Source organism: Salvelinus alpinus, chromosome 29 (assembly GCF_045679555.1).
Source record: "Salvelinus alpinus chromosome 29, SLU_Salpinus.1, whole genome shotgun sequence".
In the NCBI taxonomy this organism is placed as follows: Eukaryota; Metazoa; Chordata; class Actinopteri; order Salmoniformes; family Salmonidae; genus Salvelinus; species Salvelinus alpinus.
The window spans coordinates 11,397,042-11,469,130 of NC_092114.1; the positions used below are offsets into that span (position 1 = coordinate 11,397,042).

Consider the following 72,089-nt stretch of genomic DNA (forward strand, 5'->3'; position numbering starts at 1 on the left):
TTGACATAGCACTGTTCCAAGGAACCATGTTGACATAGCACTGTTCCAAGGAACCATGTTGACATAGTACTGTTCCAAGGAACCATGTTGACATAGCACTGTTCCAAGGATCCATGTTGACATAGCACTGTTCCAAGGACCCATGTTGACATAGCACTGTTCCAAAAGGAACCATGTTGACATAGCACTGTTCCAAGTAACCATGTTGACATAGCACTGTTCTAAAAGGAACCATGTTGACATAGCACTGTTCCAAGTAACCATGTTGACATAGCACTGTTCCAAAAGGAACCATGTTGACATAGCACTGTTCCAAGAAATCATGTTGACATAGCACTGTTCCAAAAGGAACCATGTTGACATAGCACTGTTCCAAAAGGAACCATGTTGACATAGTACTGTTCCAAAAGGAACCATGTTGACATAGCACTGTTCCAAGGAACCATGTTGACATAGCACTGTTCCAAGGACCCATGTTGACATAGCACTGTTCCAAAAGGAACCATGTTGACATAGCACTGTTCCAAGAAACCATGTTGACATAGCACTGTTCCAAAAGGAACCATGTTGACATAGCACTGTTCCAAGAAATCATGTTGACATAGCACCGTTCCAAAAGGAACCATGTTGACATAGCACTGTTCCAAGTAACCATGTTGACATAGCACTGTTCCAAAAGGAACCATGTTGACATAGCACTGTTCCAAGAAATCATGTTGACATAGCACTGTTCCAAAAGGAACCATGTTGACATAGCACTGTTCCAAAAGGAACCATGTTGACATAGTACTGTTCCAAAACGAACCATGTTGACATAGCACTGTTCCAAGGAACCATGTTGACATAGCACTGTTCCAAAAGGAACCATGTAGACATAGCACTGTTCCAAAATGGAACCATGTTGACATAGAACTGTTCTAAGGAACCATGTTGACATAGCACTGTTCCAAGAAACCATGTTGACATAGCACTGTTCCAAAAGGAACCATGTTGACATAGCACTGGTCCAAGGAACCATGTTGACATAGCACTGTTCCAAAAGGAGCCATGTTGACAGATAACTGTTCCAAGGAACCATGTTGACATAGCACTGTTCCAAGGCCCCAAGTTGACATAGTACTGTTCCAAGAAACCATGTTGACATAGCACTGTTCCAAGGAACCATGTTGACATAGCACTGTTCCAAGGAACCTTGTTGACATAGCACTGTTCCAAGGAACCATGTTGACATAGCACTGTTCCAAGGAACCATGTTGACATAGCACTGTTCCAAGAAACCATGTTAACATAGCACTGTTCCAAGAAACCTTGTTGACATAGCACTGTTCCAAGGAACCATGTTGACATAGCACTGTTCCAAGGAACCATGTTGATATAGCACTGTTCCAAGGAACCATGTTGACATAGCACTGTTCCAAGGAACCATGTTGACATAGTACTGTTCCAAGGAACCATGTTGACATAGCACTGTTCCAAGGAACCATGTTGACATAGCACTGTTCCAAGGACCCATGTTGACATAGCACTGTTCCAAAAGGAACCATGTTGACATAGCACTGTTCCAAGTAACCATGTTGACATAGCACTGTTCCAAAAGGAACCATGTTGACATAGCACTGTTCCAAGAAATCATGTTGACATAGCACCGTTCCAAAAGGAACCACGTTGACATAGCACTGTTCCAAGTAACCATGTTGACATAGCACTGTTCCAAAAGGAACCATGTTTACATAGCACTGTTCCAAGAAATCATGTTGACATAGCACTGTTCCAAAAGGAACCATGTTGACATAGCACTGTTCCAAAAGGAACCATGTTGACATAGTACTGTTCCAAAACGAACCATGTTGACATAGCACTGTTCCAAGGAACCATGTTGACATAGCACTGTTCCAAGGAACCATGTTGACATAGCACTGTTCCAAGGACCCATGTTGACATAGCACTGTTCCAAAAGGAACCATGTTGACATAGCACTGTTCCAAGTAACCATGTTGACATAGCACTGTTCCAAAAGGAACCATGTTGACATAGCACTGTTCCAAAAGGAACCATGTTGACATAGCACTGTTCCAAGAAATCATGTTGACATAGCACTGTTCCAAAAGGAACCATGTTGACATAGCACTGTTCCAAAAGGAACCATGTTGACATAGTACTGTTCCAAAAGGAACCATGTTGACATAGCACTGTTCCAAGGAACCATGTTGACATAGCACTGTTCCAAGGACCCATGTTGACATAGCACTGTTCCAAAAGGAACCATGTTGACATAGCACTGTTCCAAGTAACCATGTTGACATAGCACTGTTCCAAAAGGAACCATGTTGACATAGCACTGTTCCAAGAAATCATGTTGACATAGCACCGTTCCAAAAGGAACCACGTTGACATAGCACTGTTCCACGTAACCATGTTGACATAGCACTGTTCCAAAAGGAACCATGTTGACATAGCACTGTTCCAAGAAATCATGTTGACATAGCACTGTTCCAAAAGGAACCATGTTGACATAGCACTGTTCCAAAAGGAACCATGTTGACATAGTACTGTTCCAAAACGAACCATGTTGACATAGCACTGTTCCAAAGAACCATGTTGACATAGCACTGTTCCAAAAGGAACCATGTAGACATAGCACTGTTCCAAAATGGAACCATGTTGACATAGAACTGTTCTAAGGAACCATGTTGACATAGCACTGTTCCAAGAAACCATGTTGACATAGCACTGTTCCAAAAGGAACCATGTTGACATAGCACTGGTCCAAGGAACCATGTTGACATAGCACTGTTCCAAAAGGAACCATGTTGACAGAGAACTGTTCCAAGGAACCATGTTGACATAGCACTGTTCCAAGGCCCCAAGTTGACATAGTACTGTTCCAAGAAACCATGTTGACATAGCACTGTTCCAAGGAACCTTGTTGACATAGCACTGTTCCAAGGAACCATGTTGACATAGCACTGTTCCAAGGAACCATGTTGACATAGCACTGTTCCAAGAAACCATGTTAACATAACACTGTTCCAAGAAACCTTGTTGACATAGCACTGTTCCAAGGAACCATGTTGACATAGCACTGTTCCAAGGAACCATGTTGATATAGCACTGTTCCAAGGAACCATGTTGACATAGTACTGTTCCAAGGAACCATGTTGACATAGCACTGTTCCAAGGAACCATGTTGACATAGCACTGTTCCAAGGACCCATGTTGACATAGCACTGTTCCAAAAGGAACCATGTTGACATAGCACTGTTCCAAGTAACCATGTTGACATAGCACTGTTCCAAAAGGAACCATGTTGACATAGCACTGTTCCAAGTAACCATGTTGACATATAACTGTTCCAAAAGGAACCATGTTGACATAGCACTGTTCCAAGAAATCATGTTGACATAGCACTGTTCCAAAAGGAACCATGTTGACATAGCACTGTTCCAAAAGGAACCATGTTGACATAGTACTGTTCCAAAAGGAACCATGTTGACATAGCACTGTTCCAAGGAACCATGTTGACATAGCACTGTTCCAAAAGGAACCATGTTGACATAGCACTGTTCCAAAAGGAACCATGTTGACATAGAACTGTTCTAAGGAACCACGTTGACATAGCACTGTTCCAAGAAACCATGTTGACATAGCACTGTTCCAAAAGGAACCATGTTGACATAGCACTGGTCCAAGGAACCATGTTGACATAGCACTGTTCCAAAAGGAACCATGTTGACATAGTACTGTTCCAAAAGGAACCATGTTGACATAGCACTGTTCCAAAAGGAACCATGTTGACATAGAACTGTTCTAAGGAACCATGTTGACATAGCACTGTTCCAAGAAACCATGTTGACAGAGCACTGTTCCAAAAGGAACCATGTTGACATAGCACTGTTCCAAGGAACCATGTTGACATAGCACTCTTCCAAGGCCCCAAGTTGACATAGTACTGTTCCAAGAAACCATGTTGACATAGCACTGTTCCAAGGAACCATGTTGACATAGCACTGTTCCAAGGAACCTTGTTGACATAGCACTGTTCCAAGGAACCATGTTGACATAGCACTGTTCCAAGGAACCATGTTGACATAGCACTGTTCCAAGAAACCATGTTGACATAACACTGTTCCAAGAAACCTTGTTGACATAGCACTGTTCCAAGGAATCATGTTGAAATAGCACTGTTCCAAGGAACCATGTTGACATAGCACTGTTCCAAGAAACCATGTTGACATAACACTGTTCCAAGAAACCTTGTTGACATAGCACTGTTCCAAGGAACCATGTTGACATAGCACTGTTCCAAGGAACCATGTTGACATAGCACTGTTCCAAGGAACCATGTTGACATAGCACTGTTCCAAGGAACCATGTTGACATAGTACTGTTCCAAGGAACCATGTTGACATAGCACTGTTCCAAGGAACCATGTTGACATAGCACTGTTCCAAGGACCCATGTTGACATAGCACTGTTCCAAAAGGAACCATGTTGACATAGCACTGTTCCAAGTAACCATGTTGACATAGCACTGGTCCAAAAGGAACCATGTTGACATAGCACTGTTCCAAGTAACCATGTTGACATAGCACTGTTCCAAAAGGAACCATGTTGACATAGCACTGTTCCAAGAAATCATGTTGACATAGCACTGTTCCAAAAGGAACCATGTTGACATAGCACTGTTCCAAAAGGAACCATGTTGACATAGTACTGTTCCAAAAGGAACCATGTTGACATAGCACTGTTCCAAGGAACCATGTTGACATAGCACTGTTCCAAGGACCCATTTTGACATAGCACTGTTCCAAAAGGAACCATGTTGACATAGCACTGTTCCAAGTAACCATGTTGACATAGCACTGTTCCAAAAGGAACCATGTTGACATAGCACTGTTCCAAGAAATCATGTTGACATAGCACCGTTCCAAAAGGAACCACGTTGACATAGCACTGTTCCAAGTAACCATGTTGACATAGCACTGTTCCAAAAGGAACCATGTTGACATAGCACTGTTCCAAGAAATCATGTTGACATAGCACTGTTCCAAAAGGAACCATGTTGACATAGCACTGTTCCAAAAGGAACCATGTTGACATAGTACTGTTCCAAAACGAACCATGTTGACATAGCACTGTTCCAAGGAACCATGTTGACATAGCACTGTTCCAAAAGGAACCATGTAGACATAGCACTGTTCCAAAATGGAACCATGTTGACATAGAACTGTTCTAAGGAACCATGTTGACATAGCACTGTTCCAAGAAACCATGTTGACATAGCACTGTTCCAAAAGGAACCATGTTGACATAGCACTGGTCCAAGGAACCATGTTGACATAGCACTGTTCCAAAAGGAACCATGTTGACAGAGAACTGTTCCAAGGAACCATGTTGACATAGCACTGTTCCAAGGCCCCAAGTTGACATAGTACTGTTCCAAGAAACCATGTTGACATAGCACTGTTCCAAGGAACCATGTTGACATAGCACTGTTCCAAGGAACCTTGTTGACATAGCACTGTTCCAAGGAACCATGTTGACATAGCACTGTTCCAAGAAACCATGTTAACATAACACTGTTCCAAGAAACCTTGTTGACATAGCACTGTTCCAAGGAACCATGTTGACATAGCACTGTTCCAAGGAACCATGTTGACATAGCACTGTTCTAAGGAACCATGTTGACATAGCACTGGTCCAAGGAACCATGTTGACATAGCACTGTTCCAAAAGGAACCATGTTGACATAGCACTGTTCCAAGGAACCATGTTGACATAGCACTCTTCCAAGGCCCCAAGTTGACATAGTACTGTTCCAAGAAACCATGTTGACATAGCACTGTTCCAAGGAACCATGTTGACATAGCACTGTTCCAAGGAACCTTGTTGACATAGCACTGTTCCAAAAGGAACCATGTTGACATAGCACTGTTCCAAGAAATCATGTTGACATAGCACTGTTTCAAAAGGAACCATGTTGACATAGCACTGTTCCAAAAGGAACCATGTTGACATAGTACTGTTCCAAAAGGAACCATGTTGACATAGCACTATTCCAAGGAACCATGTTGACATAGCACTGTTCCAAGGACCCATTTTGACATAGCACTGTTCCAAAAGGAACCATGTTGACATAGCACTGTTCCAAGTAACCATGTTGACATAGCACTGTTCCAAAAGGAACCATGTTGACATAGCACTGTTCCAAGAAATCATGTTGACATAGCACCGTTCCAAAAGGAACCACGTTGACATAGCACTGTTCCAAGTAACCATGTTGACATAGCACTGTTCCAAAAGGAACCATGTTGACATAGCACTGTTCCAAGAAATCATGTTGACATAGCACTGTTCCAAAAGGAACCATGTTGACATAGCACTGTTCCAAAAGGAACCATGTTGACATAGTACTGTTCCAAAACGAACCATGTTGACATAGCACTGTTCCAAGGAACCATGTTGACATAGCACTGTTCCAAAAGGAACCATGTAGACATAGCACTGTTCCAAAATGGAACCATGTTGACATAGAACTGTTCTAAGGAACCATGTTGACATAGCACTGTTCCAAGAAACCGTGTTGACATAGCACTGTTCCAAAAGGAACCATGTTGACATAGCACTGGTCCAAGGAACCATGTTGACATAGCACTGTTCCAAAAGGAACCATGTTGACAGAGAACTGTTCCAAGGAACCATGTTGACATAGCACTGTTCCAAGGCCCCAAGTTGACATAGTACTGTTCCAAGAAACCATGTTGACATAGCACTGTTCCAAGGAACCATGTTGACATAGCACTGTTCCAAGGAACCTTGTTGACATAGCACTGTTCCAAGGAACCATGTTGACATAGCACTGTTCCAAGAAACCATGTTAACATAACACTGTTCCAAGAAACCTTGTTGACATAGCACTGTTCCAAGGAACCATGTTGACATAGCACTGTTCCAAGGAACCATGTTGACATAGCACTGTTCTAAGGAACCATGTTGACATAGCACTGGTCCAAGGAACCATGTTGACATAGCACTGTTCCAAAAGGAACCATGTTGACATAGCACTGTTCCAAGGAACCATGTTGACATAGCACTCTTCCAAGGCCCCAAGTTGACATAGTACTGTTCCAAGAAACCATGTTGACATAGCACTGTTCCAAGGAACCATGTTGACATAGCACTGTTCCAAGGAACCTTGTTGACATAGCACTGTTCCAAGGAACCATGTTGACATAGCACTGTTCCAAGGAACCATGTTGACATAGCACTGTTCCAAGAAACCATGTTGACATAACACTGTTCCAAGAAACCTTGTTGACATAGCACTGTTCCAAGGAACCATGTTGAAATAGCACTGTTCCAAGGAACCATGTTGACATAGCACTGTTCCAAGAAACCATGTTGACATAACACTGTTCCAAGAAACCTTGTTGACATAGCACTGTTCCAAGGAACCATGTTGACATAGCACTGTTCCAAGGAACCATGTTGACATAGCACTGTTCCAAGGAACCATGTTGACATAGTACTGTTCCAAGGAACCATGTTGACATAGCACTGTTCCAAGGAACCATGTTGACATAGCACTGTTCCAAGGAACCATGTTGACATAGCACTGTTCCAAAAGGAACCATGTTGACATAGCACTGTTCCAAGTAACCATGTTGACATAGCACTGGTCCAAAAGGAACCATGTTGACATAGCACTGTTCCAAGTAACCATGTTGACATAGCACTGTTCCAAAAGGAACCATGTTGACATAGCACTGTTCCAAGAAATCATGTTGACATAGCACTGTTCCAAAAGGAACCATGTTGACATAGCACTGTTCCAAAAGGAACCATGTTGACATAGTACTGTTCCAAAAGGAACCATGTTGACATAGCACTGTTCCAAGGAACCATGTTGCATAGCACTGTTCCAAGGACCCATTTTGACATAGCACTGTTCCAAAAGGAACCATGTTGACATAGCACTGTTCCAAGTAACCATGTTGACATAGCACTGTTCCAAAAGGAACCATGTTGACATAGCACTGTTCCAAGAAATCATGTTGACATAGCACCGTTCCAAAAGGAACCACGTTGACATAGCACTGTTCCAAGTAACCATGTTGACATAGCACTGTTCCAAAAGGAACCATGTTGACATAGCACTGTTCCAAGAAATCATGTTGACATAGCACTGTTCCAAAAGGAACCATGTTGACATAGCACTGTTCCAAAAGGAACCATGTTGACATAGTACTGTTCCAAAACGAACCATGTTGACATAGCACTGTTCCAAGGAACCATGTTGACATAGCACTGTTCCAAAAGGAACCATGTAGACATAGCACTGTTCCAAAATGGAACCATGTTGACATAGAACTGTTCTAAGGAACCATGTTGACATAGCACTGTTCCAAGAAACCATGTTGACATAGCACTGTTCCAAAAGGAACCATGTTGACATAGCACTGGTCCAAGGAACCATGTTGACATAGCACTGTTCCAAAAGGAACCATGTTGACAGAGAACTGTTCCAAGGAACCATGTTGACATAGCACTGTTCCAAGGCCCCAAGTTGACATAGTACTGTTCCAAGAAACCATGTTGACATAGCACTGTTCCAAGGAACCATGTTGACATAGCACTGTTCCAAGGAACCTTGTTGACATAGCACTGTTCCAAGGAACCATGTTGACATAGCACTGTTCCAAGAAACCATGTTAACATAACACTGTTCCAAGAAACCTTGTTGACATAGCACTGTTCCAAGGAACCATGTTGACATAGCACTGTTCCAAGGAACCATGTTGACATAGCACTGTTCTAAGGAACCATGTTGACATAGCACTGGTCCAAGGAACCATGTTGACATAGCACTGTTCCAAAAGGAACCATGTTGACATAGCACTGTTCCAAGGAACCATGTTGACATAGCACTCTTCCAAGGCCCCAAGTTGACATAGTACTGTTCCAAGAAACCATGTTGACATAGCACTGTTCCAAGGAACCATGTTGACATAGCACTGTTCCAAGGAACCTTGTTGACATAGCACTGTTCCAAGGAACCATGTTGACATAGCACTGTTCCAAGGAACCATGTTGACATAGCACTGTTCCAAGAAACCATGTTGACATAACACTGTTCCAAGAAACCTTGTTGACATAGCACTGTTCCAAGGAACCATGTTGAAATAGCACTGTTCCAAGGAACCATGTTGACATAGCACTGTTCCAAGAAACCATGTTGACATAACACTGTTCCAAGAAACCTTGTTGACATAGCACTGTTCCAAGGAACCATGTTGACATAGCACTGTTCCAAGGAACCATGTTGACATAGCACTGTTCCAAGGAACCATGTTGACATAGTACTGTTCCAAGGAACCATGTTGACATAGCACTGTTCCAAGGAACCATGTTGACATAGCACTGTTCCAAGGAACCATGTTGACATAGCACTGTTCCAAAAGGAACCATGTTGACATAGCACTGTTCCAAGTAACCATGTTGACATAGCACTGGTCCAAAAGGAACCATGTTGACATAGCACTGTTCCAAGTAACCATGTTGACATAGCACTGTTCCAAAAGGAACCATGTTGACATAGCACTGTTCCAAGAAATCATGTTGACATAGCACTGTTCCAAAAGGAACCATGTTGACATAGCACTGTTCCAAAAGGAACCATGTTGACATAGTACTGTTCCAAAAGGAACCATGTTGACATAGCACTGTTCCAAGGAACCATGTTGCATAGCACTGTTCCAAGGACCCATTTTGACATAGCACTGTTCCAAAAGGAACCATGTTGACATAGCACTGTTCCAAGTAACCATGTTGACATAGCACTGTTCCAAAAGGAACCATGTTGACATAGCACTGTTCCAAGAAATCATGTTGACATAGCACCGTTCCAAAAGGAACCACGTTGACATAGCACTGTTCCAAGTAACCATGTTGACATAGCACTGTTCCAAAAGGAACCATGTTGACATAGCACTGTTCCAAGAAATCATGTTGACATAGCACTGTTCCAAAAGGAACCATGTTGACATAGCACTGTTCCAAAAGGAACCATGTTGACATAGTACTGTTCCAAAACGAACCATGTTGACATAGCACTGTTCCAAGGAACCATGTTGACATAGCACTGTTCCAAAAGGAACCATGTAGACATAGCACTGTTCCAAAATGGAACCATGTTGACATAGAACTGTTCTAAGGAACCATGTTGACATAGCACTGTTCCAAGAAACCATGTTGACATAGCACTGTTCCAAAAGGAACCATGTTGACATAGCACTGGTCCAAGGAACCATGTTGACATAGCACTGTTCCAAAAGGAACCATGTTGACAGAGAACTGTTCCAAGGAACCATGTTGACATAGCACTGTTCCAAGGCCCCAAGTTGACATAGTACTGTTCCAAGAAACCATGTTGACATAGCACTGTTCCAAGGAACCATGTTGACATAGCACTGTTCCAAGGAACCTTGTTGACATAGCACTGTTCCAAGGAACCATGTTGACATAGCACTGTTCCAAGGAACCATGTTGACATAGCACTGTTCCAAGAAACCATGTTAACATAACACTGTTCCAAGAAACCTTGTTGACATAGCACTGTTCCAAGGAACCATGTTGACATAGCACTGTTCCAAGGAACCATGTTGACATAGCACTGTTCCAAGGAACCATGTTGACATAGTACTGTTCCAAGGAACCATGTTGACATAGCACTGTTCCAAAAGGAACCATGTTGACATAGCACTGTTCCAAGGAACCATGTTGACATAGCACTGTTCCAAAAGGAACCATGTTGACATAGCACTGTTCCAAAAGGAACCATGTTGACATAGAACTGTTCTAAGGAACCACGTTGACATAGCACTGTTCCAAGAAACCATGTTGACATAGCACTGTTCCAAAAGGAACCATGTTGACATAGCACTGGTCCAAGGAACCATGTTGACATAGCACTGTTCCAAAAGGAACCATGTTGACATAGTACTGTTCCAAAAGGAACCATGTTGACATAGCACTGTTCCAAAAGGAACCATGTTGACATAGAACTGTTCTAAGGAACCATGTTGACATAGCACTGTTCCAAGAAACCATGTTGACAGAGCACTGTTCCAAAAGGAACCATGTTGACATAGCACTGGTCCAAGGAACCATGTTGACATAGCACTGTTCCAAAAGGAACCATGTTGACATAGCACTGTTCCAAGGAACCATGTTGACATAGCACTCTTCCAAGGCCCCAAGTTGACATAGTACTGTTCCAAGAAACCATGTTGACATAGCACTGTTCCAAGGAACCATGTTGACATAGCACTGTTCCAAGGAACCTTGTTGACATAGCACTGTTCCAAGGAACCATGTTGACATAGCACTGTTCCAAGGTACCATGTTGACATAGCACTGTTCCAAGAAACCATGTTGACATAACACTGTTCCAAGAAACCTTGTTGACATAGCACTGTTCCAAGGAACCATGTTGAAATAGCACTGTTCCAAGGAACCATGTTGACATAGCACTGTTCCAAGGAACCATGTTGACATAGTACTTTTCCAAGGAACCATGTTGACATAGCACTGTTCCAAGGACCCATGTTGACATAGCACTGTTCCAACAGGAACCATGTTGACATAGCACTGTTCCAAAAGGAACCATGTTGACATAGCACTGTTCCAAAAGGAACCATGTTTACATAGCACTGTTCCAAAAGGAACCATGTTGACATAGCACTGTTCCAAGGAACCATTTTGACATAGCACTGTTCCAAAAGGAACCATGTTGACATAGCACTGTTCCAAAAGGAACCATGTTGACATAGCACTGTTCCAAGGAACCATATTGACATAGCACTGTTCCAAGGAACCATGTTGACATAGCACTGTTCCAAAAGGAACCATGTTGATATAGCATTGTTCCAAGGCCCCAAGTTGACATAGTACTGTTCCAAAAGGAACCATGTTGACATAGCACTGTTCCAAGGAACCATGTTGACATAGCACTGTTCCAAATGGAACCATATTGACATAGCACTGTTCCAAAAGGAACCATGTTGACATAGAACTGTTCTAAGGAACCATGTTGACATAGCACTGTTCCAAGAAACCATGTTGACATAGCACTGTTCCAAAAGGAACCATGTTGACATAGCACTGGTCCAAGGAACCATGTTGACATAAGACTGTTCCAAAAGGAACCATGTTGACATAGCACTGTTCCAAGGAACCATGTTGACATAGCACTGTTCCAAGGCCCCAAGTTGACATAGTACTGTTCAAAGAAACCATGTTGACATAGCACTGTTCCAAGGAACCATGTTGACATAGCACTGTTCCAAGGAACCATGTTGACATAGCACTGTTCCAAGGAACCATGTTGACAAAGCACTGTTCCAAGGCACCATGTTGACATAGCACTGTTCCAAGGAACCATGTTGACATAGCACTGTTCCAAGGAACCATGCTGACATAGCACTGTTCCAAGGAACCATGTTGACATAGCACTGTTCCAATGAACCATGTTGACATAGCACTGTTCCAAGGAACCTTGTTGACATAGCACTGTTCCAAGGAACCATGTTGACATAGCACTGTTCCAAGGAACCATGTTGACATAGCACTGTTCCAAGAAACCATGTTGACATAACACTGTTCCAAGAAACCTTGTTGACATAGCACTGTTCCAAGGAACCATGTTGACATAGCACTGTTCCAAGGAACCATGTTGACATAGCACTGTTCCAGGGAACCATGTTGACATAGTACTGTTCCAAGGAACCATGTTGACATAGCACTGTTCCAAGGACCCATGTTGACATAGCACTGTTCCAACAGGAACCATGTTGACATAGCACTGTTCCAAAAGGAACCATGTTGACATAGCACTGTTCCAAAAGGAACCATGTTGACATAGCACTGTTCCAAAAGGAACTATGTTGACATAGCACTGTTCCAAGGAACCATTTTGACATAGCACTGTTCCACAAGGAACCATGTTGACATAGCACTGTTCCAAGGAACCATGTTGACATAGCACTGTTCCAAAAGGAACCATGTTGACATAGCACTGTTCCAAAAGGAACCATGTTGACATAGCACTGTTCCAAAAGGAACTATGTTGACATAGCACTGTTCCAAGGAACCATTTTGACATAGCACTGTTCCACAAGGAACCATGTTGACATAGCACTGTTCCAAGGAACCATGTTGACATAGCACTTTTCCAAAAGTAACCATGTTGACATAGCACTGTTCCAAAAGGACGCATATAGAATAGAGAACCATTCATACAAACTCTCTGCTTCATCATCAGCCCCAAACACAACTAAAAGGTGTAATCACAATTATACATCATAAACTCTAAATCACCATTTTGAGTTAAAGGTGACGACCAAGATGGTAGAATCACTTTCCTTAAAATGTATCCATAATGGAAAGAAAATTGCCTTTCATTAATGTGTACTCTACAAATTCAAATGATCCTACATTTTCTATTTTCTGAATAACATATTGTTAGAATGAACTGAATTCCATCTGTTTATTGGGACAGACATGAATGCCATTCTGGACATGTGGGACAAATGTAATAAGACCAACTACAATGTACAGGCAACCAAGGCTCTCCAACATCTGATTACAACCTCATTGATGTCTGGCGAGCTCATAACCCTAAATCAAAAGAGTACACGTCTCTATTGAAACAGGCACAAAACATTGTCCCAAATTGATTTTGTACCATTATCTACGCCTATGTAATCATAACGGTTATTTCTGCCACATTTATGAATCTCTTAAAAGAGATTTAATGCTTTAATGTTTCCTTCCAAAAACACTAAATTTCTGTGAACAATTTGAAACTTAATTGAATGATTTCATTATGATTAACAAAACTTCAGTCGATGATCCTCAGATTTTATGGGACGCCATTAACTCTTTTATTAAAAACAATGCATCTGACCAGTTGAAATATAGCAAACCTTTTTCTGATGTTCTCAGAGGACCGTCATTAGCATGTTTTAACCACTCCTATATAAACGGTAGATAATCAGATACTCAACCAGAAGGTCTTATTTCATTACTACTGAAACAGGATCCAAAGTGGTAAATATAAAAATTCAGTCCATTGAAATAAAATTGGAGGCCCCTTACTCTTCAGTGTTGTGATTAGGGCTGTTGCCGGGGACCGTATTACTGCCACACCGGCGGTCACGAGTCACGAAGGCCTTCAAATTCCACATGACCGTTTAGTCGCAGTAATTAGGATTCTCCAAGCTCTGATGCTGCTGGTCATTAGTAGTCTACCAAACTTTCTAACTGCCTGGTACTCAGCACTCTGTTGTCCCTCTAATCACTCTGACATCAATGCAAATGTAATGGTAAATCTAATCAAACACTTCATGAGAGCCCATGAGCTCATGTTGCGCAACATTTCTATAGGCTATGCAATTGCGGGTGAAAACAGAGTGATGGCCTCTAATAAAAAGATGAGGATCCCATCAGCTTTCTATAGGCTAGACCTACTATATCTATTTCTCAATTTTCCTAGTATTAAGCACATTGCTTGTATTTACAACAGAAGTATAGCATACCTGGTTGGCATGAAAATGAATTGCAGGAATAGCATCTTCCATTCGCTATTTCAGTGCATAGATGTATTTTTTCCCGCTGCCCCTGTTTCGATACAGGTGCATGATAATGGTCCATTCTAAATCAAAACAAATTTCACACATGTATTATTTAGTATATATGTAAAGACAAGATTAAATCAAGAATAGTCTGCTGGGTGACAATATTAGCCTATCACTTGTGAATGATATATTATCACTTGTGGATGATGCCCAGCATAAGAAACAATGTCTTTTTTTAGCGGCTTTTTCGAATCATTGTCGCACACCTCATGTAGCCTAGCCCATAAGCCTTTATGTTTAAATAAGGTTTGTATCACAGCTAAATTGGCCAAATAACTTCTTAAAATGAAGCACATTATTCTGCTTTACAAGGGGTGTAGAGCCTAACTGGCATACGTAAGCAATGAGTGAATTTGAAGTTTGGGGGAAGATTATTTTCACCATAAAAATGCACCTTTTATAATAAAAGCATGACATGAATAATTGCGGTCACTTTTGATAATGGTGTTTTCCACTAATGGAACATTCTTACAGCCTACTGTGTGTGTTCATTGCTGAGCATATAATGTGAAGAAATAGCATAATCGTTTAAAAACATTTTAAGCTAAACGTTCTGATCTGAATATTTTTGACGCTAGTGGTTGTCCCCGACTATGAATGATGATATGATATAATATCGATATGATATGAATATTCATTCCTCGCACAGAATCAAATAGAATAGGTCAACTTTTGTACCATGGGGGGATAGTACAGTAGGTTGACATAGGCTAGTGCTTTTGCTGTTCGTTCGGCCTACTCATCTTATCAGCTGACGATCACAAATCACATGAGTGAGAGATGCTTCAGATTGGACCGCAGAGAGACAGCACTCCGGGCCGCAAGAGGCATAGATTATTTTTAGGATTACACTGTCGCATTACGGCCACAAAGGGGATGCCGCAGTGAAATTCGAGGCATCATCATGTGCTTGTCAAATTGTGAATGAGAGACTATTATAGTGTGAACAGCCTGCACAAAAATACAAAGCAGAGCTCATGCCTTTCAAGCTACTTTTTTCAAATCATCATTAGTCTCATCATGCAGCCTTACAATGTATTAAAAATCTAAACATATAGACCAACGTTTGTCGAACAAATAAAGTTACATGAATAACTCTAAATGAAGCATATAGGAGGACCTGTTTCTTTGTTAACCGCTCAACACAGAATGGCCGCATGTGCGCCCTCCCCCAAATCGTTTGGAGAAAATATTTATATTTTATTCAGCTTTGTTCAATTGTATTCTTCATACTATAATATAATATAAAATAATGTCATGGAATTCAGGAGACAAAGGGCTGGTTTTAATTCTAGACACAGGAAAGGTAGGAAGTATACGGAGGGTACGGGGCAAAAGAGGACGAACAGCAGAAGGGTTAATGATCTTGACCTTCTTGGATACCGGTTGGTGCTGCGGAAGCGAAGCGGCCCGGGCGTTACTGAACCCCTCGCGGAGGTACTGGTACTCCGCCGGGCTGGTGGAGAGGTCCGGGGCAATTTCCAAGCCCCCGGGAAGATGTCCTGGGGCAGGCAGAGCTGACTTCAGTCAATCAGTGTGGCAGGACGGGCTACAGCCCGCGATGGCACCAGTAGCCCAGTCAATAGAGTGATTGTGTCGCTGGAGCCAAGAGAATCCCAATACCACGGGAACCTGCGGAGACTCAACTAGCAGGAATTGGATTGTCTCGCTGTGGTTCCCTGACACTCGTAGGTTGATGGGGTTGGTATGGTGGCCTATAGAGCGCCCGTCCATGGGCCTATAGAGGAGTTGAGCGAGGATGCCCAGCTCCACCCGGCTTATAGAGCGCCCGTCTATGGGAAAAGAGAGGAGTTGAGCGAGGATGCCCAGCTCGGACGCCAGGGTAACTTCCATAAGACTCACATTGGCCCCTGAGTCGATGAGTACCTGCAGAGGCTTGGACTGGTCGCCCCACAGCAGGATGGCATGGAGACGGGGGTGAGTAAGGGGAGAAAACTGATTATCTTTAAGACTCACCAGAGTACTCACTCCGACGAATGAGCTAGGTCTCTTGATGGGACAGGTAGACACATAATGACCGGCAGTACCACAATACAGACAACTCTGGGTGTCAAGTCTGTGTACGCGTTCGGCTGGAGACAGCCTAGCCCTGCCGGGAATAGGTGAATCGGCAGTCGTTGGTGGCTCATGGAGGAACTCGGGTAAGCTCGGATCCTCTTGGGGATGTAGACGACGGGGACTTCCGGAGATCACCAGATGCAAGGTGGGATCCTTGAGTGAGTGATTGGTACCAGACCTCTTCTCCCTCCTACGTTCCCATAGCCGACCATCGATCAGGATGGTTAAAGCGATGAATGAGTCGAGATCCGTCTGTAGTTGCCGGGCTGCAAACTCATCCTTTACTTCCTCTGATAATCTGTGGAGGATCAGGCAGAGGTTGGTAATCCAGAGTAGTGTGGCAAAAGTACAGGACGGCAGGTCAGGGTCAGGGTCAGGGTCAGGGTCAGGTCAGGCAGAGGGGTCAAATCCGGGAAAAAGTAGAAAACAGGAACTAAGACAAGACAGGAGTAAGAGGGAAAAGGCTGGTAGGTTCTACGAATAAAACAAACTGGCAACAGACAAACAGAGAACACAGGTATAAATACACAGGGGATAATTGGGAAGATGGGCGACACCAGGAGGGGGGTGGAGACAAGCACAAAGACAGGTGAAACAGATCAGGGCATGACATCCTCTACACACAATACCCCATAATGACAAAGTGAAAACAGGTTTTTAGAAGAAAGGAAAAAATACTAAAAGAGAAATATCATATTTACATAAGTATTCAGACCCTTTGCTATGAGACTGCATCCTGTTTCAATTGGTCATCCTTAAGATTTTTCTGCAACTTGATTGGAGTCCACCTGTGGTAAATTAATTGATTGGACATGATTTGGAAAGGCACACACCTGTCTATATAATCGGGGATGAAAGGTCTTGGTCAGGGAGGTGACCAATAACCCGATGGTCACTCTAACAGAGCTCTAGAGTTCCTCTGTGAAGATGGGAGAACCTTCCAGAAGGACAACCATCTCTGCAGCACTCCACCAATTAGGCCACTCCTCAGTAAAAGGCACATGACAGCCCGCTTGGAGTTTGCCAAAAGGCACCTAAAGACTCTCAGACCATGAGAAATAAGATTACCTGGTCTGATGAAACCAAGATTGAACTCTTTGGCCTGAATGCCAAGCGTCACGTCTGGAGAAATCCTGGCACCATCCCTACGGTGAAGCATTGTGGCGGCCGCATCATGCTATCGGGATGTTTTTCACCGGCAGGGACTGGGAGACTAGTCAGGATCGAGGGAAAGATGAACAGAGCAAAGTACAGAGAGATCCTTGATGAAATCCTGCTCCAGAGCACTCAAGACCTCAGACTGTGGCGAAGGTTCACCTTCCAACAGGATAATGACCCTAAGCACACAGCCAAGACAACGCAAAAGTGGTTTTGGGACAAGTCTCTGAATGCCCTTGAGTGACCCAGCCAGAGCCTGGACTTGAACCCGATCGAACATCTCTGGAGAGACTTGAAAATAGCTGTGAAGCGACGCTCCCCATCCAACCTGACAGAGCTTGAGAGAATCTGCAGAGAAGAATGGGAGAATCTCCCCGGATACAGGTGTGCCAAGCTTGTAGCGTCATACCCAAGAATACTTGAGGCTGTAATTGCTGCCAAAGGTGCTTCAACAAAGTACTGAGTAAAGGGTCTTAAATGGAAGAAAGACGGGAAATTAAACACAGATTAAAAACATTTAAAAAATCACTTCCGGGTTAGATTTCCTCAGGTTTTCGCCTGCAAAATCAGTTTTGTTATACTCACAGACAATATTTTGACAGTTTTGGAAACTTTGGTTTTGGAAACTTTGGAGTGTTTTCTATCCTAATCTGTAAATTATATGCATATTCTACGATCTGGACCTGAGAAATAGTCCGTTTAACTTGGGAAAGTTATTTAAAAAAAAATAATAATAATTTGACCCCTAGCGTCAAGAAGTTAATACATATGTAAATATGAATGTGTTTTTATTTGTAGTACATTTGCACAAATTTCTAAAAACCTGTTTTTGTTTAGTCATTATATGGTATTGTAGATTGATTAGGGGAAATGTATTTAAATCCATTTTTTTATAATGCTGTAACATAACAAAATGTGGAAAAAGTCAAGGGATCTGAATATCCAAACGCACTGTATCACTGTATCTATTTATTATGGACATCGAAATGTTAACAAATAAAATCAGATCCAACAATAACATCAAGGGGTTTTAAAACCAGGGCTTTAAAAAACAAAGGTGCCATTGTACGCTGATGATTCATGTTTTCTTTTAAATCCACACTTTTTCTAACCTCTCTGGATTAAAACCGAATTATGATCAGTTACTTAACTATATTACGTATTTGGATCAGTAAAAAATACAACTTTTACTTTACCAATAAAATTATCTGACGGTGAAGTGGACATACTCAGTATTCATTTCCAGAAAGAAAGAAATCATTTCACTACAATACATTTTAGTAGACTGTTGAAGAAAATAGATAAGATCTTTCTACCATGTAAAGGACAATACCTGTCTATTTATGGAAAAAAAATCATATCCCAGTTTACCTATTTACTTCTGGCCCTGACTACACCTGACAACCTGTTTTTTAAATGATACGAGCAAAACATATTCCACTTTATTTGGAACCGCAAGCCAGACTAAATTAAACAGGCCTATTTATATAATGAATATGAAGTCGGAGGGCAGAAATTATTTAAATATTAAAGCACTAGGCCATTATGACATCACTAAAGGTTTCAGTCAAACAGAAGTTCTACTTCAATCTGAACTGGTTCTCTAGCAGATTAGTAAGAATGACTCACCCCGTGTTTCAAGAATGACCTTTTTCCCCTTTATTCAGATTACAACCTCTCGCTTTCGGTTATTTGAAAAGGAAATAATCTCCCTAAATATTGCTATTTTTAAAACAATCCATAAAAAGCTGATTGTAATTAGTGGAGTTATGTGACACATGCAGCTAATGTATTGAAATGTCTGCTCTGTACAAAATGTGTTATTTCTAGAATTCTTTTGTTGCTCTCAGATCTTAGGGGTTTGTGGGTTAAATGTGGAAGACACATTTCAGTTGAATACATTCAGTTGGACGACTGACTAGGTATCCCCCCCCCATCGTCCCTTCCCAAATTGGTACACCTGGTCCAACGTGGGTTTGTTAAATAACGATTTACCTCAGATAAACTTTGTCATCTATTCAATATCTAACATGATTAATCTCTTGATAGACTAGAACGGTCACATCTCGTGATAGACTAGAATAACATAACATCCGGCGCCGACACGAGATGGCCGCCTCGCTTCGCGTTCCTTGGAAAATATGCAGTATTTTGTTTTTTTATGTGTTATTTCTTACATCGGTACCCCAGGTAATCTTAGGTTTCATTACATACAGTCGGGAGGAACTACTGAATATACGATTAACGTCAACTCATCATCGTTCCTACCAGGAATATGACTTTCCCGAAACGGATCCAGTGTTTTGCCTTCCACCCAATACAATGGATCTGATCCCAGCCGGCGACCCTGTGCGACGCCGTAAAAGGGGCAAACGAGGCGGTCTCCTGGTCAGGCTTCGGAGACGGGCACATCGCGCTCCACTCCCTAGCATACTACTCGCCAATGTCCAGTCTCTTGACAATAAGGTTGATGAAATCCGAGCACGGGTAGCATTCCAGAGAGACATCAGGGATTGCAACGTGCTCTGCTTCACGGAAACATGGCTAACTCAAGAGACGCTAACGGAGTCGGTGCAGCCAGCTGGTTTCTTCATGCATCGCGCCGACAGAAACAAACATCTTTCTGGTAAGAAGAGGGGCGGGGGGGTATGCCTTATGATTAACGAGACGTGGTGTGATCATCATAACAACACACAGGAACTCAAGTCATTCTGTTCACCTGATCTAGAACTCCTCACAATCAAATGTCGACCGCATTATCTACCAAGGGAATTCTCTTCGATCATAATCACAGCCGTATATATTCCCCCCCAAGCAGACACATCGATGGCCCTGAACGAACTTTATCTGACTCTTTGTAAACTGGAAACCACACACCCTGAGGCTGCATTCATCGTAGCTGGGGATTTTAACAAGGCTAATCTAAAAACAAAACTCCCTAAATTCTATCAGCATATCGATTGTGCTACCAGGGCTGGAAAAACCCTAGATCATTGTTATACTAATTTCCGCGACGCATATAAGGCCCTCCCCCGCCCCCCTTTCGGAAAAGCTGACCACGACTCCATTTTGTTGATTCCAGCCTACAAACAGAAACTAAAACAACAAGCTCCCGCGCTCAGGTCTGTTCAACGCTGGTCCGACCAATCTGATTCCACGCTTCAAGACTGCTTCGATCACGCGGATTGGAATATGTTCCGCATTGCGTCCAACAACAATATTGACGAATATGCTGATTCGGTGAGCGAGTTCATTAGGAAGTGCATTGACGATGTCGTACCCACAGCAACGATTAAAACATTCCCAAACCAGAAACCGTGGATTGACGGCAGCATTCGCGTGAAACTGAAAGCGCGAACCACTGCTTTTAACCAGGGCAAGGTGACCAGAAGCATGACCGAATACAAACAGTGTAGCTATTCTCTCCGCAAGGCAATCAAACAGGCTAAGTCCCAGTACAGAGACAAAATCGAGTCGCAATTCAACAGCTCAGACACAAGAGGTATGTGGCAGGGTCTACAGTCAATCACGGATTACAAAAAGAAAACCAGCCCCGTCGCGGACCAGGATGTCTTGCTCCCAGACAGGCTAAACAACTTTTTTGCCCGCTTTGAGGACAATACAGTGCCACTGACACGGCCCCCTACCAAAACCTGCGGGCTCTCCTTCACTGCAGCCGAGGTGAGTAAAACATTTAAACGTGTTAACCCTCGCAAGGCTGCAGGCCAAGACGGCATTCCCAGCCGCGTCCTCAGAGCATGCGCAGACCAGCTGGCTGGTGTGTTTACGGACATATTCAATCAATCCTTATCCCAGTCTGCTGTTCCCACATGCTTCAAGAGGGCCACCATTGTTCCTGTTCCCAAGAAAGCTAAGGTAACTGAGCTAAACGACTACCGCCCCGTAGCACTCACTTCCGTCATCATGAAGTGCTTTGAGAGACTAGTCAAGGACCATATCACCTCCACCCTACCGGACACCCTAGACCCACTCCAATTTGCTTACCGACCCAATAGGTCCACAGACGACGCAATCGCAATCGCAACCACACTGCACACTGCCCTAACCCATCTGGACAAGAGGAATACCCATGTGAGAATGCTGTTCATCGATTACAGCTCAGCATTTAACACCATAGTACCCTCCAAACTCGTCATCAAGCTCGAGACCCTGGGTCTCGACCCCGCCCTGTGCAACTGGGTCCTGGACTTCCTGACGGGCTGCCCCCAGGTGGTGAGGGTAGGTAACAACATCTCCACCCCGCTGATCCTCAACACTGGGGCCCCACAAGGGTGCGTTCTGAGCCCTCTCCTGTACTCCCTGTTCACCCACGACTGCGTGGCCATGCACGCCTCCAACTCAATCATCAAGTTTGCGGATGACACTACAGTGGTAGGCTTGATTACCAACAACGACGAGACGGCCTACAGGGAGGAGGTGAGAGCCCTCGGAGTGTGGTGTCAGGAAAATAACCTCACACTCAACGTCAACAAAACAAAGGAGATGATTGTGGACTTCAGGAAACAGCAGAGGGAGCACCCCCCTATCCACATCGACGGGTCAGTAGTGGAGAAGGTGGAAAGTTTTAAGTTCCTCGGTGTACACATCACGGACAAACTGAATTGGTCCACCCACACAGACAGCGTCGTGAAGAAGGCGCAGCAGCGCCTCTTCAACCTCAGGAGGCTGAAGAAATTCGGCTTGTCACCAAAAGCACTCACAAACTTCTACAGATGCACAATCGAGAGCATCCTGTCGGGCTGTATCACCGCCTGGTACGGCAACTGCTCCGCCCACAACCGTAAGGCTCTCCAGAGGGTAGTGAGGTCTGCAGAACGCATCACCGGGGGCAAACTACCTGCCCTCCAGGACACCTACACCACCCGATGTCACAGGAAGGCCATAAAGATCATCAAGGACAACAACCACCCAAGCCACTGCCTGTTCACCCCGCTATCATCCAGAAGGCGAGGTCAGTACAGGTGCATCAAAGCAGGGACCGAGAGACTGAAAAACAGCTTCTATCTCAAGGCCATCAGACTGTTAAACAGCCACCACTAACATTTAGCGGCCGCTGCCAACATACTGACTCAACTCCAGCCACTTTAAAAATGGGAATTGATGGAAACTATGTAAAAATGTACCACTAGCCACTTTAAACAATGCCACTTAATATAATGTTTACATACCCTACATTACCCATCTCATATGTATATACTGTACTCTATATCATCTACTGCATCTTGCCATCTTTATGTAATACATGTACCACTAGCCACTTTAAACTATGCCACTTTATGTTTACATACCCTACAGTACTCATCTCATATGTATATACCGTACTCTATACCATCTACTGCATCTTGCCTATGCCGTTCTGTACCACCACTCATTCATATATCTTTATGTACATATTCTTTATCCCTTTACACTTGTGTGTGTATAAGGTAGTAGTTGTGGAATTGTTAGGTTAGATTACTTGTTGGTTATTACTGCATTGTCGGAACTAGAAGCACAAGCATTTCGCTACACTCGCATTAACATCTGCTAACCATGTGTATGTGACTAATAAAATTTGATTTGATTTGATTTGGATTTGGTCATATCTCTTGATAGACTAGAATGGTCACATCTCGTGATAGACTAGAATGGTCATATCTCTTGATAGACTAGAATGGTCATATCTCTTGATAGACTAGAATGGTCATATCTCTTGATAGACTAGAATGGTCATATCTCTTGATAGACCAGAATGGTCATATCTCTTTATAGACTAGAATGGTTATATCTCTTGATAGACTAGAATGGTTATATCTCTGGTTGGTACTATATGTACTATATGTACTATATTCCAATCTCTCAGCCATTAAAATAACATAACTATTAGTAGCAGGAACGGTGATCCCATCTATCCTCTGGTATTTTTATTGTCTTTGGAGCCCCTGGCCCAGGCAATTCAACAATCAAAATAAATCATATCTCTCAATTCTATGGATGACGTCGTCTTATTACACGATATTTTTCTATATCTAAACAATGTATCTCAATCCCTCCCAAAAGCTCTGCAGATCATAGACAAATTCAGCTCCATCTCAAGTTCTGAACGGAATCTAACGGAATCAGCCTTACTGTCTCTCTAGACCCCGATGGAGGACTCTGTCTCTACTTATGGAATCACAATCGTTTCCCGTTTTTAAATATTTGGGCATAGATATAGTTCCTTAGATGAAACCATTGCCAGTAGATAGAAGATGGCAATATGTCTTTCCCATCTTATTGAACTGTACAGATAATTCCTGCATGATGAAATATAATTCACTGCAACTACATCGTGATGTATCTAATGGCCCTCCTGTGTGTCTCTGTAGTTGTGGTGTCTGGTCAGACCTCCAGGGGATCCACTGCAACTACATCATGTATCTCCTGTCTGTCTATGTAGTTGTGGTGTCTGGTCAGACCTCCAGGGGATCCACTCCAACTACATCATGTATCTCCTGTCTGTCTCTGTAGTTGTGGTGTCTGGTCAGACCTCCAGGGGATCCAATCCAACTACATCATGTATCTCCTGTCTGTCTCTGTAGTTGTGGTGTCTGGTCAGACCTCCAGGGGATCCAATCCAACTACATCATGTATCTCCTGTGTGTCTCTGTAGTTGTGGTGTCTGGTCAGACCTCCAGGGGATCCACTGCAACTACATCATGTATCTCCTGTCTGTCTTTGTAGTTGTGGTGTCTGGTCAGACCTCCAGGGGATCCACTGCAACTACATCATGTATCTCCTGTCTGTCTCTGTAATTGTGGTGTCTGGTCAGACCTCCAGGGGATCCACTGCAACTACATCATGTATCTCCTGTCTGTCTTTGTAGTTGTGGTGTCTGGTCAGACCTCCAGAGGATCCAATCCAACTACATCATGTATCTCCTGTCTGTTTCTGTAGTTGCGGTGTCTGGTCAGACGTCCAGGGAAAGGAGTTACTACACAGGACCAGGACACGGCCGCTCCCGCCAGCACTCCAACTCAGCCGAGAGCCTGGATGGGGTCCCCCGATGGGGCAGGGAGCTTGTACTCTATGGAGGGGGAGGACAGGGGCCCCCCAGAGTAAAACATAGCGGCTCCGCTGATAGTCTCTTGGAGGGGCCCAGGGGAAAGGAGAGGGGGGAGAGGGATGTGGGACGGGCAGGGGGAAGTCTGGGGAAGTCTGCCTCCCTCTCACAGAACAGTATGGTGATGAGTAAGATGGGAGGAGGAGGAGGAGGAAGAGGAGGAGGAGGAGGAGGACAGGAGGAGAACCAGACGGAGAGAAGAGGAAGGAATTGGAGGCCTTCTATCGCTGTACAGGTAAGTGAGGTATTTTTTTACATGTCAATTTGTTTAAATAAATGTAATTTATTTCATATGTGTATATGTGTATTTGAGTGTTTTTTAAATTAGTCAATCTGACCTTTGACCCTGTGTGTGCGTCAGGTGGACAGCTCGGAGACCCTGTCAGACTCGGACCCGGATGGCAAGGCTCTGAGAGAGGTTCACTCTATAGGGGTGCAGGTGGAGGAGGACAAGAGGTAGTGTTATAACACCATGTATAACACTCATATGAACACTCATATGAACACTCATTATAGGTTTATAGCAGTCATTACGATGTTTCCACTATAAGAGGAAAGATGGTGGGTATTGTACGAAAAATAATAATCTCTCTCTCTCTCTCTCTCTCTCTCTCTCTCTCTCTCTCTCTCTCTCTCTCTCTCTCTCTCTCTCTCTCTCTCTCTCTCTCTCTCTCTCTCTCTCTCTCTCTCTCTCTCTCTCTCTCTCTCTCTCTCTCTCTCTCTCTCTCTCTCTCTCTCTCTCTCTCTCTCTCTCTCTCTCCCCATCTCTCTCTCTTCTCCCCTTCTCTGATGTAGTACGTGTGACTCTGTGACTCAGACTTCCTCCTCTATTTCTCTCGCTGTGTGTATGTGTGTGGGGGGGGTGCAGGGTATTAACAGGTGTACCACCCGCCTGAGCTGTGGAGTTTGTGTGTCGGTGTTAATTAGGGCCGGGGTTACGTTATGCGTGAAAGCCCAGTCCTACGTGTTATACCCAGTAGTCATGGTTACCCGCAGTTATTATCGAAGTTGAAACTGACAAAGGAAAAACTCCCTCAATCTCCCACATCTTATCTCTGTCTGTCTCTGCATGAGTAGTATTAGTCTGTGTGTATTTACATTAGATACATCCCAACCCTCCTCCCCTCCTCTCCTCCCAGACGTGCTCGATTCAAGCGATCCAACAGCGTGACGGCCAGCGTCCAGGCAGACCTGGATCCAGCGGGGGGTTTCTCAGGCCTCACCTTCGCTGTTCCTACCCAGGAGAAGAGCCTCCAGTTCCCAGGCCTCACCTTCGCTGTTCCTACCCAGGAGAAGAGCCTCCAGTTCCCAGGCCTCACCTTCGCTGTTCCTACCCAGGATAAGAGCCCCCAGTTCGGCTGCTCCTTCCAGAGACACTCCTCAGAGCCTGAGTCAGCCGACCAGTACGCAGAGTTCCACCGCACGGTCAGTAGTTGGGATGGGTAGTTAGTTGTTTAGTTAACCGTTAGTTAGGTTATTAGGTTGTTAGTTAGTTAGGTTATTAGGTTGTTAGTTAGTTATTTAGTTAGTTAGTTAGTTAGGTTGTTAGGTTGGTAGTTAGTTATTTAGTTAATTAGTTAGTTAGTTATGTTATTATATTGTTGGGTAGTTAGTTAGTTAGTTAGTTCATTAGGTTGGTAGGTAGTTATTTAGTTAATTAGTTAGTTATTTAGGTCATTTTTCCTTTGTCAGTTCCAATTTGTAAGTCGCTCTGGATAAGAGCGTCTGCTAAATGACTTAAATGTAAAATGTAAATGTCATTAGGTTGTTAGGTAGTTAGTTAGGTTATTAGGTTGTTAGGTAAGTAGTTAGTTAGTTAGTTAGTTAGTTAGTTTGTTTGTTAGGTACTTAGTTAGTTAGTTAGCTAGTTAGTTAGTTAGCTAGTTAGGTAAGTAGGTAGGTACGTACGTAGTTAGCTAGTTAGCAGTTATTTGATTATTTAGTTAGTTAGGTAGGTAGGTAGGTAGGTAGGTAGGTAGGTAGGTAGGTAGGTAGGTAGGTAGGCATGTAGGTAGGCAGGCAGGCAGGCAGGCAGGCAGGCAGGCAGGCAGGCAGGCAGGCCGGTCGGTCGGTCGGTCGGTAGGTAGGATAATATAATATGCAACACTAGTTTGGTAACTTTGTGTCTGCTTTATGCTTATTATTTATTACATAATTGACGGACTTATCTACTTCCTGTCCTCTTCATCCCCATTGGGACTTCATTACATCATTAACTTCACTGCGCTACGGATACCGAATACGGGTTCACTTTCCTAAACAACCGCTGAATTGCAGGGCGCCAAATTCAAGAATATTAAAAAATATATTTATAATCATGCAATCACAAGTGAAATATACCAAAACACAGCTTAGCTTGTTGTTAATCCACCTATCGTGTCAGATTTTGAAAATGTATTTTACAGCGAAAGAAATCCAAGCTTTTGTGAGTGTAGCTACAACAGCTTAGCCTTATATTAGCTTGGTTAGCTTGGTCACGAAAGTAAGAAAAGCAATAAAATGAATCGCTTACCTTTGATAATCTTCGGGTGTTTCCACTCACGAGACTCCCAGTTACACAACAAATCTTATTTTTGTTCGATAAATATTACTTTCATCACAAAAAAACGGCATTTGGGTTGCGCATTATTTTGAGAAAACAAAAGCCGTGTTCCGTTCGACAAATCCCAAAAAGTATCCGAAATGGTCGTAGAAACATTTCAAATGTTTTTTATAATCAAACCTCAGTTTGTCTTTAACAAACATAATCGATAATATTTCAACTGGAGCATAACCTATTCATTAAGAGAGAAAAGGAAAATGGTGAGCTCCTCCCGCGCACGCAGGTAATATTCCGAGGACACCTGACTAGTTTTGAAAAAACTTGTTCATTTTTCAAAATAAAAGCCTTAAACTATGTCTAAAGCCTGGTCACACCCTGATGAAGCCATTGGAGAAGGAATCTGGTTGATACCCCTTTAAATGGAGGTTAGACGGGCCAGGGAACACAGATTTTTTTTTTTTTATATCACTTCCGGGTTACATTTTCTCAGGTTTTCGTTTGCAGAATAAATATTCTTATTCACACAGACAATATTTTGACAGTTTTGGAAACTTTGGAGTGTTTGCTATCCTAATCTGTAAATTATATGCATATTCTACGATCTGGGCCAGAGAAAATGTCCGTTTACGTTGGGCACGTTATTAAAAAAAGAAATAATAATATGACCCCTAGCGCTAAGAAGTTAAAGGACTTATCTACTTCCTGTCCTCTTCATCCCCATTGGGACTTCATGACATCATTAAAGGGTTTATCTACTTCCTGTCCTCTTCATCCCCATAGGGACTTCATTACATAATGAACTCTCTCCACTTCTCCCTAATAAAGAACAGCAAGTTACAATCTTCACTTAAAAGTATCCACTTTTTTAGCCAAGGGACTGCCGTACATTATTTATAATGAGGGATACCTGAAGAGAATCGGATCTCTCTGAAATGAAAATGGATGTCCCTCCCTTCAATAAAATATATTTTTACACAACCCTCCCCTATACCCCAAAACAATCATTAAAACATAAAGTGGATAGCGGAGAACATGTCTACCGTTACCTACTCCTAGGACCAGAGACTTAGATACAGTATGTCTACCGTTACCTACTCCTAGGAGAGACCAGAGACTTAGATACAGTATGCAGTTTAAGAAACTGTTCTTTGTTTTTTTGTAAAGAATGACATGGCAATTATTAAAAAAGAGGATTGTTGTTTTCTTATCCTTTAATTAACTAGGCAAGTCAGTTCAGAACAAAATCTTTATTTACAATGACCGGCCTAGGAACAGTGGGTTAACTGCCTTGGTCAGGGGAAGAACGACAGATTTTTTTTGACCTTGTCAGCTCGGGGATTCAATCTAGCAACCTTTTAGTTATTGTCTCTACACTCTAACCACTAGGCTACCTGCCGCCTTTACACTCTAACCACTAGGCTACCTGCCGCCTTTACACTCTAACCACTAGGCTACCTGCCGCCTCTCCACTCTAACCACTAGGCTACCTGCCGCCTCTCCACTCTAACCACTAGGCTACCTGCCGCCTCTACACTCTAACCACTAGGCTCCCTGCCGCCTCTACACTCTAACCACTAGGCTACCTGCCGCCTCTCCACTCTAACCACTAGGCTACCTGCCGCCTTTACACTCTAACCACTAGGCTACCTGCCGCCTTTACACTCTAACCACTAGGCTACCTGCCGCCTCTCCACTCTAACCACTAGGCTACCTGCCGCCTCTCCACTCTAACCACTAGGCTACCTGCCGCCTTTACACTCTAACCACTAGGCTACCTGCCGCCTCTCCACTCTAACCACTAGGCTACCTGCCGCCCCTACACTCTAACCACTAGGCTACCTGCCGCCTCTACACTCTAACCGCTAGGCTACCTGCCGCCTCTACACTCTAACCGCTAGGCTACCTGCCGCCTCTACACTCTAACCACTAGGCTACCTGCCACCTCTACACTCTAACCACTAGGCTACCTGCCGCCTTTACACTCTAACCACTAGGCTACCTGCCGCCTCTACACTCTAACCACTAGGCTACCTGCCGCCTTTACACTCTAACCACTAGGCTACCTGCCGCCTCTACACTCTAACCACTAGGCTACCTGCCGCCTCTACACTCTAACCACTAGGCTACCTGCCGCCTCTACACTCTAACCACTAGGCTACCTGCCGCCTCTACACTCTAACCACTAGGCTACCTGCCTCCCCTACACTCTAACCACTAGGCTTCCTGCCACCTCTACACTCTAACCACTAGGCTACCTGCCGCCTCTACACTCTAACCACTAGGCTACCTGCCGCCTTTACACTCTAACCACTAGGCTACCTGCCGCCTCTACACTCTAACCACTAGGCTACCTGCCGCCTTTACACTCTAACCACTAGGCTACCTGCCGCCTCTACACTCTAACCACTAGGCTACCTGCCGCCTTTACACTCTAACCACTAGGCTACCTGCCGCCTCTACACTCTAACCACTAGGCTACCTGCCGCCTCTACACTCTAACCGCTAGGCTACCTGCCGCCTCTCCACTCTAACCGCTAGGAAACCTACCGCCTCTACACTCTAACCACTAGGCTACCTGCCGCCTCTACACTCTAACCGCTAGGCTACCTGCCGTCTCTACACTCTAACCGCTAGGATACCTGCCGCCTCTACACTCTAACCACTAGGCTACCTCCCGCCTCTACACTCTAACCGCTAGGCTACCTGCCGCCTCTACACTCTAACCACTAGGATACCTGCCGCCTCTACAATCTAACCGCTAGGCTACCTGCCGCCTCTACACTCTAACCGCTAGGATACCTGCCGCCTCTACAATCTAACCGCTAGGCTACCTCCCGCCTCTACACTCTAACCGCTAGGCTACCTGCCGCCTCTACACTCTAACCGCTAGGATACCTGCCGCCTTTACACTCTAACCACTAGGCTACCTGCCGCCTCTACACTCTAACCGCTAGGCTACCTGCCGCCTCTACACTCTAACCGCTAGGATACCTGCCGCCTTTACACTCTAACCACTAGGCTACCTCCCGCCTCTACACTCTAACCTCTAGGCTAACTGCCGCCTCTACACTCTAACCGCTAGGATACCTGCCGCCTTTACACTCTAACCTCTAGGCTAACTGCCGCCTCTACACTCTAACCGCTAGGATACCTGCCGCCTTTACACTCTAACCACTAGGCTACCTCCCGCCTCTACACTCTAACCTCTAGGCTAACTGCCGCCTCTACACTCTAACCGCTAGGATACCTGCCGCCTTTACACTCTAACCACTAGGCTACCTCCCGCCTTTACACTCTAACCTCTAGGCTAACTGCCGCCTCTACACTCTAACCACTAGGCTTCCTGCCACCTCTACACTCTAACCACTAGGCTACCTGCCGCCTCAACACTCTAACCACTAGGCTACCTGCCGCCTTTACACTCTAACCGCTAGGATACCTGCCGCCTTTACACTCTAACCACTAGGCTACCTCCCGCCTTTACACTCTAACCTCTAGGCTAACTGCCGCCTCTACACTCTAACCACTAGGCTTCCTGCCACCTCTACACTCTAACCACTAGGCTACCTGCCGCCTCTACACTCTAACCACTAGGCTACCTCCCGCCTCTACACTCTAACCTCTAGGCTAACTGCCGCCTCTACACTCTAACCGCTAGGATACCTGCCGCCTTTACACTCTAACCTCTAGGCTAACTGCCGCCTCTACACTCTAACCGCTAGGATACCTGCCGCCTTTACACTCTAACCACTAGGCTACCTCCCGCCTCTACACTCTAACCTCTAGGCTAACTGCCGCCTCTACACTCTAACCGCTAGGATACCTGCCGCCTTTACACTCTAACCACTAGGCTACCTCCCGCCTTTACACTCTAACCTCTAGGCTAACTGCCGCCTCTACACTCTAACCACTAGGCTACCTCCCGCCTTTACACTCTAACCACTAGGCTAACTGCCGCCTCTACACTCTAACCACTAGGCCGCTCCAGTTTAAGTTTGGAATAGTGCTAAAGTTGTCTATCAAATGTAAAAATGGAGTTCAACAGCTCAATCAAATTACAATTCAGCAGCCACATATCATCAGGAGGCCTATATGCACTTGTCATTTTTTGGGGGAGGGGGGGGGGAACTATCATTTTGTAATCTATTCTAATTTATTCCATGATATTGTTGTTAGAAAATAGATGTATGTTGACTGTGATTAGGACATGAGAGCATCTGCTATTCTAAATTAACAGCCTGTTTCTCCTGATTGGTTAAGAGTTAGTATGTAACAGCCTGTTTCTCCTGATTGGTTAAGAGTTAGTATGTAACAGCCTGTTTCTCCTGATTGGTTAAGAGTTAGTATGTAACAGCCTGTTGCTCCTGATTGGTTAAGAGTTAGTATGTAACAGCCTGTTTCTCCTGATTGGTTAAGAGTTAGTATGTAACAGCCTGTTTCTCCTGATTGGTTAAGAGTTAGTATGTAACAGCCTGTTGCTCCTGATTGGTTAAGAGTTAGTATGTAACAGCCTGTTGCTCCTGATTGGTTAAGAGTTAGTATGTAACAGCCTGTTGCTCCTGATTGGTTAAGAGTTAGTATGTAACAGCCTGTTGCTCCTGATTGGTTAAGAGTTAGTATGTAACAGCCTGTTGCTCCTGATTGGTTAAGAGTTAGTATGTAACAGCCTGTTGCTCCTGATTGGTTAAGAGTTAGTATGTAACAGCCTGTTGCTCCTGATTGGTTAAGAGTTAGTATGTAACAGCCTGTTGCTCCTGATTGGTTAAGAGTTAGTATGTAACAGCCTGTTGCTCCTGATTGGTTAAGAGTTAGTATGTAACAGCCTGTTGCTCCTGATTGGTTAAGAGTTAGTATGTAACAGCCTGTTGCTCCTGATTGGTTAAGAGTTAGTATGTAACAGCCTGTTTCTCCTGATTGGTTAAGAGTTAGTATGTAACAGCCTGTTGCTCCTGATTGGTTAAGAGTTAGTATGTAACAGCCTGTTGCTCCTGATTGGTTAAGAGTTAGTATGTAACAGCCTGTTGCTCCTGATTGGTTAAGAGTTAGTATGTAACAGCCTGTTGCTCCTGATTGGTTAAGAGTTAGTATGTAACAGCCTGTTGCTCCTGATTGGTTAAGAGTTAGTATGTAACAGCCTGTTGCTCCTGATTGGTTAAGAGTTAGTATGTAACAGCCTGTTGCTCCTGATTGGTTAAGAGTTAGTATGTAACAGCCTGTTGCTCCTGATTGGTTAAGAGTTAGTATGTAACAGCCTGTTGCTCCTGATTGGTTAAGAGTTAGTATGTAACAGCCTGTTGCTCCTGATTGGTTAAGAGTTAGTATGTAACAGCCTGTTGCTCCTGATTGGTTAAGAGTTAGTATGTAACAGCCTGTTGCTCCTGATTGGTTAAGAGTTAGTATGTAACAGCCTGTTGCTCCTGATTGGTTAAGAGTTAGTATGTAACAGCCTGTTGCTCCTGATTGGTTAAGAGTTAGTATGTAACAGCCTGTTGCTCCTGATTGGTTAAGAGTTAGTATGTAACAGCCTGTTGCTCCTGATTGGTTAAGAGTTAGTATGTAACAGCCTGTTGCTCCTGATTGGTTAAGAGTTAGTATGTAACAGCCTGTTGCTCCTGATTGGTTAAGAGTTAGTATGTAACAGCCTGTTGCTCCTGATTGGTTAAGAGTTAGTATGTAACAGCCTGTTGCTCCTGATTGGTTAAGAGTTAGTATGTAACAGCCTGTTGCGGAACTCCCTCACTTTTCTCATGTAGAATACACCAGGGTGCATGGTAAAATGATTTCTGGAAAAATCTATTCTGATTAATTCAAAGTATATTATATTTAGGCCTAATTACCACTAAAATGAAATTAAAAGAATGACAAATTAAATCAATATGAAGACTATAGCAGGTAAATGGTGGTTTCTTCCCTGTATTCTTTCTCTATGGCAGTGGCACGAGTGATGAACTGTAGGCGTGCGCGTAGAGAATACCCACAGACAGACAACTCTACTCAGGGTTGCTAAAACGGATGTCTTCAAAAACAATCTTGTACGATGTACTTGATCTCGCAACCCTACTGTTTCCGAGTACTTAGCTTACAGAAACGTACCACCTCTATTGCGTGTGCAGACACACAGATTCCCCCCCCCCACCACCCCGCGCGCATAAACCTTATCATCTCACCAACGAGATCTAGGATCCAAATTCACCGTGTTGTCTGCCTTGATGTTCATAAAACACCACGGATCCCATTGCTCCTGTGGAACCGCAGTAACGATATGTGACCACTGCTGTCCATTCAGCAGCACGATTCAAAGGGCACTCAAGTCACTCAAAAAAATAAACCTCATCAAGATGTTGCCGTTATATAATAGTCCTCACTTGGTATTCGTAGAAATATAAGATTATCTTTTCTCACAATGGTGCTGGTTTTAGTAAAGTTAGAGCAAAGCTGAATCGATGTCTCGGCAAAATCACACAGTGATTCATTTAGTACTTTACATAGCAGAGCCAAATATAATAGCATACTGTGCATTCAGAAAGTATTCAGACCCCTTGACTTTTTCCACATTTTGTTACGTTACAGACTTATTCGAAAATGGATTACATCCTTTTTTCCCCTGATCAATCTACACACAATACTCCATAATAACAAAGCAAAAACAGGTTTTTAGTAATGTTTGCTAATGTATTAAAAATATATAACACAAATACCTTATTTACATAAGGTACTCAGACCCTTTGCTATGAGATTATAAATGGAGCTCTGGTGCATCCTGTTTCCATTGATCATCCTTGAGATGTTTCTACAACTTGATTGGAGTCCACATGTGGTAAATTCAATTGATTGGACATGATTTGTAAAGGCACACACCTGTCTATATAAGGTCCCACAGTTGACAGTGCATGTCAGAGCAAAAACCAAGCCATGAGGTTGAAGGAATTTTCCGTAGAGCTCCAAGACAGGATTGTGTCGAGGCACAGATCTGGGGAAGGGTACCAAAAAATGTCTGCAGCATTGAAGGTCCCCAAGAACACAGTGGCCTCCATCATTCTTAAATTGAACCACTTAGACTCTTCCTAGAGCTGGCCGTCCAGCCAAACTGAGCAATCGAGGGCCTAGGTCAGGGAGGTGACCAAGAACCTGATGGTCACTCTGACAGAGCTCTAGAGTTCCTCTGTGGAGATGGGAGAACCTTCCAGAACGACAACCATCTCTGCAGCACTCCACCAATCAGGCCTTTGTGGTAGAGTGGCCAGACAGAAGCCACTCCTCAGTAAAAGGCACATGACAGCCCGCTTGGAGTTTGCCAAAAGGCACCTAAAGACTCTCGGAACATGAGAAACAAGATTCTCTGATCTGATGAAAGAAAGATTGAACTCTTTGGCCCTGAATGCCAAATGTCACGTCTGGAGGAAACCAGGCACCATCCTTATGGTGAAGCATGGTGGTGGCAGCATCATGGTGGTGGCACCATCATGCTGTGGGAATGTTTTTCAGCGGCAGGGACTGGGAGACTAGTCAGGATTGAGTGGAAGATGAACGGAGTAAAGTACAGAGAGATCCTTGATGAAAACCTGCTCCAGAGGGCTCAGGACCTCAGACTGGGGCAAAGGTTCACCTTCCAACAGGACAACAACCCTAATCACACAGCCAAGACAATGCAGGAGTGACTTCGGGACAAGTCTCTGAAGGTCCTTGAGTGGCCCAGCAAGAGCCCGGACATGAACCCGATCTAACATCTCTGGAGAGACCTGAAAATAGCTGTGCAGCGACGCTCCCCATCCAACCTGACAGAGCTTGAGAGAATCTGCAGAGAAGAATGGGAGAAACTCCCCAAATGCAGGTGTGCCAAGCTTGTAGAGTCATACCCAAGAAGACTCAAGGCTGTAATCACTGCTGAAGGTGCTTCAACAAAGTACTGAGTAAAGGGTCTGAATACTTATGTAAATGTGATATTTCGGGGGGGAGTTTATGTTCAAAAATGTCTAGAAACATGTTTTTGCCTTGTCACTCTGGGGTATTGTGTGTAGATTGATGAGGGAAACAAACAATTCAATTATTTTTAGAACAAGGCTGTAACGTAACAAAATTTGGAAAAAGTCAAGAATACTGTAGTGGTACTGTATAGACCTACTGTAGCATACTGTATAGACCTACTGTAGCATACTGTAGTGGTACTGTATAGACCTACTGTGGTGGTACTGTTTAGACCTACTGTAGTGGTACTGTATAGACCTACTGTAGTGGTACTGTATAGACCTACTGTAGCATACTGTAATGGTACTGTATAGGCCTACTGTAGCATACTGTAGTAGTACTGTATAGGCCTACTGTGGGATACTGTAGTAGTACTGTATAGACCTACTGTAGCATACTGTAGTGGTACTGTATGAGCCTACTGTAGCATACTGTAGTGGTACTGTATAAACCTACTGTAGCATACTGTAATGATACTGTATAGACCTACTGTATCATACTGTAGTGGTACTGTATAGACCTACTGTAGGATACTGTAGTGGTACTGTATAGACCTACTGTAACATACTGTAGTGGTACTGTATAAACCTACTGTATCATACTGTAGTGGTACTGTATAAACCTACTGTAGCATACTGTAGTGGTACTGTATAGACCTACTGTAGCATACTGTAGTGGTACTGTATAGAACTACTGTAGTGGTGCTGTATAGACCTACTGTAGCATACTGTAATGGTACTGTATAGACCTACTGTATAGACCTACTGTAATGGTACTGTATAGACATACTGTAGCATACTGTAATGGTACTGTATAGGCCTACTGTAGCATACTGTAGAGGCCTACTGTGGGGTACTGTATAGACATACTGTAGCATACTGTAATGGTACTGTATAGACCTACTGTAGCATACTGTATAGGTCTACTGTAGCATACTGTATAGACCTACTGTAGCATACTGTAGTGGTACTGTATAGACCTACTGTAGCAAACTGTATAGACCTACTGTAGCATACTGTATAGACCTACTGTAGCATACTGTAGTGGTACTGTATAGACCTACTGTAGTGGTGCTGTATATACCTACTGTAGCAAACTGTAGTGGTACTGTATGAGCCTACTGTAGCATACTGTAGTGGTACTGTATAAACCTACTGTAGCATACTGTAATGATACTGTATAGACCTACTGTATCATACTGTAGTGGTACTGTATAGACCTACTGTAGCATACTGTAGTGGTACTGTATAGAACTACTGTATTGGTGCTGTATAGACCTACTGTAGGATACTGTAGTGGTACTGTATAGACCTACTGTAACATACTGTAGTGGTACTGTATAGACCTACTGTAGGATACTGTAGTGGTACTGTATAGACCTACTGTAACATACTGTAGTGGTACTGTATAGAACTACTGTAGTGGTGCTGTATAGACCTACTGTAGCATACTGTAATGGTACTGTATAGACCTACTGTAGCATACTGTAATGGTACTGTATAGACATACTGTAGCATACTGTAATGGTACTGTATAGGCCTACTGTAGCATACTGTAGAGGCCTACTGTGGGGTACTGTATAGGCCTACTGTAGCATACTGTAGTGGTACTGTATATGTATACTGTAGCATACTGTAATGGTACTGTATAGACCTACTGTAGCATACTGTATAGGTCTACTGTAGCATACTGTATAGACCTACTGTAGCATACTGTAGTGGTACTGTATAGACCTACTGTAGCAAACTGTATAGACCTACTGTAGCATACTGTATAGACCTACTGTAGCATACTGTAGTGGTACTGTATAGACCTACTGTAGCATACTGTATAGACCTACTGTAGCATACTGTAGTGGTACTGTATAGACCTACTGTAGTATACTTTAGTGGTACTGTATAGACCTACTGTAGAATACTGTAGTGGTAGTGTATAGACCTACTGTAGCATACTGTAGTGGTACTGTATAGACCTACTGTAGTGATGCTGTATAGACCTACTGTAGCATACTGTAGTGGTACTGTATAGACCTACTGTAGCATACTGTAGTGGTACTGTATAGACCTACTGTAGCATACTGTAGTGGTACTGTATAGACCTACTGTAGCATACTGTAGTGGTACTGTATAGACCTTCTGTAGCATACTGTAGTGGTACTGTATAGACCTACTGTAGCATACTGTAGTGGTACTGTATAGACCTACTGTAGCATACTGTAGTGGTACTGTATAGACCTACTGTAGCATACTGTAGTGGTACTGTATAGACCTACTGTAGGATACTGTAGTGGTACTGTATAGACCTACTGTAGCATACTGTAGTGGTACTGTATAGACCTACTGTAGCATACTGTAATGATACTGTATAGACCTACTGTAGCATACTGTATAGACCTACTGTAGCATACTGTAGTGGTACTGTATAGACCTACTGTAGCAAACTGTATAGACCTACTGTAGCATACTGTATAGACCTACTGTAGCATACTGTAGTGGTACTGTATAGACCTACTGTAGCATACTGTATAGACCTACTGTAGCATACTGTAGTGGTACTGTATAGACCTACTGTAGCATACTGTAGTGGTACTGTATAGAACTACTGTAGCATACTGTAGTGGTAATGTATAGGTCTACTATAGCATACTGTAGTGGTACTGTATAGGTCTACTATAGCATACTGTATAGGTCTACTGTAGGATACTGTATAGGTCTACTGTAGCATACTGTATAGGTCTACTATAGCATACTGTATGGGTCTACTGTAGGATACTGTAGTCATTTCTTTTCTGAAGCTGAATAGTCAAATAGGCAGCACAAAATGTTTCCCTAACTTGACTTACTTTGACTTTAAACCCTTTTTTTACTCAGGTTCTGTGTTGAATAGTTTTTTGTTTTTGTTGAGCTAAGCCTTAACGTTTAGCCTATCCATTAGCATCACTGGTGTTGCTACTGTTTTCTCTAGGTGCACACCCAGGGCCAGTGGGCCTACAGAGAGGACTACATCCAGGATGGTTACGCTACAGACCACCACCCTCACCAGATCCCCCCCCTGCCCCCGCGGGCACACTCCCCCCTGCCCCTCGCAGCGGACCGAGGTGGCTGGATAGGCACACCCCAGCCCTCACTGGAGGGGGGCCTCCGTAGTCTACCTGATTCTGGTCGTGCCTCGCCCTGTCTGAGAGACGGAGAGTTCTTCTTAGGCCTCCTTCAGACGGAGGTGGAGAGGATGGAGGGATGGTGTCAGAACGTAGAGAGAGAGGCGGAGGAGAACGAGCTGCCGGAGGAGGGTGAGGAAAGGGGGAGAGAGGGTGGGAGGGAGGGAGGAAGGTGGGTGAGATGTTGGATGAGGGGTGGGGATTGTCAGAAAGAGGAGGAAGTAGGTTATAGGAAAGATGGACTGGTTTGAGCCTTAGCTCACACATTTCACACGTTTGAATTTCTACTTTCTGTGTCCTGACTCCCCGTCTTTCTGTTGCCTTACATCCTGTTTCCTGTGTGTTTCCTGTCCAGTTCTGGAGCTGATCCGTAATGCGGTGGGCAGTGCCCAGATGCTCATGTCTCAGAAGGTGCAGCAGTTCTTCCGTCTGTGCCAGCAAAGCGTGGTGAGTGTGTGTGTGTGTGTGTGTGTGTGTGTGTGTGTGTGTGTGTGTGTGTGTGTGTGTGTGTGTGTGTGTGTGTGTGTGTGTGTGTGTGTGTGTGTGTGTGTGTGTGTGTGTGTGTGTGTGTGTGTGTGTGTGTGTGTGTGTGTGTGTGGTCTCTTCTATCTTTTGTCAAACCAATATGAATGAGTCCTAGCTACAGAATGGGCATATCTACCAATATGAATGAGTCCTAGCTACAGAATGGGCATATCTACCAATATGAATGAGTCCTAGCTACAGAATGGGCATATCTACCAATATGAATGAGTCCTAGCTACAGAATGGGCATATCTACCAATATGAATGAGTCCTAGATATGGGGATAATGTATCTACCAATAGGAATGAGTCGTAGCTATGGGGATAATGTATCTACCAATAGGAATGAGTCGTAGCTATGGGGATAATGTATCTACCAATAGGAATGAGTCGTAGCTATGGGGATAATGTATCTACCAATAGGAATGAGTCGTAGCTATGGGGATATATTCTACAGTTTTCTCGTAATCGGTTCTCATGACCCCACTTATGTATTATTTGCCCCTCCCCCCTCCAGGACCCGTCCGCGTACCCCCAGCCCACCTCTCAGGACCTGTCCGGGCTCTGGGACCTGCTCCAGCTCAACGTGGAAGACGTCAAGGTCAAGTTCCAGCACCTCCAGAGGCTCAAGGACTCCGGCTGGAGGCTTCCCCCAGACAAGAAAGTGAGAGCTGGGATCCGCTTTGCCCAGTTGCCCCCTGACCCTGGGTCATTCCCCAGAGCCAAGATGGCAGTGTGTCGGAGAGTGGCACAGATGGGTCTGCTGCCCCCAAGCCAGCCCTGGCTGTGAAACTGCACAACATCAAGAGAGGAGAGGCTTTGAGACAAAATGGCTCAAAGCATTGTGCTTTAAAGTTTTGTGTTAGTTCTGAATGCAAAAAAATTAGCTGAGCCCGTCTTAACTAAAATGACTGAGTGCTGTTTCAAAGCTATACTTTTGATAAATTGTTTTGGGAAAGACAGGAAGAACAAAACTCACAGTAACAACTGGCAACTATTAACAAGTGCTAACACTTCCTTCCTCCTTTCCTTCCTCCTTCCTCCTTCCTCCTTTCCTTCCTCTCTTCTTCCTCCTTCCTCCTTTCCTTCCTCCTTTCCTTCCTCCTTTCCTTCCTCTCTTCTTCCTCCTTCCTCCTTCTTCCTTTCCTTCCTCCTTTCCTTCCTCCTTTCCTTCCTCTCTTCTTCCTCCTTCCTCCTTCTTCCTTTCCTTCCTCCTTTCCTTCCTCTCTTCTTCCACATACTGATCCATATCGGTGTCTTTATTTTGTTGGGAATATTCTGACTCCATTCTGCTATGTCTACTCTCCCTATGTATTGTTTCATGGTTGTCTTTGTTATGTTGGTTTGTATTTTACATCACGTTATACATCTGTCCACCCCTACAATCTTCCTGCTGACCCTGCTCATCCTTCCATAATGTCCACCACATCCCACTGACCCTGCTCATCCTTCCATAATGTCCACCACATCCCACTGACTCCATCATCCTTCCATAATGTCCACCACATCCCACTGACTCCATCATCCTTCCATAATGTCCACCACATCCCACTGACACTGCTCATCCTTCCATAATGTCCACCACATCCCACTGACTCCATCATCCTTCCATAATGTCCACCACATCCCACTGACTCCATCATCCTTCCATAATGTCCACCACATCCCACTGACTCCAACTTTACCAACCACACAATCCCCCCTCCCCTCATTCCCCCTCCCCTCATCCCCCCTCCCCTTATCCCCCTTCCCCACATCCCCCCTCCCCTCATTCCCCCCTTCCCCACATCCCCTCCCATCATCCCCCCTCCCCTCATCCCCTCCTCCCGTCATCTCCCCCTCCCCCCATCCCCCTCATCCCCCCCAGGATGACAAGAAGCTTCCTCCCCCACTACCAAAGAAGCCAGCAGGGGGAGTGAGCGGCAGCCTCCGTGCCGACAGCGTCAGCGACCCCTCAGTGGAACGAGGGGTAGGAGGAGGCGGCGTGGTACTGGTGATGCCCCGTAGCGGGGGTGTGGGACGGGCCGTGCCTGTCCGAGAGAAGTCCTTAGACCTGGGCGACAGACAGAGGACTGAGGCACGCAGAAGACTGCTCCAGACCAAGAGGTCCGCTTCCTTCAGACAGAACTCAGCCACGGAGAGCGCAGACAGCATCGAGATCTACATCCCAGAGGCTCAGACCCGGCTCTGAACATGGAGATACAGCCCTTGATCCCAGTGAACAGAACCGACTCAGACCCGACTCCTGGAACAGCCTAATTATAGAGATAGAGATCCTTATTTGAGAACTATGCCACCCTAGAACAACCACAATGGTGTAGATTTACATCCCGAGGCTCAGACACTGAACACGGACATATAGGGTGACCCTTATCAGACTTCTATCCGACCCTACAAGAACTTGAGATCTACAGATCTGACTCTGAACACTGGGACCGTCTAAACGTGGCCATATAACCTCCTGTCTGACCACTAGACTACCCTAGATCAACAACACGCCTCCCAAGTCCCATACACTGAACCCCCTCAGTGACGATGTTGACCAGGGGTGTGGCAACTCCAGTCCTCCAGGACATGATTAGTGTCACACTTTTTCTCCATCCCTAGAAAACACAGCTGATTCATCTAAACTGAAGATCATGATTAGGTGATTATTGGAGTCCGGTGTGTTAGCTGGGGCAAAACTGTGACATCGATCAGGCACCCGAGGATTGGAATTGCCCACCCCTGATATAGAGCCATACCAAATGTCCCTTCAGTGCTGACCAGCATCTCTCTGGGTATACTGACTCTCTCTCAAGCCTCCACTGCTGGCGATGCTGGGTCCCATCATCATGCCATTCCAGGACATGGCAAGACAGAAGGAGTGAGCAGGAGGCGACAGTGGCCATTTTGTGGAATCTGGAGCCAAAATGGAGGCCACAGGATCACAGTTGTCTCCACTCGCGTTTCTTCTCATCTTTGTTGTCAGAAATAAAATGGAGAGATGGAGGGTTTTGTTTTAATTTGGGGGAGCTATAAGAGCTATAAAGATGAAAGAAGTATCGCTCTTGCTAAGTCACTGGAATGTGTAGTCAAGCAGCAGTAGCATGTCTGTGCTTGCCTGTTCACCTAGCGTAGCCTAGCTTGGTTTAGCCTAGACTATCTTAAGCCTAGCCTCTATGCTCACAGGAAATACGGGCTTCGCCGGGACAAACCTCAACCGCTCCTGTGGGCTTAGAGCAGATGATATCTCAAAATGGCTGCTCGGCTCAACATCACACAAGGCTCTAAGGTATTCTCAATAACAACAGCATGTGGCTAGTTGGCTACATCCTCTGAAGACTCTGTAATACACAGTCACCCAACCTTCAACTACGGATGACATTCAACCTACATGCCTCCTACACAAGACCCAGGTCTACACTCATTCGTCGAAGACTATATTCTCTCTCCCAACTCTTTCCTCTTGGCCCGAGCATCCGTCCCTCTATTCCAGCTGTCTGGGTAGCAGTATACTAAACTGTTTGAAGAAGTGTGTGTGTTTTCTTTTTGTACATAGTGCGCACGATGCTGTTCGCCCAGAGGGAAGCTTTTGTAAGTGTTTCACGGCATACTTAACAGCCGGAGAACATCACAAACAAACAAAAAAACTGAAGCTGTTTGCTTTTTAGATATTCCTTCTGAAGTGTAAGGGTTTGGCGGTGATGGTGATGGTATGATTTCTTCTGTTGAGCTGAGTTGAGGTGAGTTTTGAAGCATATTGAGATCTCACAAAGGGACCCTTTTTGTCTGCGAGACATTGGCACCCCCTGGTGGCCAAATGAGGATTCACCGAATCACTTTGTCAGAAAGGGGGGGTGTAGGCCCCCCTAAAATTGGAGACTATGTAGAGAAAAGGTCAATATACTTTTAGATGTCTTCATTCACTTTCCAACATAAACTTGGACAAGTGATCAACGTTTGACTAAAATGCTTTTTCAAGATTTTAAGACCGGATCACCAAACAAAAATGGCCTGTGAATCCGAGCACTACCAAGGGCCCCAGACGATCTACCTGTCTGCCTCCTCGTCCCTCTATGTAACTCCAGCCCAAGGTTCTCTTCAGGGGGTGGCGAAGACAATCCCCCAATTTCACACCCCCTCTGGCTGAGAGAAGGATGATCGCTTTGTTAAGTCTCTCTCTCTCTCTCTCTCTCCCAGAAGCTTTGTCATGTGTAGCCTTTACAGTGAAATCCACTGTAATGTAACTAAAACTCTCCTCTAAAGACTCTTCTAAAACATAATTCACTGTTTCTCCTATTTTCCTCTGGAATGAGGGAACAATTGACCCATGCTCTATGGGTCACGGGGTCAATCTGTCTTCAGTAACAAAGGAATTATGGGTCACGGGGTCAATCTGTCTTCAGTAACAAAGGAATTATGGGTCATGTGGTCAATCTGTCTTCAGTAACAAAGGAATTATGGGTCACGTGGTCAATCTGTCTTCAGTAACAAAGGAATTATGGGTCACGTGGTCAATCTGTCTTCAGTAACAAAGGAATTATGGGTCACGTGGTCAATCTGTCTTCAATAACAAAGGAATTATTGAGGAGTTTGTTGCCCAGGAAAATATTTGAGTGGCTCTGAATACTGTCGATTCGAAAAACATTAACATTTAAGTGACAGAAACAAAAATATCTGATGACGTGCGTTTGCACTCTGAACTATGAGTGAACATTTTGTGACGAACGAGGGTTGCGTTTTGCAGTGTGCGTGTGGTGACTTGTGTTTTTGAGCGATATACTTGAGGCCCAATGGTGAAGTGATTCTGTTAGCACGACCTGCCTTTCCTTTTTATATCATCAGAAAATGGAATGAACTATACATTATATATTTTAATGGGAGATGTATATTTTCTAACGTTATTTACCTATATTTCTAGATTAGTAAAGATGTACAGAAAATACACATAGAAAGATGTTGAATACAGTATTATAAACTATAGCATTGTGTAATATTAAGGCTATGTACAATTTGCAGAAGTAGTTTTTCAAATGTGATGAATTAATATGTAGGATTGGTATGGTCCAATTCACAGGGTATAAATGGCATCTCTTTCTCTCTCTCTCTCTTTTTCTCTCCCTCTTTTTCTCTCCCTCTCCCTCTCCCTCTCCCTCTCTCTCTCTCTCTCTCTCTCTCTCTCTCTCTCTCTCTCTCTCTCTCTCTCTCTCTCTCTCTCTCTCTCTCTCTCTCTCTCTCTCTCTCTCTCTCTCTCTCTCTCTCTCTCTCTCTCTCTCTCTCTCTCTCTCTCTCTCTCTCTCTCTCTCTCTCTCTCTCTCTCTCTCTCTCTCTCTCTCTCTCCCTCTCTCTCTCCAACTCCATGTGCCTAACCAGCTAGATGTGGGTTTTTTCTTGTAACATGCTAAAAGTTTATACACATATGTAAATATTCTGGAGAGAAATATTATAGAACAGTATGTGGTTTAGTTGAGTTAGGCAGAGGTCTATCTTTCCTTTGGATATCGTCGTAGTCCTTGCATGCTTTTTAGGACGCCCAGATCTCTGTCTCTCTGTTCCCCGTTAGTTTAACCACAAACCAGACGCCCAGATCTCTCTGTCTCTCTTTTCCCCGTTAGTTTAACCACAAACCAGATGCCCAGATCTCTCTGTCTCTCTTTTCCCCGTTAGTTTAACCACAAACCAGATGCCCAGATCTCTCTGTCTCTCTTTTCCCCGTTAGTTTAACCACAAACCAGATGCCCAGATCTCTCTGTCTCTCTTTTCCCCGTTAGTTTAACCGCAAACTAGACCCATATATATCTCGGGGCCTTTTCCTGTTCACATATCAATAAATTGAATACTTTTATTTATCCCACTGAATAGCCTGAGTTATAGACTTTGCAGCTTTTAAAAAGCAATGTTCCTGCATTGGCAGAGATCCCATTCACAGGAAATGCTGTGTATTTTTGGCTGGATAAAAGCTGCAATGCCTGTAACCCCCAATCACAGATTAAATTCTGCCCGAGTTTCAAACGTCCTCTGTATCCTAACGTATTGCGTTACATCGTTGAAACCTCTCAATACAAAACGAGCACAAAGACAGAGATCATCGCTCCCTCTTTCCACTGTCAACGATTCTCCACAAAGACAGAGTTAACTGCTCCCTCTTTCCACTGTCAACGATTCTCCACAAAGACAGAGTTAACTGCTCCCTCTTTCCACTGTCAACGATTCTCCACAAAGACAGAGTTAACTGCTCCCTCTTTCCACTGTCAACGATTCTCCACAAAGACAGAGTTAACTGCTCCCTCTTTCCACTGTCAACGATTCTCCACAAAGACAGAGTTAACTGCTCCCTCTTTCCACTGTCAACGATTCTCCACAAAGACAGAGATCATCGCTCCCTCTTTCCACTGTCAACGATTCTCCAAACCTGAAGACATTGTTCCTAAGGATTATCTATCTACGTTCTGCATGAACGTTCCACAGGGAGGGATGTTTTCAGTACAGCGTCATCATATTTTACCACCTCGCTTTCATCCCTCTGCTTTTTCTTGGTCTGTTTAAACCTGTTTTCTGCTGATGGGTGGGACTGCTATAGACTGTGTCAACTCCTCTACTGTTAGTGTGATAGACGGTGTAGACTAACTCTACTGTTAATCAAAACAAAGTTTATTTGTCACTTGTGCCGAATACAACAGGTGTACAACCTTACAGTGAAATACTTACTTACAGGCTCTAACCAACAGTGCAATTTTTAAGTAAAAAGGTGTGCGATAGACTGTTAGTGTGATAGACTATTTTAACAATGGGCCTGGGTTCAACCAGGCTGAGACTCACTCTTTTAACAATGGGCCTGGGTTCAACCAGGCTGAGACTCACTCTTTTAACAATGGGCCTGGGTTCAACCAGGCTGAGACTCACTCTTTTAACAATGGGCCTGGGTTCAACCAGGCTGAGACTCACTCTTTTAACAATGGGCCTGGGTTCAACCAGGCTGAGACTCACTCTTTTAACAATGGGCCTGGGTTCAACCAGGCTGAGACTCACTCTTTTAACAATGGGCATATGTTCAACCAGGCTGAGACTCACTCTTTTAACAATGGGCCTGGGTTCAACCAGGCTGAGAGTCACTCTTTTAACAATGGGCCTGGGTTCAACCAGGCTGAGACTCACTCTTTTAACAATGGGCCTGGGTTCAACCAGACTGAGACTCACTCTTTAACAATGGGCCTGGGTCTTACCTCCAGGTTCACACTTGGTCAATTGCCAACTCTGGCCACAGCACCAGGACAAAAAAGTGGCCAGTCCCCCCCCCCCCCCCCCCCCCCACCACCTACAAATGTGCAAACATCTTTCAGACGGACGATCAAACTACAAGTACCTCAATTTCTAGCAGTATCTCGAACCCTGACCCTGGTCACATGTCTTCAGGGGTTAACTGGAAATACAACGATGGAGTCACCCTGGAATCTAAAACAAGAACCTTTTTCAACCAGGAGTTTCGAATAACTTTTTCCCCACTCTCCACGATAAGAAGGGAGATGACCTAACTGTTCTGTTCCTACCTGTTGAGTTGAACTCCTCGACCGGGTCTACCTGGTCACCTGATCTCACAGAGGTACAAACCCCTACAATCACAAACAGACAGATGGCACAGCAGCCACGGGAGGAGGTTATTGTGTCCTAGTAGCTGCTGTGTGTGCGCGTATGTGCGTGCGTGAGTGCGTGTAACCACACTGTGACGTCCACCTCTAGCAGGCTCAATTACAAACTCCCTCAGAACAGTCAAGGCATGGGTCAGAGATTACTGAGCAATACCCTGCTTACCACTTCCACACTTACTACATGTAAATATCTCTCCAAATTACTCTCATTAATCTTGTTATTACAATGACTATTATTATTATTATTGCTACATTACTATGGATTATTACGATCACTGTCAATATTATCACGTGTTTGTTACCTCGATTATAGCTGTGGTGGGGGTGGGGGGGGGGGGGGGTAACAATATTCTGTATTCAAGGGCGAGTTTGTGAAGTCAAAATAAATCTGTCTTTCTAGAAGATTCTCTAATTGCTGCTACTGTATATGAGCAACAGATTTGAACGAAAATGATAGGACAGATTTTGGAGCAAAAGTTTCTCATTCTCCATCCGGTCTCTCCTCCGGTAGTTGTTTGAGAGATTACTAAATGGACGGAAGGATAACTGGATATGAAGACGAACAAACAGACGGACGGATGGACAGAATGGATACAGACAGAGGGCTCTTGTTGAAGACCAACAGAGCTCTTCCAAACACCTGGCAACACCCTTAACCAAACACCTAGCAACACCCTTAACCAAACACCTAGCAACACCCTTAACCAAACACCTAGCAACACCCTTAACCAAACACCTAGCAACACCCTTAACTAAACACCTAGCAACACCCTTAACCAAACACCTAGCAACACCCTTAACCAAACACCTAGCAACACCCTTAACCAAACACCTAGCAACACCCTTAACCAAACACCTAGCAACACCCTTAACCAAACACCTAGCAACACCCTTAACCAAACACCTAGCAACACCCTTAACCAAACACCTAGCAACACCCTTAACCAAACACCTAGCAACACCCTTAACCAAACACCTAGCAACACCCTTAACCAAACACCTAGCAACACCCTTAACCAAACACCTAGCAACGCCCTTAACCAAACACCTAGCAACACCCTTAACCAAACACCTAGCAACACCCTTAACCAAACACCTAGCAACACCCTTAACCAAACACCTAGCAACACCCTTAACCAAACACCTAGCAACACCCTTAACCAAACACCTAGCAACACCTTTAACCAAACACCTAGCAACACCCTTAACCAAACACCTAGCAACACCCTTAACCAAACACCTAGCAACACCCTTAACCAAACACCTAGCAACACCCTTAACCAAACACCTAGCAACACCCTTAACCAAACACCTAGCAACACCCTTAACCAAACACCTAGCAACACCCTTAACCAAACACCTAGCAACACCCTTAACCAAACACCTAGCAACACCCTTAACCAAACACCTAGCAACACCCTTAACCAAACACCTAGCAACACCCTTAACCAAACACCTAGCAACACCCTTAACCAAACACCTAGCAACGCCCTTAACCAAACACCTAGCAACACCCTTAACCAAACACCTAGCAACACCCTTAACCAAACACCTAGCAACACCCTTAACCAAACACCTAGCAACACCCTTAACCAAACACCTAGCAACACCCTTAACCAATCACCTAGCAACACCTTTAACCAAACACCTAGCAACACCCTTAACCAAACACCTAGCAACACCCTTAACCAAACACCTAGCAACACCCTTAACCAAACACCTAGCAACACCCTTAACCAAACACCTAGCAACACCCTTAACCTAAACACCTAGCAACACCCTTAACCAATCACCTAGCAACACCTTTAACCAAACACCTAGCAACACCCTTAACCAAACACCTAGCAACACCCTTAACCAAACACCTAGCAACACCCTTAACCAAACACCTAGCAACACCTTTAACCAAACACCTAGCAACACCCTTAACCAAACACCTAGCAACACCCTTAACCAAACACCTAGCAACACCCTTAACCAAACACCTAGCAACACCCTTAACCAAACACCTAGCAACACCCTTAACCAAACACCTAGCAACACCTTTAACCAAACACCTAGCAACACCCTTAACCAAACACCTAGCAACACCCTTAACCAAACACCTAGCAACACCCTTAACCAAACACCTAGCAACACCCTCAACCAAACACCTAGCAACACCCTTAACCAAACACCTAGCAACACCCTTAACCAAACACCTAGCAACACCCTTAACCAAACACCTAGCAACACCCTTAACCAAACACCTAGCAACACCCTTAACCAAACACCTAGCAACACCCTTAACCAAACACCTAGCAACACCCTTACCTAAACACCTAGCAACACCCTCAACCAAACACCTAGCAACACCCTTAACCAAACACCTAGCAACACCCTTAACCAAACACCTAGCAACACCCTTAACCAAACACCTAGCAACACCCTTAACCAAACACCTAGCAACACCCTTACCTAAACACCTAGCAACACCCTTACCTAAACACCTAGCAACACCCTTACCTAAACACCTAGCAACACCCTTAACCAAAAACCTAGCAACACCCTTAACCAAACACCTAGCAACACCCTTAACCAAACACCTAGCAACACCCTTACCCAAACACCTAGCAACACCCTTAACCAAACACCTAGCAACACCCTTAACCAAACACCTAGCAACACCCTTACCCAAACACCTAGCAACACCCTTACCCAAACACCTAGCAACACCCTTAACCAAACACCTAGCAACACCCTTAACCAAACACCTAGCAACCTCCTCCTTCCATTTTCCTTTCTCTCTCACTTCTTCTCACAGACAGACAGGCAGACAGACAGACAGACAGACAGACAGACAGACAGACAGACAGACAATGGACAGGTTTCTACAGAAAGTATTTATTTTCTTTGACTCATTTTATCGCTGTTTTAAATTTGTTGTTTTTATACACTTGTTGTTTGATGCAGTGCCATTGTACAATATTCTACACTGAGCTGAAATCAATGTCTCTTTTGTTTTCATTTGAAATAAATGATGTTGATGGAGATGTTGATCTGTGGACTGACTGACTGGAGCAAATAGCAATAGTGACCACCACATAGAAAAAGAACACGCCCATTTGTTCATCCCACCAATTGGACGAGAGTCAACAAGATGGGGGTGGAGCCAAATATGTGCCAACCAACCAATGGGGCAAGAGTGTTGCACACTGTGACTGTAACTGTTTTATTGTGTTGTGGTTTTACATGTTTAGTTTTTATGCACTCTACACTCTATATATATAGAGAGAGAGAGAGTACAGTGCATTCGTAAAGACCCTTTTACGTTTTCCACATTTTGTTACGTTACAGCCCTATTCTAAAATGTGTTTAAAAAAATATTTTTACCTCATCAATCTACACACAAATGACAAAGCAAAAAATAGATTTTAATTTTCGCTTTTTTTTTTTTTTTTATGAACTGAAATATCACATTTACATAAGTATTCAGACCCTTTACTCATTACTTTGTTGAAGCACCTTTTGGCAGAGATTACAGCATTGAGTCTTCTTGGGTATGACGCTACAATTTTGGCACACCTGTATTTGAGGAGTTTCTAGCATTCTTTTCTGCAGATCCTCTCAAGCTCTGTCAGGTTGGATGTCAGGACAGATACTATCAAGTCTCTCCAGAGATGTTCAATAGGGTTCAAATCCGGGCTCTGGCTGGGCCACTCAAGGACATTCAGAGACTTGTCCCGAAGCCACTCCTGCAATGTCTAGGCTGTGTGCTTAGGGTCATTGTCCTGTTGGAAGGTGAACCTTCACACCAGTCTGAGGTCCTGAGCGCTCTGTAGCAGGTTTTCATCAAGGATATCTCTGTACTTTGCTCCTTTCATCTTTCCCTCGATCCTGACTAGTCTCCCAGTCCTTGTTGCTGAAAAACAATCACAACAGCATGGCGCTACCACCACCATGCTTCACCGTAGGGATGGTATTGGACAGGTGATAAGGGGTGCCTGGTTTCCTCCAGACATGACGCTGGCATTCAGGCCAAAGAGAATCTTTGTTTCTCATGGTCTGAGATCTTGTTTCTCCTGGTCTGAGATCTTGTTTCTCATGGTCTGAGATCCTGTTTCTCCTGGTCTGAGATCTTGTTTCTCCTGGTCTGAGATCTTGTTTCTCCTGGTCTGAGATCTTGTTTCTCCTGGTCTGAGATCTTGTTTCTCCTGGTCTGAGATCTTGTTTCTCCTGGTCTGAGATCTTGTTTCTCCTGGTCTGAGATCTTGTTTCTCCTGGTCTGAGATCTTGTTTCTCATGGTCTGAGATCCTGTTTCTCCTGGTCTGAGATCTTGTTTCTCATGGTCTGAGATCCTGTTTCTCCTGGTCTGAGATCTTGTTTCTCATGGTCTGAGATCTTGTTTCTCCTGGTCTGAGATCTTGTTTCTCCTGGTCTGAGATCTTGTTTCTCCTGGTCTGAGATCTTGTTTCTCCTGGTCTGAGATCTTGTTTCTCATGTACTGACAGTCCTTTAGGTGCCTTTTGGCAAACTCCAAGCGGGCTGTCATGGACCTTTTACTGAAGAGTGGCTTCCGTCTGGCCACTCTGCCATAAAGACCTGATTGGTGGAGTGCTGCAGAGATGGTTGTCCTTCTGGAAGGTTCTCCCATCGCCACAGAGGAACTCTGGAACTCTGACAGAGTGATCATCGGGTTCTTGGTCAACTCCCTGACCAAGGCCCTTCTCCCCCGATTGCTCATTTTGGCCGGGCAGCCAGCTGTAGGAAGAGTCTTGTTGGTTCAAAACTTATTCCATTTAAGAATGATGGAGGCCACTGTGTTCTTGGGGACCTTCAATGCTGCAGAAATGTTTTGGTACCCTTCCCCAGATCTGTACCTCGACACAATCCTGTCTCGGACAATTCCTTCGACCTCAATGCTTGGTTTTTGCTCTGACATGCACTGTCATCTGTGGCACATTTATATAGACAGGTGTGTGCCTTTCCAAATCATGTTCAATCAATTGAATTTACCACAGGTGGACTCCAATCAAGTTGTAGAAACATCTCAAGGATGATCAAAAGAAACAGGATGCACTTGAGCTCAATTTCGAGTCTCATAGCAAAGTGTCTGAATACTTATGTAAATAAGATATTTCAGTTTTAGATTTTTTTTCTAAATTTGGTCTGAATAAGGTAGTTCTTTAATTAAAAAATGTTGATTGTGTGTAGATTAATGAGGAAAAAAAATATATTTGATCAATTTTAGAGTAAGGCTGTAATGTAACAAAATGTGGAAAAAAGTGAAAGGGGTCTGAATACTTTCCGAATGCACCGTATATTGTGAGATAGATGCTACACGTCTAGCTAGCCTAGCGCTGATCCCTGATAGATGTGTAGAGCTACACGTCTAGCTAGCCTAGCGCTGATCCCTGATAGATGTGTAGAGCTACACGTCTAGCTAGCCTAGCGCTGATCCCTGATAGATGGGTAAAACTACACGTCTAGCTAGCCTAGCGCTAATCCCTGATAGATGTGTAGAGCTACACGTCTAGCTAGCCTAGCGCTGATCCCTGATAGATGTGTAGAGCTACACGTCTAGCTAGCCTAGCGCTGATCCCTGACAGATGGGTAAAGCTACATGTCTAGCTAGCCTAGCGCTGATCCCTGATAGATGGGTAAAGCTACACGTCTAGCTAGCCTAGCGCTGATCCCTGATAGATGTGTAGAGCTACACGGCTAGCTAGCCTAGCGCTGATCCCAGAGAGATCACTGTGAAATGGTTTACTCAACACAGAATGTAACACTATCCACGTTGTAAATGTTTTCTAACGGCTAATCACTATGATTAATATTAATATGATGATTATTATAAAGCTATTTTTTAGCAAGTGAAATTTAAAAATGACGCGTGTCTCTGTGTCTTTCTTTTATGTCGACTCACTTGAATTTCTAAAAGCAGCAGTCTACTGACCAAGAGGGCAATTCCGATCCGAATTAAGAAACGCATAATTCCCATTTTATGCATTTTGTTTCTATGTCCATTCTGACCTTGAACTTAAACATGACAATAGCATGCTATTCTACCGCTATACATTTGGGGTGGAGATCAATGAAATGAAGGTGTGTCTACCGATACCCTGTATTCTGACCTTGACTTAATTCGCCTCATAAATCCACCACCTTTATACACGGGGAAACCATGAATAAGGCCTAGTGAACCTGCCAGTTTCCTTAGTGGGAAGAGCATCTAGGCTCATACAGTTACATGATTAGTGAGGATCAGGGTAGATTTACAGGACTACTGTTTAACCCCTATTACAGCTCCATGATTAGTGAGGATCAGGGTAGATTTACAGGACTACTGTTTAACCTCTATTACAGTTCCATGATTAGTGAGGATCAGGGTAGATTTATAGGACTACTGTTTAACCCCTATTACAGCTCCATGATTAGTGAGGATCAGGGTAGATTTATAGGACTACTGTTTAACCCCTATTACAGCTCCATGATTAGTGAGGATCAGGGTAGATTTATAGGACTACTGTTTAACCCCTATTACAGTTCCATGAATAGTGAGGATCAGGGTAGATTTATAGGACTACTGTTTAACCCCTATTACAGTTCCATGATTAGTGAGGATCAGGGTAGATTTATAGGACTACTGTTTAACCCCTATTACAGTTCCATTATTAGTGAGGATCAGGGTAGATTTATAGGACTACTGTTTAACCCCTATTACAGTTCCATGAATAGTGAGGATCAGGGTATGTTTACAGGACTACTGTTTAACCCCTATTACAGTTCCATGATTAGTGAGGATCAGGGTAGATTTATAGGACTACTGTTTAACCCCTATTACAGTTCCATGAATAGTGAGGATCAGGGTATGTTTACAGGACTAGTGTTCAACTCCTATTCTACACTTTTTTCCACCTTTCAGTGGATTGTACTTGAATATGGCAACTTTCAGGATAATCACTGTATTTTCGATTCTTAAATATATTTAGTGTTTAATTTTTTTTAAACTCTCCAAACCAGTGATTTATGATTCATATCTACTTTCCTAACCCTAAATTTTGCCTAAGTAATCTACAAGATCTGAGTATTTTAAAATCTATCAGTTGACGCTGACACGGAGACGAATATTCATATATTTAGATGGCTTTGTTTCGTTGATCCCTATATTCTAGTGAGTCTGTCAACAAAATTATAATTAAAGGTGCACCGTATTTAAAGGGACGGCTTTAAGATAAATGTACTGAAAACCCTATTGAATGAAAACTCCACTAGAAAATCTATTGGCCAACAAATGGGAGGGTTTTCAGAAGTTTAGTTTAATTTATTCATTGCGAGCAAGGTAGACATTACGCACCTGCATCAGGTAAGTCTGAATACCAACTACCGAGAAGTGTGTAGGAAAGGTGTACATTTCCTAAATCTGAATTGGGCCCCAAGTGCAGATGAACTGTTAAGAACCAAGTGAGGTCTTGTTTTTTCCCCAAATGAGTTCTTCATGACTCTTCTCACTCTAGCCCAGTTTGCTCACTCTACCTGGTGCTAACATGGGCCCTTTGTCCTGATCTTGTCTACATTTTTTATTCTGCCCACATTTCCAGAAATGTGTCTACTCATGATATTAAAATGTTTTTCTTGTCCATCCACTGTGTCCGCATTGTGACCAGATTTCCTGGTCCCTTCCTTGGTGCAATATTTACTAATTGTAAAGACACATATTGATAGAATCAGTCACTGGTGGCACCTGTCAATGATTTAAAAGGGTGTGATGACTTTAAAAGGGTGTGTCTGTCCAGATCCGTTTACACTTGTAAGATATCCAGACACAACGTGTGTCTGACTACCTCTGGATGATCAGATCACAATCAGATCACATTGTGTCTTTTGATTGTTTACACCTGTCTAAAAATCTGGGCACAGTCAGAATGTGGACAAGATCAGGATAAAGGATGTTTAGGACCAGGTATAAACCGAAGGTCAGTGCTCTAGCACGGTTAACATTTTAAAGGCAAATTTCTCGGGTTTAGTGAGAATGCATTATGGGTAAACGATGTCGGCTCAATCAGACATTCACATGTCAATCATGCTATCGCCCTGAACTTCCGCAATATGGATTGAATCAAGCCCCCGTTGTGTTTGTTTGTGTGTTTGTTTGTTTGTACTGTATGTATGTATATCTATTTACACCCTTGTGACTCCAAACGTTCCACCTCCTACAGTACATGGAACTATGGGAGCTTTATGTAAAGCTATGTAGTTTACCAGTTTTAACTTCTGTGTCCTTGCTCTCTATCCTTCTTCTCATTCACTCGCTTTCTCTCCACCTCTATATCCCTCTCTTTTCTCATTTGCTCTGAAGGGAACACACACACACACAGGTTATCAGACACTAGGACTACGCCCCCATCCATGACATGACTAGACTCAGCCTCATCTACAACAACATCTATATCAAATCAAATCAAATGTATTTATATAGCCCTTCTTACATCAGCTGATATCTCAAAGTGCTGTACAGAAACCCAGCCTAAACCCCCAAACAGCAAGCAATGCAGGTGTAGAAGCACGGTGGCTAGGAAAAACTCCCTAGAAAGGCCAAAACCTAGGAAGAAACCTAGAGAGGAACCAGGCTATGAGGGGTGGCCAGTCCTCTTCTGGCTGTGCCGGGTGGAGATTATAACAGAACATGGCCAAGATGTTCAAATGTTCATAAATGACGAGCATAGTCAAATAATAGTAATCACAGTAGTTGACGAGGGTGCAACAGGTCAGCACCTCAGGAGTAAATGTCAGTTGGCTTTTCATAGCCGATCATTGAGAGTATCTCTACCGCTCCTGCTGTCTCTAGAGAGTTGAAAACAGCAGGTCTGGGACAGGTAGCACGTCCGGTGAACAGGTCAGGGTTCCATAGCCGCAGGCAGAACAGTTGAAACTGGAGCAGCAGCACGGCCAGGTGGACTGGGGACAGCAAGGAGTCATCATGCCAGGTAGTCCTGACGCATGGTCCTAGGGCTCAGGTCCTCCGAGAGAGAGAAAGAAAGAAACCACCTTAACTCCAATCTCAGGAACACACCTGAATCCATGGCATAACGATATCTCCTCTGCTCTAGGCTGCGAAGCCACCGTCACCACACCGTTCAAACCCCCAGGAAACTAAAACTCTGTCTTTCTCTCTAATTTTGAAAAAAAAAAAACAGTGCGTTAGTTTATCAAGAGAGAAAGAGAGAATTAGAGAGAGCATACTTAAATTCACACAGGACACTGGAGAAATACTCCAGATATAACAGCATGACGAGACCAAGCCTCATCTACACCACCAACATAGAAAATACAATTGAAAGAAAAGACCAAGGAAAGAAACAAGAAAATAAGTAAGGACAGAGCCCTCCACACAGCCTCTCAACTACAAAACACTCCCAGCATGCACTGAAAGAGAGAGAGAGAGATAGGAACACATAGCCAGCAGGTGTCCTGATCAGAACAAGCTTTCCCCTGGGGAGTTTACTAATCAGTTTGTCGCTCTGTTGGGTTCACATCCAATGATGCTGACTCCTCAGATTAAACATGCTTGTTCAAGAATGGTATTTACAATTATAAAATGTATGCAAGCTTTGATTGTTTAATCAATTCGATTGTTTAATTCATCAGACAACATACTAAGTAGCTTCAGGCATTATCCTAATTCCTTAATACATCAAATTTAAGATTCTCCAGCGAAGAAATTAACAAGCTTTTCTCCTCGTCCCTCTTTTATCATCTTTAATTAGAAGCTTGACAGACAGACACAAATAAAACTACACAGGAACATCCAGGGTCCAAATGAATCATCCCCCAGATTTAAACAGACAGCAATAATCAATCATTGAGGCTAAAAACATTAAAATCACATCACCTGGAGAGCGATAACAAAGTTAATCAGTCTGACAGCACAGAGTCTGACATAGAAACTAAACGGTCAAAAAATACAAATCAATAATGTCACCTGAGAGAGGGAGCAGGGGAGAGGGGGAGTGAGAGGGTGCAGGGGAGAGGGAGAGAGGGAGCAGTGGAGAGGGGAGAGGGAGGGAGCAGGGGAGAGGGAGAGAGGGTGAGTGAGAGAAAGGGAGCAGGGGAGAGGGAGCAGGAGAGAGGGAGAGAGGGAGCAGTGGAGAGGGAGAGAGGGAGAGAGAGGGAGCAGTGGAGAGGGGAGAGGGAGGGAGCAGGGGAGAGGGAGAGAGGGTGAGTGAGAGAAAGGGAGCAGGGGAGAGGGAGCAGGAGAGAGGGAGAGAGGGAGCAGTGGAGAGGGAGAGAGGGAGAGAGAGGGAGCAGTGGAGAGGGAGAGAGGGAGAGAGAGGGAGCAGTGGAGAGGGGAGAGGGAGGGAGCAGGGGAGAGGGAGAGAGGGTGAGTGAGAGAAAGGGAGCAGGGGAGAGGGAGCAGGAGAGAGGGAGAGAGGGAGCAGTGGAGAGGGGAGAGGGAGGGAGCAGGGGAGAGGGAGAGAGGGTGAGTGAGAGAAAGGGAGCAGGGGAGAGGGAGCAGGAGAGAGGGAGAGAGGGAGCAGTGGAGAGGGAGAGAGGGAGAGAGAGGGAGCAGTGGAGAGGGAGAGAGAGGGAGCAGTGGAGAGGGGAGAGGGAGGGAGCAGGGGAGAGGGAGAGAGGGTGAGTGAGAGAAAGGGAGCAGGGGAGAGGGAGCAGGAGAGAGGGAGAGAGGGAGCAGTGGAGAGGGGAGAGGGAGGGAGCAGGGGAGAGGGAGAGAGGGTGAGTGAGAGAAAGGGAGCAGGGGAGAGAGCAGGAGAGAGGGAGAGAGGGAGCAGTGGAGAGGGAGAGAGAGAGAGAGGGTGAGTGAGAGAGAGGGAGTGAGAGAGAGGGAGCAGGGGAGAAGGAGAGAGGGGAGAGGGAGCAGTGGAGAGGGAGAGAGGGAGAGAGGGTGAGTGAGAGGGCGCAGGGGAGAGGGAGAGAGGGAGCAGTGGAGAGGGAGGGAGCAGGGGAGAGGGGGAGAGGGAGCAGTGGAGAGGGAGAGAGGGTGAGTGAGAGAGAATGAGCGAGAGAGAGGGAGCAGGGGAGAGGGAGAGAGGGGGAGAGGGAGCAGTGGAGAGGGAGAGAGGGAGCAGTGGAGAGGGAGAGGGAGAGAGAGGGAGAGAGAGAGAGAGAGAGAGAGAGAGAGAGAGAGAGAGAGAGAGAGAGAGAGAGAGAGAGAGAGAGAGAGAGAGAGAGAGAGAGAGAGAGAGAGAGAGAGAGAGAGAGAGAGAGAGAGAGAGAGAGATTAGGGGAGAGGAGAGTGAGCAGAGGATTTCAAAAAAGCTTTCGACTCAATTTGGCATGAGTGTCTGCTATACAAATTGATGGAAAGAGACAGTGACGTAGCTTAAGCCCCACCTTCTTCAACATACAGTATATATCAACGAATTGGTGAGGGCACTAGAACAAGCACCCGGCTTGATCCTACTATAATCTGAAGTCAAATATCTACTGTTTGCTGATGATCTGGTGCTTCTGTCACCAACCAAGGACGGCCTACAGCAGCACTTAGATCTTCTGCACAGATTCTGTCAGACCTGGGCCCTGACAGTAAATCTCAGTAAGACATGACTAATGGGGTTCCAAAAAAGGTCCAGTTGTCAGGACAACGTATACAAATTCCATCTAGACACGGTTGCCCTAGAGCACACAAAAAATGATACATACCTCGGCCTAAACATCAGCGCCACAGGTAACTTCCACAAAGCTGTGAACGATCTGAGAGACGAGAAAGAATTTACAAAATAACAGAGCAACCTGGAAGGCAATTTGGCCCAAAACAGACACAGTACACCTGACCACTGTGACTGACCCTAAACAGAGAGTACACAGACACAGTACACCTGACCACTGTGACTGACCCTAAACAGAGAGTACACAGACACAGTACACCTGACCACTGTGACTGACCCTAAACAGAGAGTACACAGACACAGTACACCTGACCACTGTGACTGACCCTAAACAGAGAGTACACAGACACAGTACACCTGACCACTGTGACTGACCCTAAACAGAGAGTACACAGACACAGTACACCTGACCACTGTGACTGACCCTAAACAGAGAGTACACAGACACAGTACACCTGACCACTGTGACTGACCCTAAACAGAGAGTACACAGACACAGTACACCTGACCACTGTGACTGACCCTAAACAGAGAGTACACAGACACAGTACACCTGACCACTGTGACTGACCCTAAACAGAGAGTACACAGACACAGTACACCTGACCACTGTGACTGACCCTAAACAGAGAGTACACATACACAGTACACCTGACCACTGTGACTGACCCTAAACAGAGAGTACACAGACACAGTACACCTGACCACTGTGACTGACCCTAAACACAGAGTACACAGACACAGTACACCTGACCACTGTGACTGGCCCTAAACAGAGAGTACACAGACACAGTACACCTGACCACTGTGACTGACCCTAAACACAGAGTACACAGACACAGTACACCTGACCACTGTGACTGACCCTAAACAGAGAGTACACAGACACAGTACACCTGACCACTGTGACTGACCCTAAACAGAGAGTACACAGACACAGTACACCTGACCACTGTGACTGACCCTAAACACAGAGTACACAGACACAGTACACCTGACCACTGTGACTGACCCTAAACAGAGAGTACACAGACACAGTACACCTGACCACTGTGACTGACCCTAAACAGAGAGTACACAGACACAGTACACCTGACCACTGTGACTGACCCTAAACAGAGAGTACACAGACACAGTACACCTGACCACTGTGACTGACCCTAAACAGAGAGTACACAGACACAGTACACCTGACCACTGTGACTGACCCTAAACAGAGAGTACACAGACACAGTACACCTGACCACTGTGACTGACCCTAAACAGAGAGTACACAGACACAGTACACCTGACCACTGTGACTGACCCTAAACACAGAGTACACAGACACAGTACACCTGACCACTGTGACTGACCCTAAACAGAGAGTACACAGACACAGTACACCTGACCACTGTGACTGACCCTAAACACGAGAGTACACAGACACAGTACACCTGACCACTGTGACTGACCCTAAACAGAGAGTACACAGACACAGTACACCTGACCACTGTGACTGACCCTAAACAGAGAGTACACAGACACAGTACACCTGACCACTGTGACTGACCCTAAACAGAGAGTACACAGACACAGTACACCTGACCACTGTGACTGACCCTAAACAGAGAGTACACAGACACAGTACACCTGACCACTGTGACTGACCCTAAACACAGAGTACACAGACACAGTACACCTGACCACTGTGACTGGCCCTAAACAGAGAGTACACAGACACAGTACACCTGACCACTGTGACTGACCCTAAACACAGAGTACACAGACACAGTACACCTGACCACTGTGACTGACCCTAAACAGAGAGTACACAGACACAGTACACCTGACCACTGTGACTGACCCTAAACAGAGAGTACACAGACACAGTACACCTGACCACTGTGACTGACCCTAAACAGAGAGTACACAGACACAGTACACCTGACCACTGTGACTGACCCTAAACAGAGAGTACACAGACACAGTACACCTGACCACTGTGACTGACCCTAAACAGAGAGTACACAGACACAGTACACCTGACCACTGTGACTGACCCTAAACAGAGAGTACACAGACACAGTACACCTGACCACTGTGACTGACCCTAAACAGAGAGTACACAGACACAGTACACCTGACCACTGTGACTGACCCTAAACACAGAGTACACAGACACAGTACACCTGACCACTGTGACTGGCCCTAAACAGAGAGTACACAGACACAGTACACCTGACCACTGTGACTGACCCTAAACACAGAGTACACAGACACAGTACACCTGACCACTGTGACTGACCCTAAACAGAGAGTACACAGACACAGTACACCTGACCACTGTGACTGACCCTAAACAGAGAGTACACAGACACAGTACACCTGACCACTGTGACTGACCCTAAACACAGAGTACACAGACACAGTACACCTGACCACTGTGACTGACCCTAAACAGAGAGTACACAGACACAGTACACCTGACCACTGTGACTGACCCTAAACAGAGAGTACACAGACACAGTACACCTGACCACTGTGACTGACCCTAAACAGAGAGTACACAGACACAGTACACCTGACCACTGTGACTGACCCTAAACAGAGAGTACACAGACACAGTACACCTGACCACTGTGACTGACCCTAAACAGAGAGTACACAGACACAGTACACCTGACCACTGTGACTGACCCTAAACAGAGAGTACACAGACACAGTACACCTGACCACTGTGACTGACCCTAAACAGAGAGTACACAGACACAGTACACCTGACCACTGTGACTGACCCTAAACACAGAGTACACAGACACAGTACACCTGACCACTGTGACTGGCCCTAAACAGAGAGTACACAGACACAGTACACCTGACCACTGTGACTGACCCTAAACACAGAGTACACAGACACAGTACACCTGACCACTGTGACTGACCCTAAACAGAGAGTACACAGACACAGTACACCTGACCACTGTGACTGACCCTAAACAGAGAGTACACAGACACAGTACACCTGACCACTGTGACTGACCCTAAACAGAGAGTACACAGACACAGTACACCTGACCACTGTGACTGACCCTAAACAGAGAGTACACAGACACAGTACACCTGACCACTGTGACTGACCCTAAACAGAGAGTACACAGACACAGTACACCTGACCACTGTGACTGACCCTAAACAGAGAGTACACAGACACAGTACACCTGACCACTGTGACTGACCCTAAACAGAGAGTACACAGACACAGTACACCTGACCACTGTGACTGACCCTAAACAGAGAGTACACAGACACAGTACACCTGACCACTGTGACTGACCCTAAACAGAGAGTACACAGACACAGTACACCTGACCACTGTGACTGACCCTAAACAGAGAGTACACAGACACAGTACACCTGACCACTGTGACTGACCCTAAACAGAGAGTACACAGACACAGTACACCTGACCACTGTGACTGACCCTAAACAGAGAGTACACAGACACAGTACACCTGACCACTGTGACTGACCCTAAACAGAGAGTACACAGACACAGTACACCTGACCACTGTGACTGACCCTAAACAGAGAGTACACAGACACAGTACACCTGACCACTGTGACTGACCCAAAATGAAGGAAATATTTGACTATGTGCAGACTCAGTGAGTATAGCCTTGCTATTGAGAAAGGTCGCCATAGGCAGACATGCTCTCAAGAGAAGACAGGCTATGTGCACACTGCCCACAAAATGAGGTGGAAAACAGAGCTGCACTTCCTAACCTCCTGCCAAATGTATGACCATATTAGAGACACATATTTCCCTCAGATTACACAGATCCACAAAGAATTTAAAAACAAATCCAATTTTGATAAACTCCCATATCTACTGGGTGAAATACAACATTGTAAATACAACCTATATTTATGTTCATTTATTTTCCCTTTTGTACTTGAACCATTTGCACATCGTTACAACACTGTATATATACATAATATGACATTTGAAATGTCTTTATTCTATTGGAACTTTTGTGAGTGTAATGTTTACTGTACATTTTTTATGGTTAATTTCATTTTTGTTAATTATCTATTTCACTTGCTTTGGTTATGTAAACATATGTTTCCCATGCCAATAAAGCCCCTTAAATTGAAATTTAGAGAGAGAGAGAGAGAGAGAGAGAGAGAGAGAGAGAGAGAGAGAGAGAGAGAGAGAGAGAGAGAGAGAGAGAGAGAGAGAGAGAGAGAGAGAGAGAGAGAGAGAGAGAGAGAGAGAGAGAGAGAGAGAGAGAGAGAGAGAGAGAGAGAGAGAAACAGAGAGAGAGAGAAACAGAGAGAGAGAGACAGACAGAGAGAGAGACAGACAGAGAGAGAGACAGAGAGAGAGAGAGACAGACAGAGAGAGAGAGACAGACAGAGATCCACAAGTCAGTGGCTTAAGACTTCACTTGAACTACAGAATGAAAAGACATGAGTCATTGTCATCTATTTTAATAAAAAACAACTCATGGATTTTCTGTGAAAATAATCTCTCCAGTCTTATATTCGCTGACGTTGTAGCTCTTCTGATACCATATTATGATTTTAGTCAGATATCACTATTACTTGTGCAGCTTCCAGCCTAGCGTTCAGTCTGGAGCAGTGGGGTTTAATAAGCCCTCTTATATAATAACAAAAACTTATAAGTCCGACCTGGAAACAACGTTTCACTTTTGAATTTTGATCTCTGCGTTCGTATGAATTTAAAATAATTTGACATGATTTATAGGAACAGGGTCATGAACATACTCGCATTGAAATGAACAAGGGGAAAAAGGTTCAACCTAGTCTGGCATAAGCTTATTCCCACACTTTACAATAACTCCACTGCAGTGGTTTTAGGTAGTCTCCGTATATCGGCTATTCCCTCCACCGTGATTCTGCCGCTCAGTAGAAGAGCTGGTGATGTCCATGCAGCACCACAGCACCATGCGCCTTCGGGAAAACACCCCTCAGCCTCAGAAGATGCCCGTCTGACATGCAGCCATACAGTCATTATACCCTAACGTAGGACTATATGCCTACAAGCCAAATAAAGTGCAGAGCATGCATGATGCGTGCAACTCGTCATTCCAACATATTTTAACATTTAATTCATCCTTCATTCAGTTCAGTCAGTCAGTACGTCATCCGGTCGGTACGTCATCCGGTCGGTACGTCATCCGGTCGGTACGTCATCCGGTCAGTACGTCATCCGGTCAGTACGTCATCCAGTCAGTACGTCATCCGGTCGGTACGTCATCCGGTCAGTACGTCATCCGGTCAGTACGTCATCCGGTCAGTACGTCATCCAGTCAGTACGTCATCCAGTCAGTACGTCATCCAGTCAGTACGTCATCCAGTCAGTACTTCATCCGGTCGGTACGTCATCCGGTCAGTACGTCATCCGGTCAGTACGTCATCCAGTCAGTACGTCATCCAGTCAGTACTTCATCCAGTCAGTACTTCATCCGGTCAGTACGTCATCCGGTCAGTACGTCATCCGGTCAGTACGTCATCCAGTCAGTACTTCATCCGGTCAGTACGTCATCCGGTCGATACGTCATCCGGTCAGTACGTCATCCAGTCAGTACGTCATCCAGTCAGTACTTCATCCGGTCAGTACGTCATCCGGTCAGTACGTCATCCGGTCAGTACGTCATCCGGTCAGTACGTCATCCGGTCGGTACGTCATCCGGTCAGTACGTCATCCGGTCGGTACGTCATCCGGTCAGTACGTCATCCGGTCAGTACGTCATCCGGTCAGTACGTCATCCGGTCAGTACGTCATCCAGTCAGTACGTCATCCAGTCAGTACGTCATCCGGTCAGTACGTCATCTGGTCAGTAGTCATCCGGTCGGTATGTCATCCAGTCAGTACGTCATCCGGTCAGTACGTCATCCAGTCAGTACGTCATCCAGTCAGTACTTCATCCGGTCAGTACTTCATCCGGTCAGTACGTCATCCGGTCAGTACGTCATCCGGTCAGTACGTCATCCGGTCAGTACTTCATCCGGTCAGTACGTCATCCGGTCAGTACGTCATCCGGTCAGTACGTCATCCAGTCAGTACGTCATCCAGTCAGTACTTCATCCGGTCAGTACGTCATCCGGTCGGTACGTCATCCGGTCAGTACGTCATCCGGTCGGTACGTCATCCGGTCAGTACGTCATCCGGTCGGTACGTCATCCGGTCAGTACGTCATCCGGTCGGTACGTCATCCGGTCAGTACGTCATCCGGTCGGTACGTCATCCGGTCAGTACGTCATCCGGTCAGTACGTCATCCGGTCAGTACGTCATCCGGTCAGTACTTCATCCGGTCAGCACGTCAGCACGTCATCCGGTCAGTACGTCATCCGGTCAGTACGTCATCCGGTCGGTACGTCATCCGGTCGGTACGTCATCCGGTCAGTACGTCATCCTGTCGGTACGTCATCCGGTCAGTACGTCATCCTGTCAGTACGTCATCCGGTCGGAACGTCATCCGGTCAGTACGTCATCCGGTCGGTAAGTCATCCGGTCAGTACGTCATCCGGTCAGTACGTCATCCGGTCAGTACGTCATCCGGTCAGTACTTCATCCGGTCAGCACGTCAGCACGTCATCCGGTCAGTACGTCATCCGGTCAGTACGTCATCCGGTCAGTACGTCATCCTGTCAGTACGTCATCCGGTCAGTACGTCATCCTGTCAGTACGTCATCCTGTCAGTACGTCATCCGGTCGGTACGTCATCCGGTCAGTACGTCATCCGGTCAGTACGTCATCCGGTCGGTACGTCATCCGGTCAGTACGTCATCCTGTCAGTACGTCATCCGGTCAGTACGTCATCCAGTCAGTACGTCATCCGGTCAGTACGTCATCCGGTCGGTACGTCATCCGGTCAGTACGTCATCCGGTCAGTACGTCATCCGGTCAGTACGTCATCCGGTCAGTACGTCATCCGGTCAGTACGTCATCCGGTCAGTACGTCATCCGGTCAGTACGTCATCCAGTCAGTACGTCATCCGGTCAGTACTTCATCCGGTCAGTATGTCATCCAGTCAGTACGTCATCCAGTCAGTACTTCATCCGGTCGGTACGTCATCCAGTCAGTACGTCATCCGGTCAGTAGTCATCCAGTCAGTAGTCATCCAGTCAGTACGTCATCCAGTCAGTACGTCATCCAGTCAGTACGTCATCCAGTCAGTAGTCATCCGGTCAGTACGTCATCCGGTCAGTACGTCATCCGGTCGGTACGTCATCCGGTCAGTACGTCATCCGGTCAGTACGTCATCCGGTCAGTACGTCATCCGGTCAGTACGTCATCCGGTCAGTACGTCATCCGGTCAGTACGTCATCCGGTCAGTACGTCATCCGGTCAGTACTTCATCCGGTCAGTACTTCATCCGGTCAGTATGTCATCCAGTCAGTACGTCATCCAGTCAGTACGTCATCCGGTCAGTACGTCATCCGGTCGGTACGTCATCCAGTCAGTACGTCATCCGGTCAGTAGTCATCCAGTCAGTAGTCATCCAGTCAGTACGTCATCCAGTCAGTACGTCATCCAGTCAGTACGTCATCCAGTCAGTAGTCATCCAGTCAGTACGTCATCCAGTCAGTACGTCATCCGGTCAGTACGTCATCCGGTCGGTACGTCATCCGGTCGGTACGTCATCCAGTCAGTCATTTGTCTGAGTAGCAACAAGGAACTAAATCAAAGAGATTTAATAAATCCATGTGTTTATATGAAATGATTTAAATCATCTCAAAAAAACAAATTTTGTAATTGTTTTTATTATAGGCCTCCCCTTAAACAGAGACCATAGCTCACAGGCCTCTTAATATAAACTCTAAATGCATGTTTAAACAGAATAGTTGAAGAAGCGCGTGCAGTGGCTGATAGGGAAAACAGATCTGGCAATATAAATAGTCTATAGATAGTCTTGACCATTTTGGACACCTTGGCTATTTCGCTCAGGACAGGTCAGGACAGGCCAAGACTGAAGACCTACGTCCAATATCCACTGAAGACCTTGGTCCAATAGGTTCCCCACTGAAGACTTAGGACCAATAGGTTCCCCACTGAAGACTTTGGTCCAATAGGTTCCCCACTGAAGACCTTGGTCCAATAGGTTCCCCACTGAAGACTTAGGACCAATAGGTTCCCCACTGAAGACTTAGGACCAATAGGTTCCCCACTGAAGATCTTGGTCCAATAGGTTCCCCACTGAAGACTTAGGACCAATAGGTTCCCCACTGAAGACTTAGGACCAATAGGTTCCCCACTGAAGACTTAGGACCAATAGGTTCCCCACTGAAGATCTTGGTCCAATAGGTTCCCCACTGAAGATCTTGGTCCAATAGGTTCACCACTGAAGACTTAGGACCAATAGGTTCCCCACTGAAGACTTAGGACCAATAGGTTCCCCACTGAAGACTTAGGACCAATAGGTTCCCCACTGAAGACTTAGGACCAATAGGTTCCCCACTGAAGACTTAGGACCAATAGGTTCCCCACTGAAGACTTAGGACCAATAGGTTCACCACTGAAGACTTAGGACCAATAGGTTCCCCACTGAAGACTTAGGACCAATAGGTTCCCCACTGAAGACTTAGGACCAATAGGTTCCCCACTGAAGACTTAGGACCAATAGGTTCACCACTGAAGACTTAGGACCAATAGGTTCCCCACTGAAGACTTAGGACCAATAGGTTCCCCACTGAAGACTTAGGACCAATAGGTTCACCACTGAAGACTTAGGACCAATAGGTTCCCCACTGAAGACTTAGGACCAATAGGTTCACCACTGAAGACTTAGGACCAATAGGTTCCCCACTGAAGACTTAGGACCAATAGGTTATCCACTGAAGACTTAGGACCAATAGGTTCCCCACTGAAGACTTAGGACCAATAGGTTCCCCACTGAAGACTTAGGACCAATAGGTTCACCACTGAAGACTTAGGACCAATAGGTTCCCCACTGAAGACTTAGGACCAATAGGTTATCCACTGAAGACTTAGGACCAATAGGTTCCCCACTGAAGACTTAGGACCAATAGGTTTGACGCTGTGCAAACATGTCTATATAGATTTAAAAACGCTCTGGTGACAAACGTTGCTTCCCTGTTTCCTATCATCCACATGGCTGGGAGAACCTATTCAAGTAAGTAAATACATTTTGAAAAAACAATGTATTATTAGCTAACTAGCTACAGTGCAGGGTAACTCAAATGAGCTACTGACGTAGCTAGCTAGCTATCTAGCCAACTTGACATACTGTAGAGATAGCTGGCTAAGTGAATTAAATATCACCATCTACCTAACTTCATATTAGTAACAAAAACTCCAAATGCATTTGAGGGTAGCAGGGACATCATCTAACCCTAACAGCCATGGAGGAGGGTGAAAGGATAGCTGCCCCAACTGTCAAAGTGAGAGAGTAGGCTATTCTGGATAGGGCAGGTACTTGTGTGTAGTTCCTGTCCCTAGGAGTGAGGATAGAGATAATAGTAACATAATATTCAGTGCGGTGTAATTTGACTATAATGAAGTCTGTTTCTTGTGAGGTTTTCTGTCCTCAGATACAGAGAGCTGTGAAAGCCTGTCTACAGATGAAGAGGTCCCAGTGAAGAGCAGTGGTTCTCAGTCCTGGGGATTCGAAAGGGTGCACATTTCTGTTTTTGCTTTTGCACTGCACATCTGATTGAAATGATCAAATCATCATCAAGCTTCAAGTGGTATTTATTTATTCATTTGTGATGTCATCCTTGATATGATCCTGCTATTGTCACATTCTACACATGTACATATGTGTGCACATGCATCTATCAATCCAATGTTATCATGATTTGTTATCAGGGATATTATACTTTAGTAATCCACAATGACCTGCTAATGTAAAAGTCTAATAATTACATTATCTTCCATATTCCTACAGATACCTTGTAACTGGAGATTCCTGCCTACAGTTACCGTGTAGGGCACTGCAAGGTTGTGTGAAGGCTACCTGTGTCCTGCGTAACTTCATGAGGATGGACTCGAGGACCAGGAGGGGATCTGCAGCTCACCGCCGTGTCCCAGAGGAGAAGTCTGCTGCTCAGCAGGATGTTTCAAGGATGGGGTCCAACAACACAGCACGGGAGGCAATCCGTGTGCAGCAGATCTTCACCTCCTACTTCTTCGAAGAGGGTGCTGTTCCCTGGCAACACCATAGACTACACTATGCACAACCAAAGGCTATTTTAAGAGCAATTCACATTGCAATAAGAGTATTCTTCCATTTACTTAGCTATGTCAACTGCAGTTATTCAATTCCCAGTTTCTCTCGCTTTGATTTCTACTTCTCAGGTGAGGGTTCTGTTTAGGTATGGGTGTGATGTCTGTGTGTAACAGTATAACTTTAAACCGTCCCCTCGCCCCGACACGGGCGCGAACCAGGGACCCTCTGCACACATCAACAACGGTCGCCCACGAAGCATCGTTACCCATCGCTCCACAAAGGCCGCGGCCCTTGCAGAGCAAGGGGAAACCCTACTTCAGATCTCAGAGCAAGTGACGTAACCGATTGAAATGCTATTAGCGCGTACCCGCTAACTAGCTAGCCATTTCACATCCGTTACATGTGCAAAAACAAAACAGGCTATTTTAAGTGTAGAACAATTAGACACCCTATAACCCACACCTACACACTTGTGTATCAATCTGATTTATGGATTGTGTTGTGCAGTAAGCAGACTCAGGTACGTAACTGTGGCTCCTTCCACCATCAAAGAATAGTCAAGAGGGTCAACCATGGAGAATAGTTAGACACTTCATTATTTCTACAACTACGCAATATTGTTTGTCCACGTGTGTCCGTTCATGTTTTTCAGTATAAAGTACTCAGCTACTTACTGTGGACACCAGGTGAGGCCACACACACAGATTCCTGTTGAACACTGTCTCTTTAACTACCTTATTTTCTCGATAACTGTCTCTCTCCTTCACTTCATCCCTCTCCCCCCTTCTCCCTTGTGTCGGTGAACCCCTCCCGCATCTGAACTGGCTACATAGAGGGCACAGCATGATTAGAGGTGAGAGGTCACTTGGTCGGGTCAACAAGTATAAGTATAATTAGTATAATTAAAGAGATGCTTTACATTGAAATACAGATAGAGATGTAGTAGTCCCAGAGTTAATGATCCAAGGTCAGTTTTGCATTTCACCTCCTGATGATTATGATGACTGACAGTGTTAGAATAAAAATAAAAACAAGGCTTAAACATGTTATCTCTCTCTCTTCATCTGTAGGTATGTTTTGATGTGAGAGAGGATGCCAACCCCCAGTCCTGTTATCACCACCTCACCCGCTCTAAGATAACCTTTGGGCCAACTGGGAGCCAAAAGCTGGTTAGGAGACACTATTATGTAATTGTGATGAACTGAGAGATTTTTTTAGAACAAATTCTTATTTTCAATGACAGTCTAGGAACAGTGGGTTAACTGCCTTGTTCAGGGGCAGAACGACAGATTTTTACCTTGTCAGCTCAGGGATTTGATCTAGCAATCTTTGTGGTTACTAGTCCAACACTCTAACCACTAGGCTACCTGCCACCCCAGAATATTAGGGCAGCACTGTGATTCATTAATCATATGCTGTCTTCCCTGATCCTCTGTTCTTACCTCTTTCCCTTTCTGTCTTTTACACCTCTCTCTGTTTTTATAATGTACATCAAATCAAATCAAATTGTATTCATCACCGGCGCCGAATAAAACATCATGAACCCTGGTGGTCACTACATCAGGGAGGAGACAGATGAACCCTGGTGGTCACTACATCAGGGAGGAGAGAGATGATAAAACAGTTTAGTGTTTTTCTCACCTTACAGTGAAATGCTTACTTACGAGCCCCTAACCGACAGTGCAGTTTAAAAAATATGGATAAGAATAAGAGATAGAAGTAATTAAAGAGCAGCAGTAAAAAATAACAATATATACAGGGGGGTGCCGGTACAGAGTCAATGTGCGGGGGCACCGGTTAGTTGAGGTAGTATATACATATAGGTAGAGTTAATTAAAGTGACTATGCATAGGACGTGTAGTGTACTGATTATTTAATTATATTTCTGTATATATAAAATGACATATCAGCCTTTAACTAGTTAAATCATGTTTCTAGTCTATTGCATAGTTACAATGTGTAACTGTAGATGATGTCCCAGGACCAAGATTGGTAAACACTGTTGAAGTGTATAATTGTAATACACACATGCAGACACAGCAGCATTCAAAGACTGGAATTTGATACTCCTGGTATTGGATATGACTGAAAAATGATCTCAAAGACATTCATACCTGAACTGTACATTTATTTGCCAAGGTAGAGTACATGATCAGTGAATATATTAAATGTACAGGCTACAATGTGGGGATCTCATGCATGGTAATAACTACATGTATATACGACTTGCGTCCTTGGCACAACATGATATTATATTCTACTCAATTCATAGGCTTCATTAATGTCATTCAGACTTTGTTGAAGTCGATACAACTGGCTATGATAGCTGAGGTTCATAGCTAGGTTCTGAGCTAATATGTATACCATACGTTTGGGTCCATACATAGATCGGCTAGATAGCTAGCTACACATCCAGGTATTTGTATCCTCCACTGCACAATAAGCAAGAACATAGCTAGCTAGTTACATTATTTAATCCATCTGCAGTGCTTGACAAATATCTGCAAGGCAAGCTTACAAAATTGTATATTCAACTTGCAGTAAATGCTTTAGCTAGCTAGATTCTTTACATCCACTGTTTCCCAAGACGACAGCCTGGTTTGCTGGTTATTTCAGGAGTCCCTAAAACATTAAACAACCAGAATAACAATTTCATACTCATGCCACAACACCCATAAAGCTAGCCAGCTAACTGGCTAATGTTAGCTAGTCAGCTAGCTTGCTAAATTGAGATTTTCGTAAATTAACTTTATGACAATAAAATATGCATAATCGTTTGTCTCTACATTAAGTAACATATTCCTCTCAACTGTAAAAAAAAAAAATGCATTATTCGTTATGACGCTTCTCACCGCTTTTCTTCCATTGAAAAACTAAACGGGACGTGGTGTTTCAACGCACGGCACCGCATTATGCCCCGTGTTCACTAGCAAGCAGAGGAAGCAAGAGGAGGTGGCGAGAGAGGTGTAAAAGACAGAAAGGGAAAGAGGTAAGAACAGAGGATCAGGGAATACAGCATATGATTAATGAATCACATTGCTACCCTAATATTCTCTCAGTTCATCACAATTACATAATAGTACCTCTAGTGGTGTCTCCTAACCAGTCTTGGGCTCCCAGTCAGCCCGAAGGTTATCTTAAGAGCGGGTGAGGTGGCGATGACGGGACTCGTGAGAAAGGATGCCAACCCCATCAAAACATCCCTACAGACGAGAGACAGATGGATGGCACTCCTTTAACATTTGGGCATATCCTTGCTCCGTGGGTGTCAATGTGCTTAGAGCAAATGCAATGAATTTCTTGATCTGCTCCGATGCGTCATCGTGTTGAGGAAGCCACGCCCACAGAGCATCTTTATTGGTCAGCCGACGCAATGGCTCACATACGTCAGACAGATGAGGTAATAATTTGGCGAAGTAATTTACAAAAC

The 72,089-nt window shown here is 44.6% G+C and overlaps 1 protein-coding gene across 1 annotated transcript; it reads left to right on the top strand.

Moving 5' to 3' along the window:
- Window positions 1-25,129: 25,129 nt before the first annotated feature.
- Window positions 25,130-46,493, top strand: dlgap3 (discs, large (Drosophila) homolog-associated protein 3). The gene is made up of 7 exons (XM_071374428.1): window positions 25,130-25,270; window positions 25,397-25,491; window positions 26,175-26,460; window positions 38,507-38,831; window positions 39,055-39,146; window positions 39,741-39,887; window positions 41,091-46,493. Exons 1-7 carry the CDS (start codon window positions 25,154-25,156, stop codon window positions 41,412-41,414), a joined length of 1,386 nt encoding a protein of 461 aa, XP_071230529.1. The 5' UTR covers window positions 25,130-25,153; the 3' UTR covers window positions 41,415-46,493.
- Window positions 46,494-72,089: the final 25,596 nt, after the last annotated feature.

Excerpts from the sequence above, each read along its gene's own strand:
- dlgap3 (XM_071374428.1), top strand. The coding sequence starts at position 25,154 with ATGGTGATGAGTAAGATGGGAGGAGGAGGAGGAGGAAGAGGAGGAGGA. Across the intron at positions 25,492-26,174 it reads CAGGTGGAGGAGGACAAGAG|ACGTGCTCGATTCAAGCGAT; the intron begins GTAGTGTTATAA and ends CTCTCCTCCCAG. Across the intron at positions 39,888-41,090 it reads GGCTTCCCCCAGACAAGAAA|GATGACAAGAAGCTTCCTCC; the intron begins GTGAGAGCTGGG and ends CATCCCCCCCAG.